At 39.6% G+C, this 68,895-nt stretch overlaps 7 protein-coding genes across 14 annotated transcripts in view; 4 read left to right on the forward strand and 3 right to left on the reverse strand.

Annotated features, from left to right (window-relative positions):
* The first annotated feature begins 1,456 nt into the window (after positions 1–1,456).
* On the forward strand, positions 1,457–21,265 carry lifra (LIF receptor subunit alpha a). Of its 2 annotated transcripts, none has more exons than XM_086314823.1 (18): positions 1,457–1,616; positions 12,336–12,555; positions 12,722–12,858; positions 13,171–13,324; positions 13,874–14,152; positions 14,304–14,433; positions 15,306–15,448; positions 15,582–15,730; positions 15,886–16,039; positions 16,290–16,354; positions 16,639–16,870; positions 17,107–17,292; positions 18,236–18,337; positions 18,494–18,640; positions 18,819–18,968; positions 19,146–19,239; positions 19,416–19,482; positions 19,628–21,265. In XM_086314823.1, the coding sequence occupies exons 2-18, from the start codon at positions 12,447–12,449 to the stop codon at positions 20,315–20,317; spliced, it is 2,988 nt and encodes a 995-aa protein (XP_086170949.1). In that variant the 5' UTR covers positions 1,457–1,616; positions 12,336–12,446; the 3' UTR covers positions 20,318–21,265. The 2 variants fall into 2 exon arrangements, with proteins under 2 accessions (XP_086170949.1, XP_086170951.1); XM_086314825.1 differs by having other exon boundaries at positions 12,731–12,858.
* Positions 21,266–23,476: 2,211 nt separating this feature from the next.
* Positions 23,477–37,898, forward strand: spef2 (sperm flagellar and cilia associated 2). Of its 3 annotated transcripts, none has more exons than XM_086314821.1 (39): positions 23,477–23,693; positions 23,951–24,053; positions 24,152–24,404; positions 24,594–24,752; positions 24,896–25,039; positions 25,142–25,212; positions 25,352–25,562; positions 25,745–25,933; positions 26,917–27,104; positions 27,978–28,149; positions 28,375–28,597; positions 28,736–28,809; positions 29,354–29,417; positions 29,537–29,577; positions 29,797–29,900; positions 30,035–30,282; positions 30,399–30,468; positions 30,557–30,711; positions 30,885–31,058; positions 31,213–31,346; positions 31,599–31,726; positions 31,871–32,009; positions 32,137–32,274; positions 32,364–32,509; positions 32,627–32,689; positions 32,779–32,857; positions 33,078–33,137; positions 33,236–33,359; positions 33,435–33,560; positions 33,675–33,813; positions 34,144–34,216; positions 34,370–34,526; positions 34,627–34,733; positions 34,867–35,049; positions 35,298–35,390; positions 35,744–35,914; positions 35,993–36,202; positions 36,659–36,781; positions 37,174–37,897. In XM_086314821.1, the coding sequence occupies exons 1-39, from the start codon at positions 23,636–23,638 to the stop codon at positions 37,237–37,239; spliced, it is 5,160 nt and encodes a 1,719-aa protein (XP_086170947.1). In that variant the 5' UTR covers positions 23,477–23,635; the 3' UTR covers positions 37,240–37,897. The 3 variants fall into 3 exon arrangements, with proteins under 3 accessions (XP_086170947.1, XP_086170946.1, XP_086170948.1); XM_086314820.1 differs by having other exon boundaries at positions 32,624–32,689; positions 37,174–37,896; XM_086314822.1 differs by lacking the exons at positions 23,951–24,053; positions 24,152–24,404 and having other exon boundaries at positions 32,624–32,689; positions 37,174–37,898.
* A 3,474-nt stretch (positions 37,899–41,372) lies between these two features.
* pdxp (pyridoxal (pyridoxine, vitamin B6) phosphatase) lies at positions 41,373–44,118 on the forward strand. Its single transcript, XM_086314829.1, has 2 exons — positions 41,373–42,175; positions 43,033–44,118. The coding sequence occupies exons 1-2, from the start codon at positions 41,578–41,580 to the stop codon at positions 43,377–43,379; spliced, it is 945 nt and encodes a 314-aa protein (XP_086170955.1). The 5' UTR covers positions 41,373–41,577; the 3' UTR covers positions 43,380–44,118.
* Positions 44,119–44,191: 73 nt separating this feature from the next.
* Positions 44,192–49,058, reverse strand: kgd4 (alpha-ketoglutarate dehydrogenase subunit 4). 3 transcript variants are annotated; one of them, XM_086314831.1, is made up of 6 exons: positions 48,945–49,058; positions 48,740–48,849; positions 48,394–48,479; positions 45,435–45,498; positions 45,102–45,304; positions 44,192–44,751 (listed from the first exon to the last, which is right to left on the reverse strand). In XM_086314831.1, the coding sequence occupies exons 3-6, from the start codon at positions 48,445–48,447 to the stop codon at positions 44,734–44,736; spliced, it is 339 nt and encodes a 112-aa protein (XP_086170957.1). In that variant the 5' UTR covers positions 48,448–48,479; positions 48,740–48,849; positions 48,945–49,058; the 3' UTR covers positions 44,192–44,733. The 3 variants fall into 3 exon arrangements, with proteins under 3 accessions (XP_086170957.1, XP_086170958.1, XP_086170956.1); XM_086314832.1 differs by having other exon boundaries at positions 48,939–49,033; XM_086314830.1 differs by having other exon boundaries at positions 48,740–49,056.
* Positions 49,059–49,927: 869 nt separating this feature from the next.
* LOC147317644 (betaine--homocysteine S-methyltransferase 1-like) lies at positions 49,928–53,815 on the reverse strand. Its single transcript, XM_086314826.1, has 8 exons — positions 53,676–53,815; positions 52,526–52,658; positions 52,247–52,359; positions 51,930–52,121; positions 51,640–51,787; positions 50,928–51,110; positions 50,495–50,723; positions 49,928–50,378 (listed from the first exon to the last, which is right to left on the reverse strand). The coding sequence occupies exons 1-8, from the start codon at positions 53,691–53,693 to the stop codon at positions 50,201–50,203; spliced, it is 1,194 nt and encodes a 397-aa protein (XP_086170952.1). The 5' UTR covers positions 53,694–53,815; the 3' UTR covers positions 49,928–50,200.
* A 5-nt stretch (positions 53,816–53,820) lies between these two features.
* LOC147317645 (betaine--homocysteine S-methyltransferase 1-like) lies at positions 53,821–56,620 on the reverse strand. 2 transcript variants are annotated; one of them, XM_086314828.1, is made up of 7 exons: positions 56,511–56,620; positions 56,060–56,162; positions 55,923–55,975; positions 54,909–55,038; positions 54,587–54,815; positions 54,350–54,496; positions 53,821–53,952 (listed from the first exon to the last, which is right to left on the reverse strand). In XM_086314828.1, exons 2-7 carry the CDS (start codon positions 56,106–56,108, stop codon positions 53,892–53,894), a joined length of 669 nt encoding a protein of 222 aa, XP_086170954.1. In that variant the 5' UTR covers positions 56,109–56,162; positions 56,511–56,620; the 3' UTR covers positions 53,821–53,891. The 2 variants fall into 2 exon arrangements, with proteins under 2 accessions (XP_086170954.1, XP_086170953.1); XM_086314827.1 differs by lacking the exons at positions 55,923–55,975; positions 56,060–56,162; positions 56,511–56,620 and adding an exon at positions 55,767–55,907.
* An 11,051-nt stretch (positions 56,621–67,671) lies between these two features.
* Positions 67,672–68,895, forward strand: part of LOC147317646 (LHFPL tetraspan subfamily member 2a protein-like) — a 13,601-nt gene continuing 12,377 nt past the window's right edge. The window contains exon 1 of one of the 2 annotated variants that reach the window (XM_086314838.1): positions 67,672–67,783. The gene's annotated coding sequence lies outside the window, so the exon portion shown is untranslated. Of the gene's footprint in view, positions 67,784–68,618; positions 68,733–68,895 lie in introns of those variants that run through there. The other variant, XM_086314839.1, reaches the window with a different exon arrangement.

Here is a 68,895-nt window from a genome sequence, read left to right on the forward strand (position 1 = left end):
TGCAAAAGAAAACCCCCCCAGAAGTGTCGTGCCACCCACAGCGCCAAGATCTTGACATTATTTTCCAGGTTTTTGTAGAGAACAGACTGAAGAGAGTTTTTCTACATTCTTAATAATTCATAATAATTCTATACCACTGCCTTAAAATACACATTTATTATTACACTTTGCGTGATGATAAATGGATAAAATCAGCATTTCTGTCCATCAGTCTGCACAGAACAATAGATTTTCTTTTTTTCCTTTTTTGTATTGAAAATTAAAACTACTTTACAATAGTCTTCAGTCTCTCACTTTAGAACTTTCTAGAATGCATTTGGATTTCGTTACAGTTTTGCTTTTGCTTTTGACTCGTTTGAATGGGATTTATGATTTTCTTTTGTCGGTGGGTCACGCAGGGCGAATCTGAGACTTTTGCCAGCACTAATTCCATGTTGCGTTGGTTGTATGCTTTCGGGTTACCTTTGTCAAGTTTAACAATCACAAAAATCAAAGGTCATTTGTTTTCTGGCGGAAAGACTTTCTTTAAGGATTGCGTCTGGCTTCCTATTTTTAACCAGTCTCTGGTGCTGAGAAGCATGCCCATGCCATGATTCTACCATCACTATCCCTGAAAGGATTCTCATTCTTTATCCATCCCTTATGCTTCTGAGAGCTCTGTCACAGTTGTCTACAGAGAGCTCCTGGGCTTCATACCTTGTCCTGACATCCAGTGTGAATTGTTTGACCTTGCAGGTCTAAAGGTCTCCTTTTTCTAAACTATGTTCAATCAGTCTATTTGGACTAAGCTCTGGTCCAATCTAACAGCTAACTAAAGCAAAGAGAATGAAACAATAAGTGGAAGAATTTTGTTTTAGTACAACATTTAGCTTATTATTTCAAATGACTGAAATTTGTGGAAAAATAAAAGAAATGCTTAAAAAATGTACACTTTAAAAAGAAAAACTCAGTTTTTTGGGGGGTTATATTTCTTTTGTTTAGTCTGGTTTTATATGCTTTTTCTCTCTATTCTTCATTTTTTTACTTAAAAAATATAAAACACCCAAAAGGGTTGGGCTTTTGATTTTGTATTAAAAAACAACAACAAAAACATTTTCATCAGTTTAAACAAAATGTTTAAAAAGTGTTATATGGATGTCTTTGGAACCACATGACACACGCACAAATTGAAAATAAATAAACAATAAATCAATTCAATTTGCTGTAAGTTGAAAAAACAGGGATTTCACATAACATCACATCTAAACATCGAAGCTGATTTGTTTTTTTTTTTTGTTTGTTTTTTTTTTGGTGTTTTTTGTACTATCATAGAGTAATTGTTTTCTCAGGTTTGTCCTGCGTGTCCTGAACGCGGCACGACAACGCCCTCTCCCTGTGTGAACTGCAGGTTACAAGAATCCTATTGGCTAGTCCAGACGTCTACTCGCGGTTCGCTGTATTCCAGTAATCCCAACCCACTCGGGAGTCACTGGGCACGGTCCAACAGCACGGCAGGGACAGGGGCTGGATCGAGAAGATATCGTGGCTCTTTAATTATTTATCACGTCATTAAGGAGCAGGATTAATTGAATATATATCCGAAACATCAACGAAAACCAGTTCTCGTCACATCAGAGGTAATTTCGCTGTTATTTGTGTTCGGACGTCCTGCTAGCGATAGTTCGTTTAGGGCAGCTACTCCAGCTAACAGTGTTTTCCAAATATCGGTGGCCTGTCTGCGTGTGTGTGGTGGGTGGCTTCTAAGTGACTTTACAATGACTGTCGGCTGACTTTATCCCCTGTTGTTATTATCATTAAAACTATTGTTAAGAAGTCAAGGGAAATGAAAAACAGTTCATATTTAGTTACCGTGTAGTTTAATATAATTACAGTGTGTGCGTTTTTAAAGATGCGTTTGCTGTTGCGGTATTCCCCATGCTTCTCACTTGCTAATGCTAATGATGCAAACTGTCCGTCCTGTGATGGTGCAGTTGGGCTGGTCTGTTAAACTGAATCAGCCACAAATTCACATAATAGTTTAAAAACGAATAAATGGATGACGGTTACAGCTTTTGATTGTTTTGCTGTGTATTTGGGACCCACAAATTTGAACTGTGTATGGTGATAATGTATATTTTGTAATTATGGGATTATGGTTTACAGATTGAGAAGTCAGTTTCTTAATCAGGTAGTCAGTGTGTTGCAGTATGGATTGGGCATTTGCCGCCTCTATCTTGTGTCTCTTGGTATAAAACAGGTCCATGTTCATTTTGAAACTAAACTGTGAACAGATAAAAAAACATGCACAGACAGGTAAAGAGATCCCCTATCTGGGAACATACAGCATGTTCTTACAAAACCCTGGGTGGGTATTTTATCATACTCTATCATACCCTACCCAGTAGCTGCTTAATATTACAGGCAACAGTTCCTACCATTTGTAACACCTAAAAGCAGGGATACAGGCAGCGCACAGTTAAGGTGCCAGTGAATCAGCAGGCGATCCTTCTTAAGTGTTAAAGTATCTGCACATGACAAGTGAGGCAAATGATCCCTTGTTGCATCTTATTTATTTATTTATATCTATTTGTTCAAACCTAACAGAAAGCTGTCACCCTGTTATTTTTAACTTCTTCATCTTTTCAGTAGTAGTAATAAGAGTTATCTTCTGTATCCTCTTCGTACATTACTTTTATTAAATTCTGATGGATTTAATAAAAATAGATACATTATTGCATCATGTAGTCTAGTAGTTTTATGACTCAACATGGGACATACAAGCAGCAGACACCATAACAATCTGGAAAAATATGTTTCACCTACCCCTAACTGGGAGGACAATAGGTCCCCTGTTGGTATGTTTGCTTTGCAAATGGTCACTTGGTTGTTTCCGCTAGAAGCTAACCTACTGCTAGTTTGCATAGTTCTCTTTTTGGCTTGCTTGATTTAAGCTGTAGACAGTGTGTGTTTATTTGGCTTAAGTCAGAAGCTAGGAAGCAAAAATGTAAAAACAAATTATATGAAGTGAGCTGTACTCACTTCCAGTTGTTTTTTTAGATTAGCATTTTCATCCATAAAGAACTACAGGGAATAGGGAAGGAAGGAAGGAAATGCCTTGTGGTTGACATCCAAAAGCTACACACACACACACACACACACACACATACACACACAGAGGACTCAATGTCTTCTTTCCACTGAGGTCAGAGCACCGACAGTTCACACGGACATTCATTTGGTAACTTTCCCTGTTTTCACTTATTCTCCAACAAGCATCCGGTCTTCCCCTCTTCCCATTTAAATGTCGAACATAAGTAGCTGAAGCTTTAGCTCGTGTTTCAAAATGTCACCTCAGCTACATAGAGCCACTCAGTGCTTACTTCTTTGGTCACAGTGGTCACTGTATGACAGAGTAATGGCAGCTTTGCTGAGCGTAGGCTGAGAACAGGCAGACAACTGTTTCCCTGGATTTGGCAAAGGAAAATCTTATCAAAGGTTTTGATTGCCTTTTGTTCAAATAGTATGCATCTGTATGTACATATGAGCAGACATAAAAATGATAAGCTCATGCAATATAGTCCGCTACCTGGGGCAAAATGCTTACTGACAAAACATTGCAGCATATAAAAGGTTTATCAAACAAAGTTACATCTATTTAGGTAGGTGTGGTATTTTTCTAAGCTTTTTGTAATGTTTTGCTTGAGTAGTTGCTTTTTAGCTTAAAGCAGTGGTGGTTTGGTGTAATTTTGGCTTTGGCTCTCATTCATTTTTATTTTCGTCCTGGTCTCAGTTCTAGTGGGAACAACGATCCCTTTATATGATCTTTAAACGTCAGGATGTCTTTTGGTACATTTACAGGAGACAGATTAATAACTGTTACTCTTACTGTGAAAAGCATTTCTCATGTTCTGTTGGTGTGGGGAAAAATATTGTTGGAATCTGGAAACTTGTAACTATAATAGTCTTATTATTACTTTGTGTCATATGAAATAAAAACAAGGTTTAATTATTAACTCCCCTGGGCAAAGGACAAGTGCACTAGCCAAGACGCATACAAACAAACCCTTGGGAGAAAACAAGCACCTAACTTTGCGTCTGTCAGTAACTGTTTGTATTATTTGTGACTTGTGAACTCCCTGAAGCACTAGACATGGGAAATGGGTGTTTGAAGTACACTTGGATATTTTCCATGGCTTTCCCCTAAACGTGGCTTTACACAGCTGCACAGTGTGGTGGTGTGGATAGAGGCGCAGGCTCAAATACAATGGCTTGTGTTTCACTGATTGTTCATTTCTTTGGTCCCGCTGTATTAAAAAGCAATGACAGCTCTGCTGACTGCAGGCTGGAACAGACGCAAAGATTGCCTCCACATTTGGCTAAAGATAATACTATCAGTCACAGGGCCTCATTGCTCTTTCCAGTCTGTATTTGTAAGGTCATTTGTGCAAATGAACAAGGGCAGAAATCACACAACCACAAAGTATCTCCCATTGCCTGAGGCAGATTAAAGTGTAATTCATCATAATATTTATGTATATAGACAATAAGAATTTTGTAATATTTTGAGGTGTTTCTGTCCAAGCACAGGTAATTCTGTCTCTGTCTTCTTTTTCAGTTTAGTTTTCAGTTTTTGTTCAGTTTTATTTTGTCTCCTGGGCCCTGTTTCAGGAAGCCGGTTTAGTGGAAAAACTGAGTAAGTATACCCTGAGTTAACGAAAACTCTGGGTTTTCGGTTTCACAAAGCGAGTTCAGCTGCAGCCTGAGTGAGTCACTATGACGACACACGCCGTGAAGCTAACCTGCCCCCTAGCAGGTTTACCACAACTAACCCTGACTGTCTCCGCCCCTTTGTCGGAAACCTGACAGTAGGAAGTCTCAGACATGGCGTGTCCCTTCCTTGAAGAGCCGGTAGATATCGAAGCCCAAATTCTCCGCAGAGCTCTCCGCCGGGAGAGAGTGATCAGAGCGCGTATGGACATCTTATCATTACCTGATGATTTCCTGTGCGAACGTCACCGTTTCTCAGCACAATCTATAATTTATTTGGATAACATCCTCAGGCCATATATTACGCATGTGACACATCGCGGACATGCTCTCAGTTCTGTACATATTATTTGTATTGCACTTCGGTTTTTTGCAAACGGGAGCTTTCTGTATAATATTGGTGACGCTGAGCACGTTTCCAAGGCTACCGTCTGTCGGGCAGTCAGGAATGTTACAGTTGCACTGAAACGTCTCCTGTACTCGTCTGTGGTGTTCCCCGGTCACAGACCCACAAGATTCATCAAAGAGGGATGCCACAAAATTGCAGGTATCAGGATGAACAAAACTTAATTTATGATGTGGTGATACTTGAACTACTACTTAAATTTTACATTTATTTTCACGGTTCCCAGGCGTGATTGGCTGTATAGATGGTACTCACATTCCAATTATTGCTCCTTCAGTAAATGAAGGAGACTATGTGAACAGGAAGTCTTTCCACAGCATTAATGTACAGGTACATAGTTCCCTGTAGCATTTCAAACTAACAAATTATTTCATCATAGTAATGGATGCTAATTTGTGTTCTCTGCACTGTGAAGATCATATATGATGCTGCCAACATTATCACAAATGTGGAAGCCAAGTGGCCAGGCTCTGTCCATGACTCACAAATATTCCGTGAATGTACACTGAGCACAAAATTTGGACATGGTGAGTTGAAAATACTTTAAAATATATAAAGACCAATTGCTTCAGGGACATTTGAACTGAAGTGTATCCTTCTGTCTTAGGAGAGTTCACTGGCTACTTGCTTGGTGATAGGGGGTATCCATGTTTACCCTATTTGCTTGCCCCTTACCCTGACCCTGAACCGGGCCCACAGCAGCGATATAATCTGGCTAATTGCAGGACAAGAGCCAGAATTGAAATGACTATCGGAATGCTTAAGGCCCGGTTCCAGTGCCTGCAAAGACTCAGGGTCACCCCAGAAAGGGCATGTGACATTATTGTGGCATGTGTGATTCTTCACAACATTGCCACAATTAGAGGAGAACACTGTCCTTCTGAACCAAACATCAGCAGTGATCCAAACCATGAACATCCTGACCCTCCCACGGACATACAAGATGGAAGAGCAGTCAGAGACACCATATGTCACAATCATTTCCTTTGACCCATCACCTCAACATGTTGAAAGAAGAATAAACAGATTTTTTGTTCAACTGGCTTTATTGGTCGCCTGTGTTTCCTGTACACAAAGTATTAAAAGATGTAAACCTCATAAAGTGTCTCTGTTGCTTCCTCCTCTGTAACAGCTGTCAATGTTTCTTCATTATTTTCCTGTAGTAAAGAAATAGACAACATTGCTGTTCTACTGTAAACTCATATAATCTGTGGAGTATTACTCACAACTGCATGTTGGTCTGGCTCAACAGGAGGCTGCACCAGATGCAGTACACCATCACCATCAACTGATAGAATATGAGGTTTATACAGGTCACTTATAACTTACAAGGGACCAAATGGCAATTAACAAACATACCAAGCACCTTACACTTCATTGTCATTATGCTCTCAAAGACAACCAAGGCTGAGGGAAGGCAAAATCAGTAGGAAAATAACTTCACTACAAAATAATCCATTATGGTAAAGAGTTTATCAAATGAATGAGCAGCACTGCGAAGGTGACTGTGAAGAAAGGATGTATGCACATCATGTATTATTTTGAATTTACCCCCTATGTAGGCACTTGTGTCTTGCGGGGTTATTGACTCAGAGGATGTCCCCGCAGAGATGCCTTCGGCCACAGGGCGCCCACTGTTTTGGCTGAGGGCCAACTGCTCAGCCTCTGTGAGTGGTGGTGGAGGAGGACCCCCACCTGTTTTTCGGGCCTCCGCTTTTTTTCTGTTGGCTATAACGGGTCACATTTGAGCATACAGAGTAAGCAAATATGTACTTGTAATGTGCTCAGATAATTTCAATAAGTGCTTACAGACAGAAAATTAATGTAACCTCTAACTGCAATTGATTTACATGGGACAAACAGACCAAGCACTATGGCTCATAATACAATTACACCTTACCTGTTTGGACTATATTTTTATATTTCATTTTTACTTGCTGCCAGGCACGTTTGGGGCCTGTTGGGTTGCACCTGCGCTCACATCACGTCACAAAATAAAATGTATAAAATAACAAATAAAATAACATATGATAAAATAACGTGTTAAATGGGTGGAAATCCCTAGATCAATGTTTAAATTAACACTCACGCATTGACTCTGTCGGCTATGTTTTGCCATGCATGCTCACTTTCTTTTGCAGCTGTCGCTGTGTTACTTTTTTCCGCGGAATTTGCATGTTATCGGCATATGCTGCCATCAGCATTTCGGCCTCAAGCGCTGTGAAATACATTGACCGCGCCTTCTTTCCCTCCGTCTCCATGGTGACTCGCTTAATCTGTGCTCCGCTTATCAGGGCTTTATGTATCCTCGTCCGCGCGCTTCACTTGGGGTTAAAGCAACTCCGCCTTGATTGAACTAATTGTTATCAGCCTTTCTGAAACGGAATATTCCGAGTTGGACAGTTCGGGGTTACTCAACCGTGAGTGTCGTTTTTCACTCTGAGTTTTCCAAACCGGCTTCCTGAAACAGGGCCCTGGCCTTGATTGTAGCATCAATAAGAATCACATAGCAATAACAGTTTATCTTCATACTTTTCTCAGTTCTTGTGTTTTAGTTTGACACTAGAGTTAAAAGAGTCAGTTATGGTGGCCCTGAAAGATCAAACACACTGCAACTTAGAAAAACACCAGCAAATAGAAAATTGCTGCAAAATACACACAAAAAAGAATGGAAATTAGCCCAAAACATACTAATTCTGCTGTGAGGGAGAAAATGATGCAAGTTAATTTGTGTTTTATTTGCATGGTTTGCTATGACTGTTAGCTTATCTCCCCAAAAACACTTCCTTTGTGTTTTGTGAGGCTTTTTATGAGCTTTTCTATGTTTTTTCTCTTTCTGTTGTGTTTTAATCAGTTCTGTTTTGCTTGCTTTTGCAGCACTTTTCTTTTTTTGTGTGTTTTGCTACGTTGCAGTGCTTTTGACCTATCAAGGCCACTACAGTTAGTAGTATCAGTTAGTAATCGCCAAGTTCTAATAGGTCTCTGTGGACAAACATTTGTCATTTACTATAATCACAGATCACTTACAATCTACAGCTCGTCAGACGCCGCATGTAAATTCCCAGATGGGCTCTCATGTATACATAGATGTACTGATTCTTGCCATGGACATGCCAGTAACTGTGTTTATGGCGCAGTCCCTAAAGTACCAGTAACTGGAGTACATCTCTCCTGTACTTTGGATTCTTAGAAATGGTAGCTTCATTTGACAGTCAGTCCTGCCTGTGGTGTATACCTGGACAATCTTCATGGCTTTTCAGAGCCTCTTTACACAGCTGCATATACAGCCGGGAGCAAACTGTGGTGTGGAAAGAGGTGGCAAGCTTGAAGTCACGGTGTTGTCTTTGAGGTGAGTCTGCGCTTTCCTAAAATAGGGTTACTGCAGGCATACAGATGAGGTTTAGGCTTAGTTTTTAAGTAACAACATCCTTGTGGTTTTTGTTGTTTGTGGTCACATTCATCACTGCTCCAAAGACAAGAGCCAGAGCTCAGCAGAGAGGTATTGATTTGTGTGCTGATGTGCATTTTTAGCTATCAGTTTCTTGGATGAGATTTCCCAGAATGTACAGACCCCCCCCCCCCAATGCCCTCACTTCCCATCAGTGCAGCCTGTTTAAAAAGAGAAATTGCTGTTGTTTTTGTCTTGTACCCTGAGGCTCAAAGAATTGTGTTGGGGCTTGTAAAACATTTCAACGTGGTGTGAAAATTTGGAAAAATAATCCTCAAAGAAAGGAGAATGCCCTCTCACGTGGGAAACCACAAAACATGGAATAAAACTGTTGTTTTGGTGCAAGCACAAAAATGTGTAATAGACTGACTCCACTCAGCTGTATTTATATTGAACAGTTCCTCTGAATTTCATGTGAAGTGCACTTTAATGGCAGGAAAAAAACAGAAGATTTTTGAACTGCTATAGCCAGCTCTGCAGAAAGTCCCATTAAATAAATCACATTAATACTGCTGGGTTTAGTGTGCTTTTTGAATGCAGAAGAAGCAGCTGCTTAGAAAGGAAAATGCAATTGCTATGCATGCAGAAAGAGCTAGATCGATGACCGCGAGGTTTATTTATTCACGTGTCATGTCTAAATCACAGCCAACAAACAAACATGAAGATATCTGTAACTACTTTAGGAGTCAAAAGAAAAAAACTGATCTTTAAATCCACTGACTGCTGGTCTACTGTGTAGATTGATGTTTCAGTTAATGACTGCCATAGCCTATAGCTTTAACAAAGAACTGTAGTGTTAAGAAACAAACACAAGGCTTTCAAGATTTGAAGCAGATTATAAATTTGTTCTAATTTATTCCCTCTGCCAGGATAAATAGAATCTTTTTCTTATCTTATGTTGAATCTGTCCTTGACACAAAAGAGTTATGAAATCCAGTAGCTCTCGTACTCTTGTGGTATTTGCAAAGTTTGCAGTGGGCCACGTCATGAATTAATGAAACAGCCATCTAAAAATATATCCGCATGATGCTGCACGGTCATACTCAATGTCACTATGGAGTACTGATAGGATCACTTATTTGGCAACGAGGCTTAAGGTTTTGGCAGGAATTGTTTGCTCATCTATTTGAAACATGTCACGTTATTGCTCCAAAGGGCTTGGTTGTTTTTCAGAGGCGTGTTTTTGTCAAGCTAAAGAGACGTTTGAGGCCTGCCCCAGCCTGTCTCGAGGGAAACCAGATGAACTGCAAATGTCAGTGATGGTTCAAAACACAAGAACTGAGATTTATATGCGTACACAACCACATGCAGGTTCATCGGGGTTAAGACTCGATTATTCCGTCCCTGTGCACTGCGACACATTTTGTGTTAAATTATCTAACTTTAGAAGAAAATCAGGCACCCAATGTACACCATACATGAGTCACGACTTAAAGTTTATGTTTGCAAGTATTTTTATGTATTTAATCATATTTTAAAGAGGGTGCAAAAATTATTTTTGTTCTCACATGTTGTGAAATGATAAATGCCTGTCTCATTCTTCTTAAGCTGCTTCTGCCAGACAAACTGGCAGTTTTATCTAGCAGAATGAATAAGCTGTTTGCTGTAGAGCTATCTAGAATACCAATTTATGTACTTGCATATTTGATAGCAATCTACAATAAGCTTTGGTCAGTGGGTGGAAAGATTCATGTCTGATTAGCTGAGAAAAAGAAAATCGTCACTCAAAGACAAATTTAGAAGCAGCAGAATGTGTCGTACTCTGCAGCGCAGGCCTGTGTCTGCTCTGAGCCTGGTAGAGTGCAATGGGGATGTGAACATCACTCTTGATGACAGCACCGCTGTCAATTTTTCAATAGGGACTAGGAACGCTTGCCAGATCTATTAACAAAGCTGCTAAGTTGGCAACAGTGAAGTCCTGTAAGTTACAGGGAGGTCAGGGGTCAAACTGAAATGTAATGTATTACACAATTTAACAAAAAAATAAAAAAGTAGAATTTAAAATCCCAAAAAGTTGCAGAGTATTTGAGTGCAGCTGTGGTTTACCATAACAGCTGTGAACGATTTGTGTGGTTTTAGAGGGCAGCCAAACAGACGGTGAGCAGGCCGAGGTGGTACAGATTTTTGACTGGCAGTACCTGTGGAAGGAGTTTTGTTGACATTAGAATTGAATACACTCTGACATTCCATTTAGTGAAAATAAATGGTTGGCTTGATATTTCCCTGGAAAAGATAGCTCTGCGTTGTTGTACAAGTTATCTTCAGCTCGATCTACACTGCTGCCAGCTGCCTTTACATGCAAGTGTGTCTACTCAGCTTACATTACTTTCAATTAACCCAAAGTCCTGGTAGGAATAGTTAAATGTGCTCATCTATCATAGACTATATATAAAAGTTGGACATAGGTTGGAGGTCTGTCTGTTTGTATAGAGATGAATGGAAAAATGACCCGTTGGCTCATTTTATCCATGATCTCAGTAAATACCTCCCCAGTGGTTTTATAGTCTCAGCCCGTAGTTTAAAGTTTTATTTAATACAACCTAAAGATCATTTATTAAATTGTTAGAATAAAAAAGGGGATAAAGTAGGGCGTACTTTAGGGTGGACCTGCTTTCTGATTCATAACTCACTTTGTGTGAGCACACATTGGCCCACAGTGGCTAAGTCGTAATGCCCACAAAGCTCAGCTCAAAGCCTCAAGACAGGACTAACTGGTAATGTTGCCATAGCTACATCAATCTTTTATATTGCACAATGATTTTAGTCAGTGGCTTTAATCTGTAGGGTCAAGCAATGCAAGATTATATGTAGAGCACCTGTTAAATGCACAAAAAGTTCCAGCTGCATGGCATACATGTTCTTGTCTTGTCTGACCCACAGCTGTGGGGCTGTATGGTGCTGTGGATAACGTGTGCAAAAGATCCTCATTTCGAAACCGGGAGGAGACACAGAGTCAGCCTTGGGGCGTTCAAAGCTAGTGTACTGGTAGTGCCGGTTCCAAGCCTGGGTAAGTGGGAGGTTTGTGTCAGGAAGGGCGTCAGGCATAAAGTCTGTGCCAAATCAAACATGCAGATACGTCCGGCAGCCAAAAGAAACTGCAATGCTGGTGCCACAGTTGTCTTTGTATCCAGTTTGTCTGTATCTTTCTGATTGTTCATAAGTCCGGTTGATAGGAGCAGTGTTAAATCAAAACCCTCCAAAACGGCTTAGAAAAAATAAAAAACTAGGACCTTTAAGAGGAGGACAAGTACAGGATAATCCAAATACCAGGAACAGGAGGGTTTTCATAACCAGTGTGTGTGATGTGTGTGCTTAAACAGCTGCCACGGCGAAGTTTTTGGTTTTTTTTTTTTTTTTTTTTTTTTTTTTCTCCTTACGGTTGACTTTTCTTGGCAGTTGTACATCTGGCTTTGGCAAGAAGTAACATAAGAATGGCAGCTTGCAGTGAGGTATTGCAAAAATTGAAGTCAGTTCAACACATTGGTCCCCAGTGAACCCAGCAGTGTCAGAAACAAACCTAAAGAACATTTCTTAAAAACACTGCGTGCCAGAATATTTTCATGGAAAAAACATTAGGACAGCTTCACAGTGTCCCCAAGTAACTCTCGGTCATTAGCATTATTTTTTTTCACAGCCAGGCTGTTATTTTCTTTTTTTAATAATATCTATGTTTTAACATGATACATGATACATTTATCGTTGTTTTGAACTCTGTCCTTCTGGGTTTTTCCACAGGCCTTCCTCTGTATAGGTTTTGCCTCTCAGGATGTTTTAACACGGTAGTGTAGTGAAGAGGACCATCACTTCATCAGGATCTGTAAGCGGACGCTTGGCCAGTAGATAAAAATGGCTCACTTAAGTCTTACTCCCACCTCAAAGCTTATTAGCAGTGGCTTTGTCTGGCTCCTGTGGATTGTCCTGGGGTTTTCGACTTCACACACTCATGCAGATACTGGTAAGAACTGAAACACGTGAAGGAAACCTTAACTTTAATAAATCGGATATTCTGCTCTGCTGAACTCATCTAATGTTGAAGGTTTCTTTAATTCTAAGAAGCCATTTAGAGTTAAACTGTGTGTCCTATAATCACTAAACCCTGATGGGATTTTTTTTCCCCCCAGGCCTTACAGTACCTCAGCGGGTGACGCTGTCTCCTAACTGGTACACACAGGAACTCTCCATATCCTGGTTGGGAGGAGGCGCGACGACCTTTGACCTCATCATTCTAAGAACTGAATTCAATGAAACTGTCTTCTATGTAAGAGCACTTCATTTTCTACGAACTTGTTTTGTCATGGAATTTTAAAGCAATTGTAGTAATTATGAGTGTAGGAAGATTTGCTGTACTGGTAACATTGTTTTGAAAATCATCTTTGGTATTTGTATAGTATTTTTTTTTTTTTCAAAAGGGAATCGTCATCTTGTGCTGCATATTTTCCTGTAGTGATTGCTTTGATTTTACGTGAACTTTAGGTTTTGTGTGCACTAAGTAGGTGATTTCTTCTCTATGACGGTCGCAATATTTCACCAGTTACTTGTTTGAACTGTGCATTCTGTGTATGTTCTGTAGGAGACAGTCTCTCCGACAGTGAATAAGGTGAGTGGTCTGCACCAGTGGACGTGGACTTCAGTTAACCCCCTGGAGTGTACCTCCCTGTCAGTCAAAATCTGCTCAAGAGATGGGCACACTACAAGTGAATGGAGTCAGACTGAGACACTTCAAGGTCAGTGGCACGGATGTATATTATAGACCATCAGTAATTAGTTAAAACCTAAGTAATATTAATAATAATAATAATAATAATACATTTTATTTAAATAGCGCCTTTCAAAGCACCCAAGGACACTGTACAACAGATAAAAACTGGAAATATACACAATGATAAAAATAGAAGATAAAAGTTAAAACATACAGAAATTTAAGAATAGGCAATTTTAAACAGATGAGTTTTGAGGGTGGACTTAAAAAGAGAGAATGAACTAATATTTCTGAGGTCCGGGGGTAGGGAATTCCAAAGTCGAGGGGCAGAGCAGCTAAAGGCCCTCCCTCCCATTGTGATCAGACGAGCAGAGGGAACAGAGAGAGAAAGAGAAGATGAAGATCTAAGTACCCAGTTAGTATCCTGTTGGCATGTTCTCATTAAGGCCTCATTCTTTTAAAATGTATACCTCCTAAAATATTTGCCTTGTGCATATCAGTGTCTTTTTACACCTTACTACTCTCTTAACTCAATTTTTTTTTTTATTCTTTCTCGATCTGTTTTCTATTTCAGGAAATGATCACCCCAATAGTGAGCAGAGAGTTAAGGTATTTCCCCAGGACAAAGTTTTACCTGTGGGGGCCAACATCACCTTCTGTTGCATTTTGGATGAAGGGATGGTCTTAGATAAGCTAAAGTACGACGGGAACACCACGAGCGTGACACGACTGAGCAGGCGGACCTATTCCACTACAGTGTTTAATCTGGTGGCCTCTCGCCAGTCAGGGAGCAACATGCTTTGTTTGCCAGAAGACAAGGAAAAACTGTATGGAGCCGTTGTGTTTGTTGGATGTAAGATAAACACGTTTGAAATATGTTTAGATCTAATCTGGGTTAATGTTTTGGGCATGGCAGAAAAATACATTCATTTATATCTTTTAATATTTACGACTCTAAAAATGTGACTGAGATTTTTTTTTTTTTTTTTTGCCCACATCCCCAGATCCACCACTGCCCATTGATTTTAAATGTGAGACTCATGACTTAAGATCAGCTGTGTGCCAGTGGGGTAAAGGACGAGACACTCACTTGTATGGCAGTCAACGAGGAACTCGCTACTTTGTGAACAACAGGTACGCAGTCTCACTCACAAAAGGGAACAGTAGAACTGTACAATCACTCATTCACAGAAAACATCTGCAGGTTCTAGAATACATGGACATTACAGGGAACCTTTACCTGTATTTTTCAAACAATCCTACATCCGTCCAAACCTGTCCAAACCGCATGTTGGATGTTTCTTTTTTGCCACCTAAAGCTTTTTATCCAGTGTGAGCACAAAAATGATTTGTCCAGTAGGTCACAGAAGCAAAAGGGTCCAACTGCAGTGCCTTAAACCTCTCTCCTCAGGCAAGAATAACATATATAAAATGTACACGTGTGCTGCTCATCAACTGGCATTACCTGCATGATTATAGGCAGAACTTTTTCAGTGAAGAGCTGCGATGATGCTCTCCACAGTACCGTGCCAGCAGTTTTCTTCCAGATAAAAATGCTATGAACCCAGGATGGAAAGAAAACAGAAGATTGTTTTACAAAATTAGATGTGAAAGCCCTTTCAGCTTTTATGTCCAAGACTTTGCTTTTAGCCATCATCGGGTCACACTTAGTTTGTATTTGAACAATGTGTTTATATTATTTATGACAGTTCCTCTGCCTTTCTCTAAAAATCCTTTTTTTTTGTACGGAAAAAAAAAACTACTGGGAGAGGAAGACGAGAAATATAAAACACTTAGGCAAAGAGACCACTTGCCTCTGTGAGTCCATGTGATAGCAGATTGGCACACTTCCAAGCCTTTTACAGGAATAGCTTGAACGCTGGCCAAAATGTTTTTCATTCTATGCCTTTTCTATATGTTAGAAAGACAATTTGAAGTGATTACATTTTATTGTGAATTGCTATACTTACAGCAAATCTAATTTTTTGTGCCTTTTTTTTTTTTAGGGACTGCAGTGAGGTCAACCAAGATGTGGGACAGAAAGAAGCAACCTGTACTTTAGACACATGGGAGGGTAACTGGACACTGGTAGCTAAGAATCTTCTCGGTCAGTACAGCCTCACGGACACTGCTGAACTCAGTCACAGAGGTAGGTGGCTCAACCTTAGCTTCTCTCCATCACTGCACATACTCTTCTGGTAAAACAGACATATAGAAATCAAAAATATATAAAAAATACTTTTTTCCTTTTCTGATGTTGTTGAATCTTTCTTCCTCCTCAGTGTGTCCAGTGGCGCCAGATCTGCTGAGCGTCGTTGCCGATGCCTGGAATGCCTCTTTGTCGTGGCATTGGAAGTACGACAGTTATTCTTCCTTGGCACTTGTCTGCCAGGTTGAGATCACCGCAACAGAGGACGAAAAACTAATAAAGGTGAGAAGTCTGCGCTTGTGTATGTTGTGCAATATGTCAGACATCATCACTTTGATTCTTCTAGGACTGCATCCTACCACATTGCCCTCAAGAAATGCGAGGTCATGTAGGATGTTCTCTCATTCGTGCTTATAAAATCGAATGTCTGTTTCCAGCGTGTTTTCTCTGGTGTGGGTCTGAGGTCTGTGTTTCTGTCGGACCTGTATCCTGATGAGCACTACAGTGTTAAAGTCCGCTGCGGTGCCCAGCAGAATTTCTGGAAGTGGGGAAACTGGAGCAAACTGTCTTCCTTCAAAACTAAAACCTATGGTAAATTATTTATTTGTGGTGTTGCTTATTTTGGCAGAATTAGGGATGCAAGTGTTTATTATTTCCTAATTTTATCAATCAGTAATTTTTTAGTGATTAATTGTTGGGTGTCTGCCTGAATTAATTCAACTTTAAGGAAATCTAGGAAGTAAATTTGTTGCTAAATACTGGATATTTGAAGTCCTCATTTCTATAGGACTAGAGTCTCTGAAATGTAACATAACGTTTGTATGTTTTTGACTTTTCTCAGTTCCCGATACCCCAGATGCTTGGATATGGTTGAACACAGATAACACCGGGAAGGTTGTTTGGAAGGTAATGTGTCCTTTTTTTTTGTTTTTTTTTTCATCTTTGACTTGAGCTGTTTTAGATTTACATGGTCATTATAGACAATTTGCTTTATGCATGTATAATTGGAAAGAGCACAGATTCATCATGTTGACTACAGCTATAATGCACAGACAAGTAACATGTGCATTTTCATTCGTTATCCTGTTTCGTTTTACCACTTTGACACAGGTCACTGTTTAACGTACCATGAAATGTACCCCAATAAGAAGAAAGCGATTTAATATAATTTCTTTCCTGATCTCCTTTAGCCTCTAACACGAAGACAGAGCCACGGTAAACTGACACAATATGAAGTTTTCCTTTGGAGTCCTGAAGAAAATCGAGCACTTGCGCCGGCTGTAACCTTGCCACCGAATAATTGGTCCATGCCAGTCAACCTCACAGAAATCGCTTTCTTCAGCAATAACGGCAGCGTCGTAGCAAAAGTAACTGCAAGGAATGATGCAGGATCTTCTCCACCTGCAAGAGTACATTTGACAAGTATGTGAAAGTGGAGGGAGAGTGTGTGTGTGAGATGTTTATCTTATATTTCAACAGCACACTTGACCTAATGTGACATTGCTGGCAGCTTCTAAGGAGAACTTTCTGGTGTTTTAGCGTCTGCTTTCACTCGTATAACATGCGTCGTTGTTGAAACCCTAAAGTAGCACTCTGTTGTGTAGAAACAGTGAATAGATGTGGCTTCTACATTGCTAAGCTTGTTTTCATCCTTCCAGGTGTGGAACCCCTTGCTGCGCCCAGGATAGTTTATACAGACCAAGGTTTTCCCCTGTTCTGGGAAAACCATGCCAATGCCACCTGTGGATATGTGGTAGAGTGGCTTGATGCCTTCTGCCCACAAGACTGCCCTGTAGAGTGGATTAAGTTGCCTGCTGGAACCACTAATGTTTCCATTGAGTCAGGTATGCAACAACTGTCAGCCTGTGAAAACGGAGCATTGATTTCAGTGGATTTTAGCACTGTGCTGTATGTGTTTTGATTGTTGGTACAAACTTTGTTGTCTTTCTGTTAGTATTATTCTTGACTGTGTATAGTAATTTCAGGTCTTTTCAGACACGGAATAGATAATATTGCTGTTTTCTAGTTTTCAGAGATGAGCCATTTTTATACTAACGTTCCTCATAGCTCCATTCAAAACAGCCAACAGCATTGATAGGAGGCAAAATTACTGACAGTATTACTACAGTGTTACTACAGTATTATGTGTTGTATTATTATGTGTTGGCAATTATTAAAATCTAACTGTATGTAATTGCTCACCTGATTGAAGTGAATTACACATCAAGTGTTTGCTTGCAATCAATCTTGTCTCTGTGTCTCTTGCAGGATAATTTGTTAAAGTTACTGCGCTTGTGCTAGATACACAACTCTCAAACTTTGTTACTGATGGATTCGGGAAGCTGCAACTATGTGATGAATTGTTAACTTGCTAATCTGACCTGTCACTGGTACTGTGACTGAAAGCATGTATCTCGTGGCAAAGGTTTGTTTAGGCATTCTCCAAAACACTGATATGTTTTAATGAGCTGGGAAACTCAAGATGTTGGAGGGACACCCGTGCAGTTGCAGTCTTGTGACTGCAAGTAGTCACTCTTGTGCTAAAAATGTTTGCGTAAAATGTGCTTGGCTCGAGGTTTATGGAAAAGTGGTCAGAGCGTGCATTCTGATATGGAGAGGTCACATTCAGATTAACAGGAGAGAGTACGCGTCAGAAAGAGGTTTAAGATATTAAGATGATTTTCAGCTTACAACAACCTCAGTGACCTCAAATAACTCCACTGAAAGGGGCTGTCGAATTTTAAATTGTGTTGCATAACGCACAATAATCTGTTTCTCTGTCATCAGCTACGTTCCAGCCAGGTGTGAGATACAACTTGTCCTTGTACAGCTGCTCCTCAGATGCCAGGGAACTGTTGAAGCGCTGGCAGGGATACACGCAGGAGCTGGGTAGGGATACCGCTGCACACTGAAAGCTTATCTTTAAAAAACAAACAAACAAGCAAATAAACAAAAAAAATGGCGCTGTGTGTTTTAATCGCGGACAACTTTTCTCCTTCTCGCCATGCTCCTCCAACCTTTTCCCACCTTTTGTGGTTTCCACAGTCCCTTCTGTTGCTTTGACTCTGTCAGCCAGTCAGCAGAACGCTGATATTCTTCTCACCTGGAAAGAGATTCCACTGGTGAACAGAAGAGGCTTCCTCCTGGGCTACAATATTTACAACAGCACTGGTTACCAGTTCAAACTACTAGGTATATTTATGATTCTCCTCCTGTTTAACCAATAAAACTGTTACAGTACGATACTTTAAAAGGACAAAGATCATGAATAATTATGATTTTGCAGTTCATCACAATGTGTGCATTTTGCTTCTGGTTAATACTTTTCTTCTTCTTTTCTCTCCTTACTCGTTCATTACCCTTTGAACAGAGAATGTGTCTGATCCAGAAACGATGAGCTACACAGCAAAGGATTTCGCAAAGGGTTTCATTAAGGGGACCTTCAAATTTACTGTCAAGGCCTACACTGCAGCAGGGGAGAACACAGGCACCACTGCCACTGTAACAATAGAGCCCTACAGTACGTAAATATCTAGTTTTATTTATTATGTCAGTCTGTCAGCATTATTAAAGATTCTCATGTATGATGCATGCATCTATGTGTGTATGTATATATGTATCGATAGCGTAATTTGTACTTAGATGTAGGTAAATTGGTAGTGTAGCATTTCTAATACTCTTTGTCCTATCCTGACAGCTGATTGGCTCATCTTGGAGATCTTGACTTCTTTGGGGCTTGTAACTTTATTACTGGCCATCGTCACTTTCACTTGCTACAAGAAAAGGAAGTGGTAAGACTGTTGTGCTGCTATTTTTGCTAGTCTTTCTCTCTTGTTTGCATGTATGCAAGAGATGATTTTATAATTCAAGGCAGCAATGCAGAGCATCTTTTTTTTAATTTTTTTTTTTATTATTATTCAGGCACTTGATATTCTAAATGTTAAAATTAAAATTCTGCTCCTACCAGGGTAAAGAAGGCATTCTATCCAGATATTCCAGAGCCCAAGCTTCCCAGTGATTGGCCCAGGACACGGGTACAGTATTAGCTTAATCCAGTATGATCCTTAGAAACTTCCTTGTGCTTCCTTTGTGATTACAAAAGCTCATTCCCTGTTTTTTATGTGTTATTTTTTTATGCTGTCTTGTGAAACTATATTTAACTGACTCTGTCTCTTTCAGGGTCCATTGGACGTGAAGCCATCTCCCCACAGCATGGTGTGTGTTGTAGAAACACCTGAGTATGATTGTATTAAAGATATGCTTGTTGCCATTCCTGAGGAAGATGAGGATGATGCAGGGCAGGGAATAGGAGATGAGTCAGTTGACACAGATGAACCAACGTCATTACGCTACTATAACCAAATGGTAGATGAGCGTCCCATAAGGCCACGTTTCCCAGACTCGTCTGCTTCTTCTATATCGTCTATGAGTTCAGCTCACACCGATGTGACATACACAGGGATCCAGACCTCAGGGTCTTCTTTGGTCCTCCAGCTGGATCCACAGGGTTCTTCCGAGTGCCATCAACCCCAGCTTGATCGGTTGGTCAGCTATGGAGGAGGAGGCTATCGACCTCAGATGCAACCTAGAGCCCCAAGTGATGACATGGATCTGCCTTCACCCGAGTCTTTCCTAGAGCCACAGGCTGCCTGTTCTGGCGGCTACAAGCCCCAGGGCTCCTGGCAGTTGGACTCCCCCGTGGATGCTGCAGAAATGGGCAGCCTGGCACCTTCACTGGGATCCCCTACCTCTGTTGCTTCCACTCAATTCCTTCTCCCGGATGGAGAGGAGAATACAGGGGAGAAACGACAGCTGTCGTCTTCAGCAGCATCCTGGCTCACAAACCTGCTGTCATCAACAAAACCATGAGATCATCTCTCTCTCAGTACTAGTCGCCAGGTCAGGGGGTTTAATGTGAAATTATTTTCATCATTACTGTTACCAGTGTCATGTATCGCAAGGCTAAGTCACATAGTCTAGCTAAGTATCCCTTCTGATGTAGCACTACATGATTGTTGCATTTCGACAGCAGCAGTTAATAAGTCATTTTCTGACGTTTATGCCAAACACGTAGAAATGTGTCTTGTTATTTTCTCGTCCTTGGATTATGAATATAAATCTGTATATTTATAAATCAAAACATTTCTATCATGGCAGCAAAACTCCTCAAATGATTTGTTCATACCTCTCCTCTTTCTACCATACTATATATGCACCCTCTGGAGACCCGGTGTCTGATCTGTGACTTTGTGTGATGGGCATTTCCAAATGGCATTTCCTGTGTTTAGTGTGCTTACCTTTCTTTCTTCCTTTCTTTCTTTTGGTGATGTAAGCTTTACTCACTTCTCACTACAGAGAAAAACTGAATGCAGCACAGCTTCAAACTTTATAATGGCACCTGAAAATACTTTATAAGTACCTTTTAGGAAAGGAGCAGTTTTAATTGTTCATGTCTTCTGCTGTTCCACCATTGGTTTAATCTTACCTGCTTTGAGACAGCTACAGGACTGAAGCTCAAGTCCTCTCACATGTGATTTACAGTTCACAAATAACTGTTGAAACAGGGAGATATCAGTGGAACTATGCACTTATTGATGAGAATCATCTTTAGTTTACACAGATGTGGGTGTGGTGCTTTGTATTATGGTCTGGAAATATATGGGTGATAAACCCATCGGATATACACTGTTATAAGCTAAAAACATGAATACAAAGTGATGTATTATAATGAACAAACACACGAATATGTAATGTTTTCTTGCCTTCTGTTTTGCCTTCATTACTAGTAGAGTTTTTTGTTGTTTTTTTTTTTTGGGGGGGGGGGGGGGGTTTGCCGCGAAACGGATTTCACGGTCAGGCTGATACTTGTATTATCCTCCGAGATGATGATTGATATTATACATTTTCAACTGATGCGAGTTAGTTGGGTGGGTAATCAACGTTTTCAAAATTCAACGCTTCCAATGCTTTGCACCATCAAATTTCACACATTGCCTTATTACTCATAAATGTTGCTGTTAACAATGTCTTACGCTAGTGTGATTCAGAATTGACTGAAAGTGCACTGTATTTCAGTATGTGGATCCCACCCACACTTTAGTTTAATGTACAGGAGATGTCATTTGTCATCAGTTTTAGTGAGTGCTATGGCTTCTCGGTGTGTCGGTGTGGATTGCGAAGATTTCTTTGGTTTCTTTAGAGAGTTCTGCACAAGAACTTAATATCATTTTGGTAGGCTGTGTTTATGTGTTTACTGTCTTTTGGTCTGCAGTACATTTAAACAAATGTTTTATAATAATATATATATATATATGCCGCCTTTTAAATTCTATGGTTAGATAAAGGGACCAAAGGAGAGAAATGATAGATAATGACTAGAAATGCTCATTGAATACAAATGAGTATAGAAAGCTTATAATTTGACACAATAAGCAAGATGTATTGTTTTCTTTTCTTCTTTTAGAGTCAGGCCAGGGCTTGCCCGCACGGCAGATGTGGTCTGTTGTTTCTCAGTGCCTCCAGCCAACAAGCTTTAAGCAAACCTACTGTGACGTGAATCATGACGTAAACGAACTTTAACTCTGTCTTCACAGACGAACTGATAACAGGCAGGCAGTCAGTCCTCTTTGACTACTGAGAAAATTGTATCCCCCCTTTCTTTCTCTCAGAAAACTGCTCTGAATTTTGATTTATGAGGCGACAGCTTGCATCAGTACTGAATAAGCCACTTTCAGTATAGGAGATCATAATCTTCCAAGATTATTTTAAAGAGGGGATGTAACTGAGTATTTAAACATGGCTGCATATTCTGTTCCTTCGAAGCTTGCTTTTTTTTTTTTTTTTTTAAACAAGCAGTGCTTCGAAGGTTATAAGTTACAGTGTGTTACAGGATTTATGTTGATTTTGATCAACAGACTGGCACCTTTTTATTGTCCTGGAAATCTTATTATTAATGCAACAAACTGTACATTAGTGTGATTTTCTGTTTTCCCCTTACTTTCTTGCAATACAAAATCTCCTGATGTTTTATATAAAATGGCATTATATTCCCTCTACTATTTAGTTAATGAGAGGAAAATTCAAACAGAGTCAGATTTGAAATATATATTTGTTGTATATAAAGTGAATAAGAATTGTGATCCTTTTTTTTTTTTTTTTTTTTTTTTTTTTTTTTTAAGCTTACTCCGCTTTGCATTGCTATCTTTCCATAGGAGATTCGCTTTGCCAGACAAAGTGTATGTAAGGCTAGAGATCTCTTCATTGCAGCTGCAGACGAGCAATTTTTCTTTAAAGTTTCCGCTGTTTTCTGAGGTTCATCTTCATTTTTAATGAGTGTTTACACTGTAGAATTTTTGAATATGTGCTTTGTATACCAGTGTAAACTTGCTGCTTTACACATCTTCCTCGTTGGCCTCGGATGTCTTTGTGAAATTGATGCATGCTATCTAAAATATCACAACAAAACAGTGGCTTGTAAACTTCTCGTTTATGTTGCCATATGGCTTGGAAACTAACACTTAGTGTTCTGCATGACAACAGGACTGAAAGTATTGTGCATTTAAAAAAAAAAAATTACCTTATTTCAGGAAATTGTTCTTAAATTCGTGATATCTAGCAGATTATTTTATCCGTTCATTTTATTGAATGAAAACACTACATTTTGTCCGAGTGGAAAAAATAAATGTTAACACTACTAACACAAAATGGTATACTATTTGTTTCAATGCAATAAAATGACTTGTCTGGCTGTTAGTTTGTCGGCGTGGTTCTTTTTTTCCATATTTTTTTTTTAATAAACATTTTAACCATAATCAACGTGCCCAGTGTGCTATTATTAAGTCCCCATTACAAATTATTATTTTACTTTAATGTCTGATGATGGTTGTGTAGCTAAAAATACTTTTGTCCCTTTAGTATTAAGTAGCACAGGTTCTGGATCGGTTAGCAGTTATTAATTCTAGTTTTTAATTACACTTGTTTGTGAAATAAAAACTGATCCAGGGTAAGCTATACTGAGGCATTCTAATAACGCCAGCGGTAATGTTGATAGGGCGCCATGGCAACGGTGTACCAGTGGGATATGCTCCGCTGTTTTTTCTGACGTTATCCTGGGGCTAAAATGTCATAGTCTTAGTAGCGTTAGGTGGTGTGTTGTCTGAGTATAAATGTAAGAGCTGAAAAAGTACGATGTCGGATATACTGTGCCGGTGGCTGAACCAGGAGCTCCAGCTGTCAAAGGCTGTAGGTAAGTTTGTCCAACGAACTAGCTGCTAGCTTAATGAAGCTAAAGTTCGGTATAGATGTTGTTATTAGCTCCTGGACGCTAAAAAGACAAAGGGCTAGTCCATCTATAAAGTCAACAATCCAAGGGATATTATTTCAAAGTTAATACACAATACTCATCAACACGTTAACTCATTAAGCCAATAGTTTGTCTGGACTGCTCAAAATATATTATACCAGTCTTTGTTTGGGTAAACGACTAAATGTTCATTTCTACAGAGCCAAAGACCATTGCCAAAGATTTCGCCAGTGGTTACCTAATGGGGGAAGTTTTGCATAAATATCAGCTGCAAAACGATTTCAATATGTTTATGAAGAAAGAGTAAGTTGCCCCTTTTTCTGTCTCTTAGCTACAGGTGCTTAATTCTGCAGTTCATTTAAGGTGTTCATAATAAGTGTAAATCACACCTTTCGTTTTAGCACCTCTGTCTCCAAACTGAATAATTTTACCCGCCTTGAGCCTACTCTCCAATTACTTGGGATCTCCTTCGACATAAACACAGCCCAAGACCTAATTCAGGAGAAGCAGGGGGCTGCCACACGCCTCCTATACCAACTCTATGTCTCACTTGAGAAGAACAGGAAAGCAGAAATTAGTGGGACAATGATGGAAATTATGCAGCCAGCAGGATGTGCAAGCCTGCACAAAAAGGAGCATCAGATCTATTCTGACGTAAGAGGGCTGTTTGTTGAGTTTTGTATGTGCTTATTAGAGGCTTTTTTCCTTTTGAAGCAGGTTTGTTTTGATCGGTAAGAAACATATTTAGAGTTTAAAAATGTTTTGCTTTTTACAAATAATGAAAAATGAAATCATGATTTGGGCCCTTAGGTGTATTTTCAAGTGTTTTTTCCTTTCACATAGCGACTGCGTCAGGTGGTGAAACGTGATACAGAATTGAAACTTCAGAAAATTTCCCAGCACTATGAGGAGAAATTACAGCAGTTTGTGGTGACCCCTCCAATCGAGCAGAAGAGACAAGTCAAAGTCCAGGATGAGAAAAGACTGAAGAATATTGACAAGGTGCTGGAAGATTAAATAGAATATTAGCTTACTTAAATTGGTCTATAACTAAAACCCCTTTCCTTTCTTACATTATCTTATATTATGCTATTGCAATAAATAAAGTTTGAGATACTTACTACTCTGAACTGTGTATGTTGCAGTTGCAGGCATTTCATCAGAAGCACAAAGGCATGACTTTTAAGCAGACTACTTATATGCAGGTGCCTAAGCCACCTCCATACATTTCACAACTCAGCCTAAAGAAGAGACAGCAGCAGCAGAAGCGCAAAGAACGGCAAGCACAGGTGTGATAGAGCTAAAAATGCTGTAATAATTTCCTAACCCATAGAGGAAATTTCATTTTTGGTCTGTTGTCTCTTGGGTGTTATTGTGTTTTGTTCACATAGATAGTCCAGACTGAAATAGTCCAGTTTGAGACAAACAGGAAGATGGTAATTACTGCTGGGTTATCATCAAGGTAAGAGAAAAGGAAAATATTTTATTTATGAACTAAGCATATTTTTAAATGTCTGTTTTAATGGACATTTGTTCCACTCTTAAATCTTTGCTACCATATAACTTTTTACATATGTTTTTTTCTTTCTTTCTATTTTTAGTGGTCAGTCCCCCATAGATTTTTCCCTTGGTAGCAGCAGTCAGGGCCGTGATTTGCTTGGACGTGGAAATAAGGTGATGTTACAGTCCAGCAACAGATACATACAAGAAATCCGAAAGAGGCTGGAGGAAAATGCTATAGCTTGCAAGGAGAGAGAGAAAAGACAAGACAGATTCCTGGTGGAGCAGCTCAAGGTCCATGAAGCTCAGGAGGTGAAACATCTCGCTTAGAAATATTAATAGCCTTTGTTAGATATACTTAAAAAATCCAGTGGTTCTCAAATGTTTTTCCATCCCTCCTATTTTCTTTGACCTCAAATAGTCTGTTATTTGACTGTCATTTGTCATTTTAACCCCCAAATCAGCTAATTAGCCTCCTCTTCCCCACCCTTCAGGAGGCACGACGAGAGGAGCAACTGGTGAAGCGACTGACACGTCAGACTCAGCAGGAGCAGCGTTTGGCAACCCAGCTACTTCAGATACGTATGCAGAAGGAGGTCATCCGAGAGAACCGCCTGTTCAGAGAACAGCAGTACCAGCAGCGGAGAGAGAGAGACTTCCAGGAAGCTCTGGACAGGGAGGCGGTGAGATAGGATGATATATGAGGAGGGATGTCTCACTGCTGTTGTTTTGTATTAGGCTTGGTCAGTAATAGTATTAATTGTCGAGTAGGGATAAAAATAAAAGGCCAGATTTACACAGGTTGTATTGCATCAATAGAATTTGTTATCTTGAAGAGAAACAGATGGACTTGAGAGGTATAGATAAAGGATATACTAAGAGTGTATGAATCATGTCCATTCAGTGGTCACAGATACACTACAGATGACAGATTTAGTGGAAAACAAATTAGTGATGTTCATGGTTCACTATGGTTTCAGTGTGAAAATATAGCTTTTTTATTAGCATATAATTATTAGCAGTGGTATAGATTTACAGGTTAACTGTTATCACTTTATAACATTATAAGTTTAATTGTCAACAAATCCCAATAAAAGACAAAAAGCAGATATGATGAAACAGTATGGGGGTGGAGTACTGTGGCACAGACGAATAAACGATGAATACACAACAATGCTAAATACTTTAATTACTGTTTTTTTTTAATAGTTTTTATGGGATTTGATGACAGTGGCACGAACATAGAGTCACTTAACTAAATGTCAAATATTTTGTATGTTGTCACCATTTTGTGCTGGTTTTATCACTAATTTAATTTCTCAGGCAACATCAGAGGAGAATTTTGTGAAAACATTTTTCAAATTCAGCTGTTATTTACAGAAGAAATGTATAAAATCATATAATTAAATGTACACAGAATCTCTTATAGGGTCTTTTTGTGCCTTTTTGTGCACTAGGCAGTAGTAGTGATAAATTCTCCTTTTTGTTATTTTTTGTCTTTGTCTTCAGAACTCTTTGTGAATAAAACTTAGTACTAAATTTTATGCAGTAAATGATGAAATGTAATATTTAGCATCTTCCCTAATTTCTTAAAAACACTGGTGATTAGCAGGAACCTTTATACCTTCTCCATTGATTCCCTCTTTCTGACTGGGGTCTCATATAGGCTCTGGCTCAGCAGGCTAAGTTGGATCGTGCAGAAGAGATCAAAAAGGAGCTTGAATTCTGTAACAGGATTGCTGTTGAGAGAACTCAAAGGAAATATAAGAAGCATTTTGAGAACTGCAGGGGCATTTTGGAGCAGATAATGGACTTGGCCACAAAGGTTGGAGAATATCGACTGCTCAATGGAAAGTACGTAACATAGTTGCTTTGTAAAGATGAAGTATAAATGCAGCAAATGGTGTTTGGTTTCAAAACAGACCTCTTGGTCATTTGATAAATGTGTGAAAATTCAAAAATGTGTTATGTATGTTTTCAGAGGGTACCACTAATAAGTTGCAGAAATATTTTTACATTGGCAACTTCATGATGTGAATAATTGGACTAAGGGTGAAAAGAGCACGTACTCTGCTCTATATACAGATTTAATTTGTTTAAATTAGAACACATTTTTTTCTGAAAAAGTAACTGAAATAATTTGGGCACTTTTTAAAATATAGATTATATTTTATTTTAGTTTCTTTTTACTCAAAAACAAAATAGAAAATATTTTAGGAAAGTACTGACAAACTGAAATCTAACTGAAAGTTGTTTTTAATGTTAATGCTAAAGCACTGCACAGTATGGTGCAAATGCTGATGTGAGTTCAAACCTGTGAAAAAATACCAATATTGGAAACTGTCATTGTACAACTGACCAGTGGTCAAATAAAATCGGGCCATGTAAATGTCCAGACTGTCTTTTCTCATGCTCATCATGCCCCATATTTGCTTTTTTTGATCTATCCGTCTATCTGCAATGCTGTATGTATGTTATACTAGGTTTTACATGTCTCATGTCCTGTGTCAGCGCTCCTACTCATGACCAGATTAAGCATCCCTGCAGAGTTTATTTACAGCATTTTCCACCTCAGTGAACATTGATTGACTAAATGAATACATTTAGACAACATTAAGAAACGTATTACGGTTGAATTAAGAGACTGGAGATTGTTCAGATTTATAGTCCATATCCAACCTCAGAATTCAAGCTTTGCCTCCTGTCATTTTCTGCTATGATGTCCAGTCGGATTCCAGAGAAGCTGATGAGAGAGTGGAAGGAATTGCTGTTCAGTGGTCTTCCACTTTATGAGCCAGTAAAGGACCGCCAGCCAGGGTTTGGGTTCCGTGAACCACTAGACACTATAGAGCTTCAGAAGCAGGAGATACTCAACAACCAGGACTATGATGAATACACTGTGAGTTTGAAATATGAATGCAGTGTTTCAAACATATTTTGTATGCACATTTGCCTGCCCTTAGCTAACTTTTGTTGACGAGGTAACTTTATTTAGAATAAAAAGTGGCATTGATTGAGCGATTGAGCTACATTTTTGACATTGAAGAAGTGTGTATCTAAATTCAAGTACCCGATGCTGTCTGAATGCCTAAGGTCCTCTTTGTCTTTGACATACGTTTGTCAGAATATGATGGGTGAGTGGGGATGGCCAGAGGAAGCTGTGGAAGTGAAATTACCCGTGACCAACAATGATATTCTTGGGTACATTGTCCAACGACTGAGGAACGTTGTTGATCCACCCATCACTGAACCATCATCATCCCTATTTCCACACTTTATCCTTAAGGCCTGTGTCCTTGGAAAGTTTTGCTCTGGCAAGACCACCTGCCTGTCCAAGATTGCTGAAGGCATGATATAAGAAATGCATATACAAACACAAAGTTAATCTCCACTTAAATCTTTACTTATATTATACTTGTATTATAAATGGATATTGGATATAATTGCATGGTTAGTTGTCACTGTATGTATTGTTTCTGCTTCAGCACATGGCATCTACGTCTTATCGACTGATACTTTGATTGAAGAGGCACTGAATGCTCACAAGAACGGAGAGAAGGTTAGTTAGAGACAGTAAAATGAGTACTGTAACTTTAGTAGCATCCATTGTTATTATAAATAGACTTTAAAAGATTTTTCACGGTGTTAAGATTCAAGAATTGAGAAAGGGTACAAGAGGTGATCGAAAAATAACCACACTGGTCCGGCCGGGTGAAGTCAAACGAAGATTTTAATTCACATGTGGGAAGATCACTGAACACAGCAATTGATCTTCAACTTACTAAAGCACAAACAATTATTTTATAACATCAGGGTTTGTTTACTGACGCCCCTTCATGCGTCACAGATACATTTTATACATAGATCAGATCAACATCATCATGACTTTTCACCTAGAAAATCATCTTCTATTTTCATGGCTAGCCCTTCCTGTCTACCTTTCAGTTCTTGTCTTGTTCCTCTTTCTTGCCGAGACACCAAGAAACGGTTCCTCTTTTACCAAGACAATTTTGCAGTTACAGCCAAACATAACTAACCTCTCGGCAAACATTTCAGTTATTTCTGCTGTCATTTCAAACAATTATTTTGGACAAAATTAACAGGGCACAGCGCAGCAGCGTGAGGAAGACAATGAGCAATCTCTCGCAAACACATCAGTGAAATCTGGTGGGTTACTGAAGGTCTAATGATTTTATTCTACTCTGTTTTGTATTATACACAATGGTGTGTTTCTTTGCTTAGTACACAAAGCTGTTATCATCACTTCTTTTTTCATCTTTTTCCAGATCTTGAAAACCAAGAAGAAAATAGAGCTGGTAATGCAACAGTAAGTGCTGTTTGTGTACTGTATGTGTTGTATTTATCATCTTTGAATTTACTTATCATTTTTCTATTTACTTATACTACGTAACAGCCTGTATCCATTTTATAACACCAATCTGCCTGAGGGAAATTGTTTTTGATCTTTGTTGTTAAAAAAAACAAATATATATTTGGAAAATCGAATGATTTGGAATTTGGGTAAAAGCTTTTCTTACTTTTCCAGCTTTCGAAGCGAGCCATACAAGGAGCTGCTGTGGAAAAAGAGCTGAGGAAAGGGAACACTATCCCTAATGAGCTGTTAGTGGACATTATAGTAGAGGCGATCAGGTGAGAAATGTTGAGGCCATTGTCTTAATTTTACCAGTAAATGTCATGTTGGTAATAGAAATCCAAATATTCATATACTAAATGAACAACAAATCATGCTCTACATAGTGAAATAATTATTGTGTCTGCATTAGTCAGCTTCCATCTCAGTCAGGTTGGATTCTGGATGGATTCCCATTTGACATCGCTCAGGCACATCTTCTAGAGAAAGCCCTTGGTGGAGATGTATCCTTAGAAAAGGAAGTTGTAAATAGCAGCAAGAACCTTGCTAAAGATCCCAATCCACCAAAACCTCAACCACCCCCTGCACCTGTGCTGGACCTGGTTTTGCTCCTGGATATCCCTGATGAGCATGCAATCAGTCGTGGATACACTAAAATGGGTTTGATAAACTCTTAGGAGCTTAAAAATGTATATTAAGATTCACCCAAATATTAACTGTTAGGCTGTGTTTACATGAAACAAGTTAAATCTTAGTGTAATGTTTATGTTGTGCAGATCTGGACGATGCTCCTAGAACCTCCCAGCATGCAGACAAGAATGTGTATCTGGCACAGATTGGACACAGGTACAAAAGAAGAAAATAGGGAGCTTAATTTGAAGGAATAACCTTTGTTCTGTGTCTGTTAATATCCAACATGATTTCTTCCCTTCAGGATAACAGCTTTTCAGGATACCTGGCCAAAACTGGAGAAATGGTTTGGCGAAAAGCAAAACATTTTGGTCCGTGTTGATGCAGATGTAGACGTTCAGGAGCTTTACAGTAGGGTGGAGTCTATCCTGCATCAAGCTATGTTGAAAACACAGGGAGGTGAGTGGTTGGAGTTTTGTAATTCAGCTCAATTTAGTGAACTTGGATTGTCATCATCCTTGCCTATGCTTCCAGGATTAGCTACAGTACTTTTATTTATATAGTAAACTAAGTGTTGTAGATCACTTCTTCATAGCATTTACTTTCAAAATTATGACATATTCTCTTATCAGCTTTTTCCAGTCCTCCTGTTGAAAATGCCGTACTAGACAGTGCAAAAGCTCCCAAGTTGTCCTCTTCAAGTGTACCTTCAGGTGTAGACCAGCCTACAGCTCTCACTGAAGAAACTATTGAGCCCACAGAGTCCTGCTCCAGCCTTAAAGAGGAAGAGGTCCAAAGTCTCAGAGGTGACTTGCTCAGTATTCTGCTAATTTAAACAATTATGTGTGTCTTTTCACTGACTTGTTTTAGGTCATTTGATATTTTTGACAAATAAGTATATTAGGGTGGTTTGGCACTAATTTGTGATTATTTACATATTTTTTCTTGCTTTCTCAAAAGGGCCCAGTAGGAGTGCATCACTATCCTCAGTGTGCAGTGTTAGCTGTCAAGGAGCCCCCAAAAACTCACCTAAGTCTAAGTCTTTCTGCCCCCGATCATCTGTCCAGCTCTATGTGGATGAGCCACTTCCTCCAGTATGATACGACCCTGTATACATTTGTTGTCTTCCCTGAAAGATTTAGTTTTGTTAGTTAGCGGATATGACTCCCTGGAGGTAACTATAGGGAGGCTTTATTACACAATTTAGTCCATGAGCAGTTTCAGAGTTAATGAGATTTATTAGATGAAATTCGTTGCTATATATCTTCTGCTGCATTAAAGAGTATTTTGTTTGGTTTTGTCTTTTTTTACTCTGTCCTCTCATACTTCCATTTGATCCTGTCTAGGAGATCCCAGAGTACCTGTGCTCATACTGGGACACATTGTGCGATTCTTATGTAGACGGTGTAAAGACGGTGATGCAAGAGCTGCGCTTGCAACGCTCTGTTATCAACCATCACCTGTTTAATATCAGGTATTCTGCCAAGCCTTTGTTTAAACCTATAGGTCAGAAATGTTTTACAAATAAAAGATGAATTTTCATTGAAAACAATCATTTATGAAAACGGGTGCTATATTAATTTATTAATGTGCATTCTTTGGTTTTTGGTGTCTGCAGAGAGCATTACAAACATTATTTGGGGCGCCCAGACTTAAAGCAGGAGTTAGTGTCTCAATGGCAGAAGAACTTCAACAGCATACCCGATGATATGAAAGAAGATGAGGATACCAAAGAAGAGCTACATCTGAGATTGGATGTAAGACTTTACAATACAAAACAAAACAAATATTCCTAAAATCATGAAATTTGTATTAAAAACCAATGAAATAAACTTAAAATAAAAAAAACATATATTTATGATTTAATGATTTGCGGGCATACAGGAGCTACGTGAACGTTTGTGGGACATTACTGACAAGCGTAAGGAGCAGGATGAGCAAGAGAGGGCTTCTCTCATGAGTGATGGTTGGTTGGAGGAGCACATTGTTGTTCTCGTCAACCACCACTCTATACTTACGCAGGTAACATTGTAGTTTTTGTTTTGGCTATGTCTCTTACATAAAATGTTTCTTAAATATCACCATAATCTTTGATTGTTAATGCTGTGTAGGTGGAGTTGAACCGCTTCCAGGAGACGCTCTGTATTCTCAGGGTCTACTATTTAAGCATGTGTGGACAGATGCTTCCCAAACCACTCTCAACTTTTTTTTATGTTCCTTTAATGGAAAACACAGAAAATAAGGATCAGGATGAGAGGCAAGACGGATATTATTATTAGCCGCTCAGACATATTAATACATATTAATTAGTGAAATGATAGGATGCTAAATATTTACACATAATGAGCACAGAAAGTTTTTGTTTCATCAGTAGTGAACCACCAGGATCAAGTTTGTGCAATCTGGATGAAGGAGAGGACAAGAAGAAGTTACATTTGTAAGGGAGAAGCACACTTGCACTGGTTTTCATTGTTTGTTGTTCAGTCATAGAAACACTTCCCTGTTTTGTTTTGTTTTTTTCTTTAGTACTCCACTCACCAGACATCCTGGAGCCTCTGGAAGGGTCTCCAAGACAAAAGGCCAAGATCAGCCAGAACCTGTTCAAGTCAGATTTCCTGTCTCTCTTTATGTGCCCTTTATTTTTCAGCGTACACACACACACACACACACACACACACACACACACACACACACACACACATAGACACATCTTGCTAATGTTAATGGATTTTAGATGCGGTTTGTGAATTTGTACCTTAACTTACATAAAAATGTTGATGTTATTGACCATTTCACTTAAAAAAATTTTTTTTTAAATATAATAGCCACCACACGAAAAACTGATATCTGGCTATGAGGAAGCACTCACAGCTATCAGCAATCTGGTAATGGTCTATGTATATTCCTAAAAAAAATTCATGGAGGTATTTTTATGGAAGTATATACTTGATTTCTGAATGGAATGGATTATATATTTCTATAGGTGTCAGGAGAAACAGACCGGTCGGAGATAAAAGAGCAGGACGAGAAACTACCAGAGAAAGAAAAGGAGAAAGCCTCCACAAGTGAAAATAAAACCAACAAACAAAAGGAGTCATCCAAAAAAGGCATGTCTCATGTAGATTATTAATAAAGTCATAGTGGTGCCCACACAACTTTCACTGTTCATTTTGTTGCTCCAGATCAGTCATCCCTACCACAGACACCCAGCCAGGCAACAGCCGAGGAGAGAAACTCAGAGAAGTCTTATAATCCTAAAGTTAGAGAAAAATTGCACGGAGAATATTCAGCTGCAGTAATTCATGAGGGTATACACACACACACACACACACACACACACACACACACACACTAAGTGGTTTCTCTCTCTGCCTCTTATATCCATATATATGGTTGTTTGTGTGCATGTGCCTGCTTTCTAGAGGATGCGGTAAAGGCCCGCATTGCACTGGTGAAAGCTCATGGTCTGGTGATGGTACAGTCTCTGCAAAGCACAGTAGAAGAGATTTTTGGCAACATGGAGAAGTGGCTACACGAACGCTATCTTGCAGAAATGAAGAGGTATGGTACAGTGTGAGCATCAGCTTGAAAGTCTTCAGATCTAGTAACCTATCAGTGTAATTGCATTATCTAAGCCTCACAATTTGCAAAGGGTATCACCACACGTTTGCCCCTTGATGTAATTTTTATTTATTGTGCGACAAATGATTTTAGTATGTCATTGTTACCATAATGCTATACATGTATGTCAATAGGTGCTTTTGCCACTAAGATAAATGTTATACTAATGGTCAACTTTTTATACACTATTTTTGAATCAGAGAGATTTTCTGTCATAAATGGCATAAAAGAAATTCTTCATATTTTATGAGTCTTTCTTCTTTTCTTTAGCATTGACCAATTAACAGAAGTGGTTCACCACCATATAGAGACTGGTGCTAAGTTGAAGAATGAGCTGGTGTTGGTAAGTAATGACTTCTTTCTTATATATATATATATATATATATATATATATATATATATATATATATATATATATATATATATATATCACATTTTAATAAATTATTCCAGAAGAATCTGACACTTCCATCATTTTCCATATTCTATTCATCAGGAGTGTTCTGACTTCTATCTGAATGGAGACTGCCGTGTGGTTGCTAGCCCACTTCCCCCTCCCCGTCCACCTCCTTTGGAGAAACCCATGAGGTCCACCCCAACCATAGCTCAGCTAGAGTTACTGTACCAGCAGCTATACAGCATTTCTCCATCAGGTGCAAATTGGAGAGACAAGCTCTGGTGTGGAGCAATTAATTCTACAGTAATGTCTGTCAGTTAATCCATTATTTACTTCTCCTCCCTGCTGACTTTAAGGCTTCATGTCTACGTCTGGGTTCTTCAGTTTGCTCAAAGATATCATAACTACTAACATGGGCAAAGACACCTTGCCTGAGCCCTGGATGGACAAAAGTGAATCGCAGGTACAGAAACTTTTAGAGTTGAGTAATAATATGTGACAGTGTGGTTTAAAGACTGCAAAACATTTCTGCCTCATGTTGTTCTGTCATATTATGCAGATTTTGCAAACAGTGTTATTGTCTGTTCTGTTCCCAGTTGATGGAGATTGTGTCTTCATTGACGGACAGCTATGAGCTGGTAGACTGGCGTCGGTTTCTGCTCAGTGCTGCTCTTCCTTGGCCATTTCCTTTGTTAAGTCAGCTGCTGGATGTGCTACAACAGTTCAAGGCAGCAGATACTGGTGACACAGGCTATATAAATGAGGAGAACTACTTGAGAGTAAGTCCATTTGTTGCTTTGTTAACTGTAACATTTTAACAGATTTTTTAAAAATCACATTAAATCATTCTACTCTAGATAAAGCTACCCTCACACTTTCTATGACCCTTCTTGTTCCGTGATCAGGCCTTGGTTTGAGTTATAATATCACATTTAGACTGTATTATGTATTTGGTAGAGTATAAAATGAAATACATACCTCCCTAAAAGGAAGTGATTAAGTAGCTTTCCTGCCTCTTTGTCATCAGACAGAGTTGTGGTTCTCCACTGAAAGTGTCCAGACTGTTCCCGAGGACCCCTCTGAGCCTGTACCTTATGTGCGTCTGGCCAACCTTCGCAAGGTGACTTCCTATCAAGCCTAAAAACTTGGTTGGGTTGTTTCACTGCCACAGTGGTAAATTTAGATGGGCGTAGTGCACAATCAACATAAATGAAAAAAAAAAGACAAAAAAACCCCACAAAGTGTAAAAACATCAAAGGTGCTATAGAGCATTTTCCAGCTTTTGAAATGTTACAATAAAAAATGCCATTTTGTTCATTTCCATATTGTAAAAATCATTAACCTACAACACAAAAGGGAGTGGATCCAGTCATTCTGATCATTTTCTAATTCTCCATCATCTTTTTTCAGGTTAAATGAGCTGCAGTTAATAAATGAATTAACTGTAAAATGTGGTCTTTTTTCTTTCCTCAGTTCTTTTTCCACATGTTTGCAGACCACTCCTTCTCGCCCTCTCGATTGGATTATGTGTCCATGCTGAAGTACTTTGCTGCAGACCCCAACCCCACACAGGGCTTCATCCGAGCACTTAGCGTGGTCCTTGGTCAAAAACTCACGCATTTCTCACTGAGCCATCTTGTCAAAGTGAGTATGTAAAAGGAAAAGTATCATGCAAAATCACTGCATTGCATTTCACATTATCATTGTGGGTTGTGTATTCAGTCTATGCCCATCATAGAAGAGAATGCAGACCTCTCCTCCTCTGAACTTGACTACAAGGAAGAAGGGGCTCTCAGTGCATCAAGCATTTTGGAGGATGAGCAGGAAGTGTCGATCCCTGCTCTCCTTTCTGTCATCTGCCACAAAATCACTAAGATGGAAGACAAAAGCCACGTTCCCTCCGGCAGCCCGAATCAGAAGGAGCACACTGCGGTATGGATGCCTATGAGAGCTAAAACTGAGCATTTAGTAAATTTAATAAATAAAAATTACAACTAAAATAAATGAAGGATTAGATTAATTTGGAAAATGAATAAATGTAGAAAAATAGGTGAGGTCTTATCTCAGCAAGGCTTTGTAATTTTTGTAAGTCTTACAAGATCACACACTTGTTACCTTCCAGGCACTATGTTTAGTCTTTTAATGGTACTATGATTGAGGTGCTGTCAAAATAAGATGGACCCCTGAAGAAAATCTCCAGTATAACAAACTGTTAGTTGTTGTATGTGTGTAATAGCAGAACTGAAGAACAGATGCATTTCCAAGGACAGGATTAGGAGCCATTAGGAGCAATGATAACAAAGCGTATCATGACCATGAGCATAAATATTAACCATAACACTAAGCACTTCTCTAATGATAATACTATTACTGTCTGCTGGCCTGCAGAACCTGGTGGAAGTATTCAGAGAGCTGGGATATGATCCTGAGGACCATGTCCCTTTTTCCATTCTCTCTCAGCATCCTTCTGTTCTGTCGCTGATGGAGAGTTGTACACACCACCAGCTTGTGGTAAGTTTCTACTTACTGACTTACCAGTATTGATCATAGTTTGTTTTTTTACTCTGACCCATGGCTTCAGTGAGAGTCCAACATTGCATAACCTTTGTCCTCTCCTACACTGAGTCATGTGTAGAAGTCATGCCTACTTTTCCTATTTTTCGCTTAGCAAGTTGCACCTTGACCAAATGACCAAATGCTTTTGATTACCATCAACAAGCTTCTGACATAATTCTGGCTGGATATTTGACAACTTTTCTTGGCAGAAACGTCATCTGCCCTGGAAAAAGAACACTTTAAAGAAATCCTTAAATGCCCAAAATGATGATGGCTGTAAACTCAACTGTATATTTAACATAATGTGCAAATGTATTCTCACTGAGTATTCTCTCACTGTCCTTCAGAACATCCATGGAGTGTTACTGGACAGTCAGCATGGAGGAGAGACTAACAGCTCAACACTTTCATAAAGGATAAGATAAAGACATAATTCTGGCCGCACTGTGAAGAACTCTAACTTGGGAAATGCACATGTGGATGCTTTTGAAGTGTTCTAATTACTTTAATGTTTAAAATGCTATGTTAATAGGTGTGCATCCATACACTGGTGTTGTACTACATATTTGAGATGGGAACAATAACATATGGTGGTGGATTGAACTTTCATGACTGAGGTGCTTCTTTTTTAATGAACTCTGTGCATTGTCCAGGATAATTCAGATGTCAAGCCTGACTTGTCCGTCACTTCCTACTGTGGCACCAACAACCCTATCATAGTTCATTCAGGATGTATATGTTATGGTAGCAGCTTTTCACTTTTTTCATAAACGGAGAAGTATGAATAAATGATATTTCAACAAATAATGTAGATTGTTAGACAATTTGTTTTACTAAAGGCAAAAAAACATGTTATTATACCAATACTATGTTCTAATAATAGGACCTCTCTTTGTAAAAGGATGATTTTGCCAAGCATGAGGCATTTCTTGGTTTTATGGTGATAATCCATTTTGTTCTGCTGATATCTTCTGGAAATTTGTCCACTTGTCTTGATCATTACTCAGTTTAATAAGCTGCCTGGCTCATTAAATTGAACTTTTCCATAAGAAACTGTTTTAGCAGGAAGGTTTTTATTATCTGTTTCTAATGAAGGAGAATAATTTTGTTACCACATAATACAAACAGCACGGGTAATGTATTTTGGACTTTTTTGCTTCTGGCTATCTCAGTCCTTTAGTCTGCCAAGATCCTGTTTGTCTGATTGGTGAGTAATGGCGTGTCCATCCATCCCTTTTCTTCCACAAATCCAATTCAGGCTGAAGCTTTTCCCAGCTGCCACAGAGCAAGGCTTTTGGTACACCCTGTACAGGTCATCAGTCTGTTGCAGGGCTAACACATAGAGACATATTCACACCTACAGGCAATTTAAAATTACCAATTAACCTGACTCCATGCATGTCTTTGGACTGTGAGAGGAAGACAGAGTGCTTACACAGAGACAGGGAGAACATACACACGCCATACAGAAAGGCTTCAGGCTGGATTTAAACCCAGGACCTTCTTGCTGTAAGGTTAACTACCGTGCCACCAGAGTACACACACCAATATTTTGTTAAAAAATTGCATTAGAGTATATTATATATAAGTTCATACACGATTAGGTAAACCTTACGTTGATATAAAAACAGTGAAAGCACTGTTTTTTCCAAACAACAAACAAGATTTTTACTGAGCAGGTATTACACAAATTTTAGACGACTTGTTTACATATACAAAAATGACAGGAGACACTGCTGATAAAGTCTCAGGGATCTTAAAAATAAAACAAAAATGTATGCCCATTTAGTCTCTGTTAGACTTTCTTTGAGCATTCTTGAGTTAATGGTACTGTAAAAAATAGAAAGTCATTATAGCTTCCTCTCTCTTTGTCTCAGGGACAACTTTAATGACCTCTCAAACTTCAGGAGGTTCCTGTCCATCCGGTATGAAAGGCTGCTGGAGAGAGCAGGAGATAATAACTTTTCTTCAAGAGGAACACTGTGATATTACTGACCTTGATGCTTGTAACCCCTGTTCCTTCATCCTGGAACACAAACCCAGTACATCAGGGTTATTGTCATCCATTCAACCTTTACATTACCTCAGTAATATATCATAACAGTATATAGGTACTCTCCCAATAGCTCAATATAAATAAATCAGAGGCTCAAAAGGTTTTGTGACTTTTTATATGGTTTCTTGATTCTCTCCAGGTGTCCATTATATAACTTTCTATCCTGGCACTCTGAAGGGTCAGGATCCATCCAGTATCCTACATTCCAGTGATCAGTTCCCAACTTTCTGACCACTCAAACATCTGGGCTCAGGCAATGAACCTTTTTTATTCTTTACTGACTTCTACAATAAAGGTAATATCTGCACATCATCCCTGAACACTTAGTTGTCAGTAGCACTTTAGAAATACTAATATTATAATATCTAAGCATCTGATTTCAATTATACTTACTCTGTAGTAGTACTTTTAACTTACCTCAATTATCTCTTGATTTACTGAGATTTCTTTGTTATCTAAGATCAAAAACTGTTTCCATTAGCAGACAGTCTAAATACTGTGCTGGTGGGAGGTCTTTTTCGTCCTTTCACTAATAACCAATTAGGACAGCTTTTAGTGTCCTTTCAGTGCTTTGTTGCCTTTTCTCTTTGTTGTCTAGCAGTTAGTTAAATTGCATTCATTTAAACAAGGAATATATAAGAAAATTAGAAAGCTGCTTAAGATTGTAGATGAACAAAGCAGAATCCTGGAATTTCAAAGTGCAGAGAAGAAAAACAAAATATAATAGTGATCAGAGTACATGGAACAAACATTAGTAATATATGTCCAAAATAATGTAATAAAAAAACCCTTCTACGTTATCTTAAATTGTATGTTTTTCATTGCTGATTTAAGATGGAATTTCTGTATTTTGTACATTTTTACAGCAATTATTATGAAACCAAGCCAAATTTACTACAGGTCACCTGCAGTGATAAAGAAACCAGCAAACATATAATGATTTTTAAACAGTAAAATTGTACAACAGAGGGAGTGGAAGTTAAACAATGATTAAAACATTGGAGAAGTTTAATCTCTGAAATCTAAATGTATGTATTTATTTTTCTTTAACTTATTAGAGGTCAAAAGATTAAGCTAGTTTGGACCTTTCTGCCGGCTCATGGTCTGTGAGAGAAAGGATGGACAGCGAGGCAGAAAACAGCAGTCTCTGTGCATGAATCTGTTGTTGACTTTTAAGCAATCGTGAAGTTCAAATCTGGGATGTTTTTGTGTTAGAGCCCCACCTAGTGACGTGAGGTGAAGACTGCACTGAGAGTGAGCCACCGCTAGCAACTCATTAACAGAAATCTTATAACCACGTGTTGTTAAAATTATGTCTTTTAGGAGGTTTCTGCCATATCATTATTAACGTTATTGCTGTTAGGAATACCTGTAACATTTTTCGTTCTCTGTTAATAAGCATGAAGTTTCTTTTACGTCATAAGGATTATTTTGCTACTTTGTTTTTACTCTGGTATATTTCAGAGAGATATTATTATTGGCGTTATGAACAATTGGCCATGGCTTGGATACTTATCAGTAAAGAATAGAAGTTTCGTCCTCCAGGGTAAAGGCATCCAAAGTGTAGAACAGCACAAAAAATATAAAGAGCTTTATTAAATTTGCAGCGTTTGATTTGGTGTTGATTAGTTATTTATTTATTAAGCTGCATTACACATTGTTTTTTATTTTGTGTTTGTTGAAAAAAAATGGTAAAAAATAAAGGTAAAAATGAAGCAACACCCACTGGACACTTCATTAATTACACTTTGCTAGTACTAGATTGGACCCCCTTTTGAGACGACTTTAGCTTTGTGGCATGGTGCATTAACCTGCTGGAAGAAGTCATTATAAGGTGGGTGCACTTTAGGCATAAAAGGATAGACGTGGTAAGCAACAATACTCAGATAGGCTGTGGTGCTTGGATGATGCTTAATTTGTTTTAAGGGGCCCAAAGTGTACCAAGAAAATATCCCCCACACTGTGACACAACCAGTACCAGCCTGAACTGATGATACAAGTCAGACTGGAACCATGCTTTCATGCTGTTCATACCAAATTCTGACACTACCATCTGAATGCCATTAAGAAATAAAGGTTCATCAGACCAGGCAACGTATTTTAAACCACTTTTCATCCAATTTTGGAGGGCCTGGGTGAATTTCAGCCTCAGTTTCCTGCTGTTACCTGAGAGCAGTGGCAGCTGCAGTGGTCCTCAGATGCTGTGGCCCATTTGCTTCAAGGTTCAGTATGTTACCTTGGTTTTAATGAGTGATTATATAAAATGAAAAATAGGACCATTGTGCACAATGGTTACTCCTTTAAAGTATTTTAATTGTGGTGCTCTATTTTCTCCCATAGTGAGTTTGGTTTGGACTTTTTTAAATTTTTATTTAATGCCATGTTTTGTCCATCAGCCGCCACGGGGGCGCAATTAAATTTTTAGAAGGCACTATTCTTATAATCGACGAATCCAATTGGCTCAACTTTTACAGTTTGATTGGTCAGTCTTGACAGCGTGGGCGTGGTTAGGTGTCAATGTTTTTGTGGCTCGCTCCGTGTATGTAACCGCACCAAGGACTCTGCAATGTGATTTCCTGACATTGATTTGTTTTCGTATCATTTAACACGCCGTCTTCACCGCATGATGTACCAGCTTTCGACGTGGGGGATCACTAGAAGGTGAAAGACGGAAGTAACCGAGGAAAAAGCCGGAATGGCAGGCGCCTTTGGCTTTAAAGGCTGCCAGAAAATTCGAGGACCTCAGATTAGAAATCTGCTTGAGGCGAAGGACTTCTTTCTCTTCGACTGCGACGGGGTCATATGGCACGGAGAGAACGCGATAACGGGCGCCGCGAAGGTGGTGAGCTCGCTGATCCGGCGCGGCAAAAACGTGGTGTTCGTCACCAACAATTGCACCAGGCCGCGGGAGAATTATGTGCACAAGTTCTACCGGCTGGGCTTTACCGACGTGATGCTGGAGCAGATCTTTAGCTCGTCGTACTGCTCGGCTCTCTACTTGAGAGACGTCGTCAAGGTCCCTGGCCAGGTGTTTGTCATCGGCTGCGACGGACTGCGCAGAGAGCTGCAAGAGGCAGGCATCCCCTGCGTGGAGGAGGCGGATGATCCGGACGCCACCATCTACGACTGCGCCCTGGCTCCGGACGTCAAGGCAGTGCTGGTTGGACATGATGACAAACTGACTTTTCTGAAACTGGCCAAAGCCTCCTGCTACCTGAAGGACCCGGAGTGTCTGTTCCTGGCCACCGACAACGACCCCTGGCACCCTCTGTCAGGTGGAAGGATACTACCAGGTATAATGGGGATGAGGTTTAATTACCACATAGTGTTGCTCATTCACGTCACGTTAAGATATTCGTTTTTCTGCCAGACATGGATAGATTGCTAAAATGGCTTAGCGGTCAAGGGACCAGGATGTCAAGAGGTCAGAGGGCCCTAAAATTACTTATTCTGCAAAAATAGCTGGGCTTGTGCATCACAGGTTTCTTTTCACATGTTCATTAGCATGAATACGCAGTGTCAGGACAGGTCTGCAGAGAACAAATGGCTAAAACAACAAGAGCTCCGGCTTGTTGCGTTATTTAAACTTTTTTTGTTCACTGCACCACTCTTCAGGGGCCCACCACTGCACAGATACACACAGAATGCACCTGGAAGCTTCACTGCAGTATAACTAACCCACAACCTGAGGCACAGCTACCTCCTGGCCTCAGGCTTGTATCAGTTCATCATAACTAGTTTGCAGAGTTTTAAGATAAGGTAGTAATTGAGTTACCCAGAGACCATAGGGTAAAAGATGCTGGTTCAACTCAAGCTCAGGGCTCTGGTGCATGTCATCAGTCCTCTCTGCCCTCATTTCCTCCTGATATGTTTAAGATTAAAAAAAAAAAAAAAAAAAAAGCCCCAAAAAACATGTGAGAGCAGTTGTCAGTTTAGCTCACTCAGTAATCCATTTTAGATTCCACAAATCTGAAGGGTGATTTTTTTTTTTCTTTCTCCAAAACAAGTAGCCCTCTGGAAAATATTTATGGCTTGTACCTACTGACTGAGCAGCTTATATGAGATTCGCAGAACTATTAATAGCATGCAGCTGGAAATGAAAGTGGTTGGTGGTGATTCAGTCATCTTTACTCCGCCTCTCCCCCTGCAGGTTCTGGCTCCCTCACAGCAGCCTTGGAGGTGGCCTCAGGACGCAAGGCCACTGTGATCGGAAAGCCCAGCCGCTTCATGTTCGAATGCATCTCCAGTCAGTTCAGAGGGGTGGATCCCGCCCAGTGCCTGATGGTCGGGGACCGCCTCGAGACGGACATGCTGTTCGGGTCCAACTGCGGCCTCGACACCATGCTCACTCTCACTGGTGTGTCTCAGATTGAGGAGGCCCAGGAGTACAGGAATAGTGACCAAACCACCAACCACAGCTTGGTGCCCGACTACGTGGTGGACACCATTGCTGATTTCTTACCGGCTTTTGAGGAACTGGACGAACAGAGCAACTGAAGAGTCTGTCTCCTGTACAGAGCACAGATTGCTTCAAGTGCAATGTTGAGTCTTTAGTTTCTTAATAAATAAGAAGGCGCTGTTTATGTTGTGACCAAGACTGATTTAGGGCAAATCATTTCCATAATCACAGTAATCCAGTGCATACCTCAGTGTTTCTTCAAGTGTTGTGCTCATTTTGTGACTTGACAGTTTCTGTAGCTTTACGTGTTTATAATAATCTATGAATATACTGGTTTTGTGTTCACACAGATCATACCGTGTTTGATATTGAGTTTTAAACATCCAGAGGTATTTTTGTAAAGCCATGAATTGTTCTGAATTCATGTGTTTAGAAGCTGGCTGTTTAAAGTTTGTTGCCAAACAGGAGACATGTACTTACTAATGCTGAATTATCTTCAAGTGTGCTTGCCTAGGTGTCACTTCTAATTATAATCACAAGAAGATAAAAAAAAAAAAAACTAACGGTGTGAGCTTTTCTCAGCTCTGGTAGAGACTAAGCTGACAATCTGCCAGGCAGACAGGTAAAGTGTTCATTCACTTCCGGCCTTTCTGTCATTTCTGTGCTACTTGTGCCAATATTCATCGGAGTAAACGGCTGAAACTCATAGCTAGAAAGCCAATAATGGTTGCCTATCATACTGCACTGTTGTGAACTTTCAGTGTTATTAATGTTTACTATATAGAGCATGCCAGCAATGGTAACAATAAATACCTTAAATTAATTTTTTCTTGAAAAGAGTGGTGGCCTGTTACTAGAATTCCCTTTATGTCTGCTTGTTTAGAATCTGCACAATCAAATTCCAACAAAATAATCCAACATTATTTTAATCATTTAAATCCAGCCGTTCACATGAACTCAATGTACTTTCATGCAGCATGGTTGCCTCAACTACCTCACCAGCCTTTTAGCTCCAAAAACCATCAGTTCAAGTGCAGCGAGAGACATGGAAAGTCCAACTTCCTTCTGTATACTAGAGCCTCCTGCTTGGATTTTAGTCAGCATGTAAAATTAGATAAATTGGACGAATAAAAAAGATGAGTTGATGATTTTGTTTTTAAACTAAAATTGATTAAAAACAAATCTTTGAGAAAAATATGCAATGCCAGGTGAATAAAGACAAACCAAGGAGCTAGTGTGCCTTTGCAGCGTGTTTTACAGTGAACATCTGTTTGTATGGAGTTCATATACACTTAAACAACTAATAATCAACATATACACATTTTAACAGGATCCATGTAATATTTTATTCTACATGTGGCATCGGGTTCTCTTGTGCTGAGGAACAGGATTAAAGACATACTGATCTTCAACATATAAGGACTTTGGCTGCAGTGATGGCGTCACTTCATGTCACTCTGGTCCACCGCGCTGTGGCAAAGAAATGATATAGAATACAAATAAACACAAATACCAGCCAAAATATATACTTAAATACTCAAAACTTTCAGATTCTACTTGCAGTTTCTATAGCTAGTTATGCACCAGCAACAAGTTACAGTAAGTTTTCCTAAGTTCTCAATCAGTCCATACACTTAACCTTTGTACTTTTGAATCCTACTGCTATGAGTTTATGATCAGTCAAAGGTGGGTCATATACTGTTGCCAACTTTGCTTGACATTTGACATTTTTCCGTCTCGTTTGTTATTCCACTCTGCTCAATTTTAAAGAACCAAGTAGTTCTGTGTAAAAACTCTGGGTACAGTTAAGATAGCCTCACCTGGATGTAATCCATCTCATCTGCTGTTAACGGTCTCCTGCGGTACCTTGCAGGAAGTAGCTGAATAGAGGCCAGTGTGTCTGGCGTGCCTGGGATTGGTGTTAAAGGTGCATGCGGTCTTGATAACTGAGGCGATGCTGCAGCTGAAGTGGGAGCATTATGTTGAGGAAGGTTTAGTGCTAATGTTTTCAATGCCTCCTGGGCTTGAGGACGAAAAGAAAAAGAGTAACGTAATGAAATAATCACCAGGGAAGGCATTGTTAACGATTATATTTCTGATAAATGTGAACCTAAAAGAACACGTTCTTTCAGCTGGGAAAAACAAAGGCTCACCATTAGGTCTGGGCAGGCCTTGTCTGTTGGGGAATTTGATCAGGGGAGTATGAGGCCGTATTGCCTGAGAAAACAAAATCAAACAGCAGTCAGTTAAAGGGTAGGCATCCTGACATGACAACAAATTGACAGTAGTTTTTTTTGTCTCCCACACGTGCTAAAACAGAGTGAATGAGCTTTAAAACAAACACAGCTGCTAGAAAAATATGATGAACAACACTAGGGTGAATTAAATTTTTTATTTATGTATGGTATGACTTGTGACAGTATTTTTGTAAAATCAGGCGCTCAACGTTAAGTTAATGTAGCCTTCTAACAGCAGTTGATAGGAATATACCACAAAACATACAACAGAGCAAACATTATACAAAATACAAGTGCATCTAACACAGTGGTTCCCAAAGTGTTTTTTTGCTGGGCCCCCCTTTGTTTTACAAGAAAAATGTTTGCGCCCCCCCCCCCCACAAACATATCCTCCAACCATACACACCCATATTTTGTTTTCAAACTCCATTGCGGTTTATTTCACACCTCAATCAATTAGTAAACAAATAGGCAAATACAAGTAATCTGCAATAAATTACAGGTAGTAATAAAATAATCTCCAAACTCTTACGCTACGTCCACACCTACACTGGTATTTTTGAAAATGCAGCTGTTTCTATGCGTTTGGACCTATTCGTCCACACGTAAACGGTGCTTCGAATCACCGAAAATCTCTGTTTTCAGTGATTCGAAAATCTCCGCCTCTGCCTATGGTGTGATTATTTTACGTGTGGTTGTTTTTTTCCTGTGTAATAATATTCAACATTGCTATCAATACATTTCTCAAAAAATTCCTCTCTGTGCAAAATGGGTTCAAAAACATAAACAACTTTGAGATACTGTTAGTCCGTGATTTGAACCAGGGAAACAAATCGTGGCAGGATCGCTCTAACTTTACTGTATAAAGAGTTAATATCTCCAAAATGTCAGGAGTAGTTATTTATTACAAGAAGTGTTTGTGAACTAAAAATCAAGAATGTGGGATACTGTTTGTCCGTGATTTGAAGAGCCCAGCACGTGCTCCCAACGCAAGGGAAACTAATTCTGTCGCAGAGACCTACCTCGGCACTTGTGCAGGTGAAGCCAAAGGCAGGGCTCTTGGAATGAAGTTGGAATGAAGTTGGTTTGGAAACATATTTGGCGATGCTTCATCTCCTGCTTTGCATTGTGTTGGAGCCCCATCAAAAACCTGTCAATTATGCTAGCAGTGTCCAAGCGTTCTTTTTTTCTTTTCATACCGCGCCCCCCCCTGCAATGGCTCAGCGCCCCCCTCAGGAGGCAGGCCCCACACTTTGGGAACCTCTGATCTAACAGATCAACCCATTAAAGTAGTGTAGTGTATCAGTATGCCCATCTTTTAAGTGCTTTTTGGTACAAACAACAGTCTATAGTGACAGAGTCTCAGTTGTTTGTTATAATCAGACAAATTAGCATTACAGTAACAATGACAATAATAATAACAATACATGGATATATTATAAATGTAAATAATATAATAATCAAATACTTTGTTAAGATACCTTCACAGGAAATCATTATGGATTCTGCCTATAGTTTTGTCTTCAACAAGTCAAATATAACTAAACTGTGTTGAGGTCAAATGACTGACTTGTCCACAGCAGTTTATTTTGCGACATGGTTTGGTTATCTGTGCACTCGTACTGTGAACTGCTGTCCAGTCAACAACAGCATAAAGCTGATTTTCTGCCTCATGGCACTGGATTTCATGATTGAGTGCCACTGAGTCTCAGTACCTGTGTTTCATGTGTCTCTTCTCTTTAGTGTTATCTGGCCTTTCTGTTCTCCACAGTGGCAAATGATTTGGACTTTGGAGTGAACCCTCTGTACAGGCTCTAGATGTTGGATGTTGTGAAGAGGTTTTTCCTCACCGTTAACAAATCATCCACCTCGTCCATACAAGTCAAGACCTTACTCATGTTGCTAACAGTTTATTGTGCCGAATCATTGACTTAGTCTGGATTTGTTTTGTTTCTGCAGATGGTAAGGGTGGCCTGCTTCCCTTGCACTGAGAGCTCCTTTGACAGCAAGTTGCAGGTTCACAACAACAACTTTGAAACTTTTTAAGTTTCACACATGAACTCAACTCTGAACTTTTTAAATTTATGAATAAATTAAAAAGGTATAGTCCACACTTGTCCAAGAAACAGCTTTTGAATGAACTGCGCAGTTACTTATGATTGTTATATATGTTATATAACTATAACTCCAATCTGTGAAAGATATTTCCTGACATCGGGAGTTAGGCATTTTAGCGGCCTAACTGCAGCTAAAATGCAGTAATTCTGATCCGCATTAGTTATGAAAGAACAGACAAGCAGTCATCACAAACGTACTGTTACAAACATTTATTCGGTACAAAGAGCATAAATTTAGTGGCTAAATGCAAATTAAAAATTTGTAGAGACTATTTCTGTTTTCCTGACATCACAGATCGCTCATATCCTCCAGTAATTGAAAAACGATTAAAATTAGTCTATTAGTAGGAAATAAGCACTGCTGGTACAGTTCCTTAATACTCTGCTGGGCTACTGTGGTACAAAGATCTGTCTTTAACCGACATATAGGCCTCCCTGTGAACCGTTTTATGCTATACTCAGCCATAGCAAGACTGACAACTAAAACAACTAATATTACACCTACCTTAAGTTTTAATTAATTGATTAAAAGGCCGCTCTCACAACGTGACTAAACGATATTGATGTGTCCTGTGCGGTTTATGAACAAGGACACTAACAAGGGTATGACAGGTCTTTGCCACCTCAAGAGGCCGCACGATATAAAGTAGTTTACTGTTCGGAACAGCGGGAAAAGCAGCGTTTTACTTTATAAGCTCTAAATCAGGAGGCAACACAAACAAACCCGGAGAAATTAACATTTAAGTAGTTAACGTTACCTGAACAACTCGAGCGACGGGAGCTGCCATTTTGGAGCTGACTTTACTCCCCATGACGACCTCTCGGGTTTACTTCCGGTTTGAAGCTGCAGAAAGAAAGAAAAACACGCAAAAACACCACATGATGGCGCTATCGACGGCGAGCCCGTAAGACAGAAAGGGTTCAGCGAATGACATTATAACAACGGTGCAGGAGGTAATGTGAAAGTCATAGTAGACAAATAGCAATACATGTTTGTGGGAAGAGTGTTTAATTTTTAGGTAAGATTTGGTCGTTAACATACATTTTGAGTGGAAGGTTGAAGTGCATTAGCGATAAATGCACTGTTATCATGCTACACCTTACCTCTAGCTGTGTCTTTAACCCTCTGTCTATGATAGCAGGTGGCCGGTAGATGTGTTGTCAGCGACTGTCCTGTTAGGTCAGGCCATGTTACAGTCTTCGTTAGCCGTCTCCTGTAAAAAAACATGAAAAACTGTATCACTAAAAACCTCCAGCCCGCTCTAAAGTAAAATTATCCGATTTCTGATAAGGCCCAGAACACCATTACTGTTGTCAAAGCGACAAAATTGATTGAATATTGTCGTATGATAAGGGAAATGTCAACACAAGGCTCCTGTTAGGTAACGGCAAAAATATCTATCTTTAATTTCACACTCCCTTGAAGAAAACGGATAACCTCGTCACGTGGGCTGTGCTCGCTCAATCACAAGCGAGATAAGGAACAGAGCTCTTTTATTTGTGAAAATATGTCACCAGGAGCAATATCGCGTTTTCCTTCGTGCCGCGTTGCACATACTGTAGTATTTGTAGTATAATATCTATATAAAAGCCAGATTACACAGCAATTAGGTTATTAATATTGCTGTTCCTTAATAGTTGGTGCTCATAAGAGAGGAAAACCCAGCACATATTGGGTATCTGACTTTTTTTCCCTCTCTTCTCATAGTTTATATGTCTCAGCAGTTCTCTTAGTAAAACGTATTAACATCTTTCATTACAGGCCTTCTGGAAAACAATGTGCAAATGCTTTTAAAACCACAGGCATCTGGTTTAGAATGCAGACACTGTCAGATCCTATTTTCCAATTAAGCTTTGTCAAATTAATTAATGGGAAAGATGAGAACAGTTTAATGATGGGTAATAAACACCATGTCCAACCATGAGACCAAGAAGTTTCCAGTCCTTTCTGGTATGTTCTAAAGTCATCTTGTGCTTACTGTAGACATATACTCAGGTGTTATGTTGGTAAACATTAACTATGCTTTGAGTAACAGGCCTACAGTTAATCAGAGAGTTCAACTGAGTTCACTGTTTATTCTCATTGCAGGAATAAACCATAGATAGCATAAATCTCACTAATTTTAGCCTTATTATTTAATGACAGGTCTTATAGCATTGAACAATGACTCTATTATAACACTTTTAACTCTGCTTTGCAGATTATTTGTGGATGCATAGACACAAGTAGTAGACACAGAATATATGTGTACACCGCCCATCATCAGAAAGAAACTGAGAAGAAACAAACGATTTGTATTTTATCTTTTTTATTAGATATTAAACTAAGTGGTCCAGGGTCGGAGAAACCAAACTGGTCACTTTTACTGGGTTTACTGGGTCAGCTCCCACTTTTGAGACGCTGTGGCCCCAGTTTTACAGTCTAAAGATACACATAACAGTGCTAATGTCATGACAACTGACACTATGTTTGTTAGATGAAGCACTGTATATAGATACTATGGACTGCTGCACATCAGTAGCTCTGTACACAGCTGTCGGCTGCTGAGTCTGAAACAGACTGACTCAGTGGGTTTTTGATTTGTCGAACAGCTGTTCGAGTTCTTCTTTAGAGGTTGCCTCTTTCTGCTGCATCAGATCAGCATGGCCCTTGGTAACACCCCAAGAATCAGGGACAGACATGGAGGGACACTGGGGACGACCGGAGGCTGGCTTCAGGTTCTCCCAGTAATCACGTCGGGCTCTAAAAGTCAACAGACATAAAAAAAACAAGAGTGATTACTGGTAGTAAACAGCGAATATGTCATATTTCACAAAGTATTTTTAAGTATTAGAATTAATAGTTGCTTCTGTTCTGACCTGGCTCTAACCCATGGCTTGGTGTGCATTTCCAGACCAGCACCCCAGGAGCCATGTTTCTCTGATGCACTTGGAAGGAAGCCTCTCTCAGGTGCCAGTTCCTCTGCTATAGCCCTAATGTGATAAGCCTCAAAGCCACAGCAGCCACCGATGAAGCGAATGCCAGCATTGTAAGCTTCTCTGGCATACTTGTGCATGTCCCAGCGAGTCAGAATCCTGGGCTCCAGGCCTGAAAGAGAAAAAAAACATTTTTTTATGCACATTTAAATTACAGTTTTGTAGTTTGTGGTGAAAGTTTGCTGTTCTGTGTTGGCTGGCTGAACTTTCTGCAATGCAGTGTAGCATATTCACCAGCAGAGGGCATATATAAGGACAGTGCGTATCCAGAACAGTTGGAATGGCAGATTTATAATACAAGACAGTATCTCGTTACCGAAGGGGAACTCTGGCAGGTCGATAAATCCCTGGCAGTTGCAGTCAGGAGTGTGGTATGCCAGCGGCTGAACCATGTAGTGAGCCTTCAGACCAGCCTTCTCCACTCCCTCCTTCATCTGCTTCACGGTCTCCACACAGGTCATGGGGTCAAAGTGACAGTTGACTCCCACAATCTGGGCACCTGTAGAACAAAATACACCACATGCAGTAACATGAACTGTGTGTGAGAGTGTAAGAAAATACATGGCTGACACCTAATCAACTGTGGTTTGCAGTTGTGGGTATAAGGTCTTTGAATGTATTTGTGTTTAGTGGGAACATTTTTGTGCATGTTACTGAATAAAATAACTATTGGCCACTGTTTTGGCCTGTACAGGCTCATCCCAGAAAAAAAAGGAAATCCTAACAGAAGAAAACCAATTACAGGTATCATATGCCATTTTTATTCCTTATAAATTAGTTACACTATGGTGGCACAGATGCTGAAGTTTTGTTCATTTTTACTGTCCAATAAATTGCTGTCGGACCAATAGTCACTCACTCTTGTAGTAGAAATACACCAAGTGACCTCACATGAATGTAAAGGTATATAAACCTCAGTTGATAAGAAGTCTTGAACTTTTTAGTGTCTGATAAGGCTCACAGGGAGACAGTCTGTAATTCTTTTCTGCTGAAACAACATAAAAATTGACAAAGATAACTGTACTCACCGGCTTTGACCAGCCTGACTGCACACTCTCCAGGTGAGACACCGTGCATGTCCCCCTTTGGTCCAATACACAGAGAAGCAGCCACAGGCTTCCCTGTCTCCTTCATCACCTCCACAGCCCACACGGCCTCTTCAACATGCTCAAAGTACTAAAGGACAAAAGCATTAAGCTCAAACAAAACTTCTCTCAGCAAGTAAGAAACACTCAAAACTGGTTCAATGGCAGTTTTACACCTTTGGAATCCTCCAGAAAAAGTTTTTAAAAAATGCCAAAGTGTTCGGTGTAGCTACCTCAGCAATCAGGAAGTCCACATTTTTCTTGATGAACACATCCAACTGTTTTCTGAAGATGGCCTTCACATCTGCCTTGCTCTTGCAGCTCAGGTAAGATGGAGTTTGGGACACTCCTCCAGCAACAAGAGCATCACCCTCATTGGCAACCTCACGGGCTAAATCACAGGCAGCCTCATTGATCTGAGCTCCCTGTAGAATGAAGCAAAAAAAAAACAAAACCCAACTAATAATCAAAGAGACTCTTCAAATACACATTTAAAATATTTTTGTTTTGATAAAGAATGAAATTTGCTGTAATTTCCCTTTTAACTTACAGTCAATTTGAGGTTGTTGCCTCTGTTCTCAAGTTTGTCATCACTGGCGTAGAATGTAAAGGTCTGCATAACGTTGGACCCGGCTCTCAGGAACTCTCTGTGCAGCTGTCGCACTGAAAATCATCAAGTGGTTGCATCATAGGACAAACGCTGTGCCAAAGCAATCTAAAATGTAACATACACTGCCAGGTATTTACAGGCAGACCCAGCAATGGATAATGGAAATCCCATTTTAAGATGTAACGGAGTGGCACTTTTGGTACAGCAGTATGTTCTTACCTGCATCAGGGTACTGTACAGAAGCTTCAGGCGTCCATGGTCCGGCCTTTACGTACCCCCTCTTCTCCAGAGCAAACACAAATCCTCCATCACCAATCACCACCTCACCAGCATTGAGACGTTCAAGGATGCCCTGTGGAAACAGAGGGATCCACGGAGAAGCTTAACCTGTGCTCAGTGGATCATTTTGCAAATATTACTGTGGAGCCAGTAAAGCCAAAGAAATTGCAAACTGTATATTTTAAAGAAACTTGTAATCGATATCAGCTTATACACAGTTAAATCAATTGTCTGGCCTTGTGGATTGCAGATTCCTACATCCTGTACCACATCTGTCTTCCCACGCTGAAAGTTTGTTTTTAAAGGTTTGTTCCTTTAAAAAGCTCAAAAAAAATCCTGTAAGAGTTGCAAAAATCAAAATCAAATAATATTTTGAAGTAAGTCTTGTTATTTTTAATCTACAGGAAAAAGTCAAAACCTAGGATAATATCAAAGGAGACTGCAAGTGAACTGAGCAAACACATTGAGTGTTCCTAATATAAGATGAATGCTTAATGAAGAAAATGTTTTTTTATAATCCACATTTTATGAAATCTTATTTTTAAATGGCAAAAAAATCCAAACTATCTCATTAACTATGTGCTACTTTGCATAAATCCCTGCTACAGATTGAATAAACACCTAACTGTGTGTTTTGCACACATCTTTAGTCTAGCAATAGAAGCAAAATCGGCTAAAATATTAAAACTGACCAGTGGATAATATAAATATAAACATGCTTGCAGTGTGACACTCTAAGATTTTTTTAAGCTACCATTATTCCGTATACAAATTAAAAATGGAATAAATAAAATGAGCTTCATTGGTCTTTCTGTATGCCTAATAGCATCAAGAAGGTTCAGTGGTCTGAGAAATGACCTGATGTTCTACACAGAATACACACCACTCAAAAAGACTACCATAAACATGCAGTATGATACCCCAGCCTCACAACCTTTCACCCACATTTAACTTACAGCGTGAGATGGGAGCAGAAATCTCAGACAGAAATACTAACCCCACCGTGGATCATTATGATTGCTATAATAATTTCACAAAACTAACTTTTCACAGCATAACCCTACCTCTGGACAAAAAAGTCTGCACATACCTTTTTTGCTGGTGCCATAATTTCACAGCTGTGTGGACCCCTGACTGCTCAGACCTCGAGATGCTGAAGTGACAGTAGAGTGGGGCAGAGGGCCAGATTAAATCTCTCTGAAGAAGGGGAGTGTTCTAAGTAAGAGCTGCTCTGATTGGCAAGGGAAAGGTTATGCAACTCTTTGAATGAGAGTATTGTGAATGTGCGATACTAGTTTGGTCCGGATTAGATGGTTCTTGGTGTTGTTGTTGGATTCCCTCCCAGTTTTTGGCCTTTTGTTTTCAACCTGATAGCAGGCAGGCATTAAAAGAAAAACAAAAAAACAGTCAAACACTAGATCACTTCACATATGTCTGCATGGGTGAAATTTGTAACAGACATTTTTGAGTAGTTTGATTTGTTGCAGCAGTCCAAGCACATGCTTCGCAAAAACAACACGAACCATAAAGTGAAGTAAAAAACTCAGGCCTATTGTTTTGGGGGTTTTACAGTTTAACACTCTACAGTCGGAGCACTGCTGTTACAAGTGCTTTTCATCGTCTAACTGAACTGGGAAAGACCACACTCATCCCCCCCCCCCCCGTCTCTCTGTTGTTGACTGACTGGAGGGAAAGGTGCATTGATTTTCTTTATAATCTCATCCTCATACTGTGGACTTGGACTTCTGCACCTCCAGCACATGCCTCATTTCCTTGCTGGTGGTGGCCTCTTTGTGCTGAAGCAGTTCAGCATCACCCTTGGTCACACCCCAGCCTTCTGGTGTGGACATGGATGCGGATTTGGGGCAACCGGATGCAGGCAAGATCTTCTCCCAGTATTCACGACAGGACCTAGAAAAAAAGGGCAGGTTAGGAGACAGACACTAAAGAATTTTATTGCTACAATTGTATGAATCTGTCTAATCGTTTAAAATCCTTTACCTGGCTCTGACCCAAGGCTTGGTGTGCATCTCCAGACCACTACCCCACATTCCATGTTTCTCTGATCCAGCGGGTATTATGCCTCTTTCAGGGGCCAGTTCCTGTGCCAAAGCCCTGATGTGATAGGGCTCAAAACCACAGCAGCCACCAATGAATCGGATGCCAGCCTTGTATGCCTCCCTGGCATACTTATGCATGTCCCAGCGGGTTAGGATTCTGGGTTCTAGGGCTGAGAGGATAGGGGATAAGAGGATATGAAATGATGGCCACTGCAAGATAGCCTGCTTTTTTCTTTTTTAAATATGCACAAAAAATATTTTACCGAAGGGGAACTCTGGCAGATCAATGAATCCCTGGCAGTTGCAGTCAGGAGTGTGGAATGCCAGCGGCTGAACCATGTAGTGAGCCTTCAGACCAGCCTTCTCCACTCCCTCTTTCATCAACTTCACGGTCTCCAATCAGAATCAGAATCAGAATCAGAAACTTTATTGTCATTGTCATGAGAACAACGAAATTAAGAATGGTCCCCGATCATTGCATCATCCCTAGCAATATCAAAATATAAATAAAACAATAAAATTCAATAAATAAAATAGATAGAATACTTAAAATACTAATAAGATATAACAGTAAAACATTCACATACATTCCCACACACATGCTTCAGACCGTGCATAGATTAACACAAGAGTGGCGTGATGGACATTTTTTTGTAGTATTCAGATGTGTTATTGCAGTTGGATAACAGCTGTGTTTGAGTCTATTAGTCCTTGCTCTGATTGCTCTGTACCGTCTGCCTGAGGGCAACAGTTCGAACAGGGAGTGGCCAGGATGTGAGGTGTCTTTTATGATGTTTTGGGCCTTTTTAAAACAGTGGGCGTTGTGTAGAACTTCCAGTGTGGGGAGAGGGCAGCCAGTGATCTTTTGGGCGGTGTTAATGATCCCTTGGAGTGCTTTCCTCTGAGCCCCTGTGCAGCTAGTGTACCAGATGAAATCTAATTTGTCTGAGTAGAAGAGAACAGAGTGTGCTGGAGTTTTCTGCCCCATTTCAGCAGGAGCAGATAAACAGGGAGCCAAGGTCGTAGCTTAGGCGCTGTGTGAGAGAAAGCATGTGAATGTTTAGGCTTTGTATGATAAGGTGGAGGCACCAGAGGCTATAAAAGTTTGAGCAATGCTCCACCATTTTGAGATTTTGAGGCTGTCTGCATCAGTGTCCATCTCCCACGCGTGTGTTCATTAAAATCATCGTTTGACTCAACCCGGCCGGACCAGTGTTGTTATTGTGGTTTTTTCTCTTGTCTCCATCCCCAATATTTTGAACCTTAACAGCCATGACCTCCACGCAGGTCATGGGGTCAAAGTGGCAGTTGACTCCCACAATCTGGGCACCTGCAAAACAAGGGGGGGATTTGATTATTTTTGCCTTTAAGTAAAAGGAAGAAAAAGAAAACATATGACTATAAATTTGCGTACCAGCCTTCACCAGCCTGACTGCACACTCTCCAGGTGAGACACCATGCATGTCTCCCTTTGGTCCAATGCACAGAGAAGCAGCTACAGGCTTTCATTTTTCAGGCTACATTTTTAAAAATAATGACAAAGAACACACAAAGATGGTTCCATATATAATGTACTGTGGTTGAGAAATTAGTTATCTCTGTGTGCAATGACAATTTTATGAATCTGTAAGTATTGCTGTTTAAGTACAAAGGTGTAAAGATAAAAAGCAATTTTTAGCTTGAGATTCTCCAGCACTGAGTGCTCCAGTCTGGATATTTCACAGACCACATGCTCACACATGCATGAAACATGCACTGGCAACATTTCCTTTACAGCACCACAGTCCACTAACCAGCTCTGCATATTGCACTTGGTGTGTAAAACAACACACAGTGGAGCATAGTGTGCAGAGGGTTTATTTTACCTTCTTCACAGGTGCCATGTTCCCCGTTCTAGCTGCAGCACAAAGCACTTTGTAACAGCGAACCCCTCTTTAGGCCTGAAGAGTGCCTGAGATCCCTGCGTCGCTCTTTTTATACTGTTGCAGGTCCAGGACAACTTTAAGTTTGAACCAAATTCATGCCAAATTGCCCCATGTTTGTTTGGAAATTGCATAACAAAGTCAACAATTAACTGGGTTGAGTAAAACAGGGAAAGAGAATGAAAGGGAAATCTGCCTGTGTAATGATTGTAGCAGCAGGCTAAACCTTCACATTAACTCACTCCCGTTTGTCCCAAGCATTTTTTTTTGTTCATGTTTTTATTTTTCTATTTTTTTGCTTTTATTTTCCGCAGACCGCAGAGATTGCCTTATCACGTAAGCTCGAGAGCATATGCCTATACTTCTGCTTTTGACATTTTTCTCAGGGTTTACCTTGAGCATGCAAATGCATTTACGTGTTTGCAACCTCATGTGTTTGTGTGAGTGTGCACATGTTTGTAACAGCATGCATTTGTGTCCTCAAAGACCTAGCTTTGGGATGTCACAAATTTAGTCTGTCCTGGTTTTTGGAAGCTTCACACATTTGAACATTTGTTAGTGCCGAGACTCACAAAATATAGTACTGTAAATGTTTGCAGCTCAAGCCCCAGTGCAGTGCTCATGTAGGCATGCATGCATGCATGTATAGAACTAGAACAACTAGTTTATGAAACAGTTTATTTCCACACAGTGAGTGGGGAAATATTTTGATAATCATTGTCTAGAGATTCGATGACTTCTGGCACTTTAACAATAATAATGTAGTTATTTTTTCTGTTTTAGATCATGCAGCTAAATAGGGAAATAACAGATTAATTGTATTTCGAATGATAATAGATTAGGTTGCTTTGATCGTGCTGTCTGGAATGGAAAAAAGCTGATATATATATACAGAAAATTTTTAGAGGTAATACAATTTTTTCCAAATAATACATTTTGCTGGATTTGGGGGGTAATGTGTACTAAATGATGCACAAAGTTGTATTGAGCCTGTGGGCATATTTTGGTAGAAGCTGCAAATAAATGTATGCATACCTCCCTGTTAATCATCAGACTGAAGCTCATTTCTTCTCTAAGTCATCTTATTTTGGGGGTTTAAAATGGCTATATTTAGAAAAAGCTTACCACAAGATGTAGAAGTTTGACTTGCAAACATGACACCTAAATGAACCCTCTCAACTACTTCTCTCAGACACAAGACTTTAGGTACACTTTTATTGAACCTTAGTTCAGTTCACGTGTTTGTATATTTGTGTCTAAGGGCAAAAATAATTTCAGTGCACTGCTGAGATACCGATTCAGGCAGCAGGTCTCCCAGGTGAAACCTTTAAATTTCTAGCTACACGTGCACCAGAGAAAGTGCTGCTTACCGTGCCCACTGACTATGTAGCGTAATATTTCAAGGACACATGAAGCTTGGAATAATTACACAATGTTTTGCATTCATCTGATTTTTTACATCTTATTTTTCTTTTCACCTCCTCCTTATTAATTAAGGGGCTCCTGCTCTCCTCTCTTTGTTCATTTTTGATCCCATCCAAGAACAACAGCTACATCAAGCTTTACTAGTGATCTAAATTTGTAATGAATATCTATGATATCCAATTTCTTCTGAATTATTCCAGCTATCCCAGTCGGAGTATTGAACACTGACCAGCAGGTGAACAGACTAACATTGTCCTCTCGTAAACACAACTAGTTCTTTCAGGCTGAGGCTGAAACTGAGGCCATTCATGGAGTTTCTGTAACAGAAAGCTGATGGTGAAAGAGGGACCAGGGACTGATTGGTGAGTAGAGGGGAGGAACTCTTGACAGTTGGCTTGAGCTGGATGGGTTCAGAGGTGAGGAGTGGAGGTGAGTCTGAAGTGAGGCAAAAAAGTTCATATTTGATGTATGAGAGCTGACGAAGCGATCGAATGGGCTTGGCTCATACTGATAAAACTGTGGTTAACTATTGACTCCTGACAAACTGATAACGTCTTGAATTTGTCACATGCTACTTTGGTCAGGTGGCCACACAAATATAAAAGAGAAAAGCTGACACAACACGGGAAAATGTTACTCTTGAGATGAGCGTTTGTTTTTGGAATGGTAACTGCAATATTGTAAGTTATGTTATTGATTATTATTGATAATCTTGTTCTCCTTTTTTTGGTCTACAAGTCATAGCACATTGATTATTTTCCTGCCAGTATTATCTGTGTTGTTTCACTATCTTGTAACTGGTTATTGAGGGACACCCTGCCTGTGCTGCTGTAACCCCCTGTTTACCTCCTCCCCTTCCTCTGGTCCAATCACAATTCAAGCTGAAGAAGACATTCAGCTGAAATTGTATTGAGGCAGTCAACGCAAAAGAGGGAGTGCATTGTGTGACCGAATAATCTCACTCATGTATTTGTAGTTTTTTTTCTTCTTATTTTGTAATTATGTTTAATAAATTTGTAAGAGATTGCATTGTGTTTAGTCATTAATGATTCTCATTCTACATTGTAACTCCACTTTTAGACACAAGAGGGCAGAAGGGTGCTCTTTTCTTGGTAACAGCGATTGCCCAGTACTATATAAGAGGTTCTGATACAAGACACAAGAGGTCACTCAGTGTTTGCTCCATTTTAGAAAGATGTGAATGTTATATTTTCCAGCTGAAAACTCTCAGGACAATTTGGACTTAAATGACAGTGTTTGTAAAACAGGAATTTTAAGGAATCCTGAAACTCTACATGTCACGTCTGTGTGTATTTCTTATGGGAAAATGGTGACAGAATTCAAGGGACACCTTGACACTCAAGACAACTGTCTATTTTCCCACCTGCTGATTATTAAAGGACCATGGGGAAGACTAAATTCATGATCCCTCCTATGCATAAGTCATACGATTATAATGTCACCTGAGGTGCCATTTCTGCCAGTGTGGCAAACAGGTGCTGTCCCACATGCAGGTTTCGTAATACTGCATTGAATGTTCAGGCTATTTTGCTGCAAAAAGCAAAGTATGAGATCTAAATGGTAATGCATGTTGATAATTACGACGCTGTTATGAGGAGCTGTTTACTTTTCTTCTTTTTTTTCTTTTTTTTTTTAAATCAAAACCAATATTTAATGGTTGTAATGGTTTTACATGGTTAATTAAATTCCAACAGCTTCAGAATGACGTCTCCATTTTAATTTTCACTACAGTAAATTTAAGTCATCATACAATTTATGTTTTCATGTTAAAACACACTAAAATATTATTAAAACACAATTTCTGGAGAAAAACATCAGTTATCACACAAAAGTCATCTCTATCTATCTATCTATCTATCTATCTATCTATCTATCTATCTATCTATCTATCTATCTATCTATCTATCTATCTATCTATCTATCTATCTATCTATCTATCTATCTATCTATCTATCTACAGGGTGGGCCATTTATATGGATACATCGTAATAAAATGGGAATGGTTGGTGATATTAAAGTCCTGTTTGTGGCACATTAGTATATGTGAGGGGGCAAACTCCTCAAAATGGGTGGTGACCATGGTGGCCATTTAGAAGTCGGCCATCTTGGATGCAACTTTTGTTTTTTCAATAGGAAGAGGGCCATGTGACACATCAAACTTATTGGTAATGTCACAAGAAAAAACAATGGTGTGCTTGGTTTCAACGTAACTTTATTCTTTCATGAGTTATTTACAAGTTTCTCTTTGTTCACAGCCATTGACATGTCAAAGAGGTTAACACGTGAGGAGCGGATCGAAATTGTGTTGAAATCTGGTGAACGCAGTAACCGGGTCATTGCAGCAGATTTAAATGCAAGACACCTAGGCGGACAGTCCTGATCCTGAAGGACACCCAGAAGAGACTGGTCCCATCCAACGACCGACAATAACCCGCCTCAGTACCACCTGTCAGGCATCATAGCGGCTTAGATGAACAGGCATATGACACAATAAATGAGTGGTGCACAGAAAGGGATTGGGAAGAATACCAGAGGCGGAAAACACCAGCTACTGGTAAACTGAGCAGTCAGCCGAGACTGCAAGACTAGGCTGACCAACCTGTGCACTGCCTGGATTGACTACAAGAAGGCCTATGACTCAATGCCCCACACCTGGAATGCCTAGAACTATACAAGATCAAAAGGACCCTAAGACCCTTCATCAGGAACTCAATGGGAATGTGGCGTACAACACTAGAGGCCAACTTCAAGCCCATAGCACAAGTCAGTATCAAATGCGGGATCTACCAAGGAGATGCTCTGTCCACACTGCTGTTCTGCATAGGCCTGAACCCCCTCAGTGAGATCATTAACAAGACTGGAGTCTAGGATGAGGCAGCGACCATCCAGGAATACATAGGAAGATGGTCCCAACCGACAGCGTGCTCAGTGAATACCTCAGGCAGCAGAAACCCAAGACATCCGTAGTGATAGATGTAGCGGTTCCAAATGACAGCAACATCAGGAAGAAGGAACACGAGAAGCTTGAGGAATACCAAGGACTCAGAAAAGAGCTGGAGAAGATGTGGAGGGTGAAGGTAACAGTGGTCCCAGTGGTAACTGGACACTCGGTGCGGTGACTCCCAAACTAGGCAACATCTGTGATCTCTGTCCAGAAGAGCGCAGTCCTAGAAACAGCTAAGATACTGCACAGGACCCTCAAGCTCCCAGGTCTCTGGTAGAGGACTCGAGCTTGAAGGATAGACTGCCTGCAGGGCCGAGAGGGATATATGTTGTTTGTATTTATTTTATTTGTTAAGGATTAATTATCATTTCTTAACTGTTAAATGTGTCATTCAAAATTCTGTATAAACACTTAACAGGGAATTCTTGGCCCTGTGATTTCATGAAGTATGAACTGCCTGTATGGGTTAAAGTAAAGACAGAGTGAGCGTACAGTTCACTGTAATATAGCTGTTGCAGGGCTTTTCATTATCTTCTTCTTTTTATTACCCCTTAGTGTGTACTCTCTCTGTGTCTCTAGGTTTACGGTAACTTATCTTTGCCATAGTGCCATAGAATGACAGCAGGAATCGCTCAAAAATAATGAGCACTGGGAAATATGTCATAAAATTATTAGCTGAGAAAAACAATAAATTCTGGCTTAGTATAGCTTGAATATTATTGTCTGTATGGATTTTAGTATGGAAGAAACAGTTAAAGGATAATGAAAAACAATGCAAACGATTAGCCCTGTTTGTGCATTTCTTATTTGTTTTCTAGCAACCGCAGATGTGGTGTTCAAACACAATTCATGAAGTCACTTGCATCCAGGAGCTGTATTTATTTTGGCAAAGCAGACAGCAGAGTGCAGCACTGTTAGGTTTGAATGCTCAATGGGATTTTGCGACTGGAGATACTGCAATGTTTCACTTCTGTCCTTGTGACTGTGGGACGTTTGGTTTGCTGAGATGAGTAAAACTTGGATAAGCAGCAAGTCAAAATTTTGAAAAAGAAAAATCTCCTCAAAATGACCAAATAAGATGATTTAGTTTATGCACTGGTGTTCAAATGTATGAGTCAGACACAGATTGAATGTCTGTTTTTGTTTTTAGATAAAATGAGAATGTAATTATCCATCAGGGTAAAATGAGTCTTTGGCCGCAGCGGGGACATGAGAGCGTTTTCTTCTCTGCAAAGTCGTCATCACTTCTTTTCTGTTTTTACATGAGCCAAAATCTTGTGTCACCTCTATGTCATATTTTATTTATGTCTTTGTCTCTGACCTCATTTCCAACATCAAACTGTATGCTGCTGGGAAACACCGCTAAACAAAACTGAATGATGTGTTCTCCTTTTTTCTAAATGCCAGGTCGTTGACCACACTGTCGCCTGCTGTATGTTTATGTTTACCTCACCAAACCTTCAATTAACTGGATTTTTTCCTAAAGGACTGGCTGGATGAAAAAAAACCCAAAAACGTTAGTCTTTTTGCTACAGTTACATTTTTGTTTACAGTATTTAAGATCTCATTGTTACTATGAAAGTAAAGCTTCACTTGTAAGATCAGCTGATCAAGGGGAAATGAGTGTTAACATGTTGTTCCCTTAGTCTGTAAGTCTGACATGTTACAGCCTGAAAATATATCGCATCATCTCTTGAAGCCCCAGAGAGTCCTACGGGGTAAGTTATTCCCCTCTAAAGTCTGAAGATATATGCAACATGCCATGTAAAAAGTAACGTTGTCATATGACTATAAAAGCAGAAGTTTGGGGAGTTTGCTGCACTGAAAAATTAAGTCTTGTTTTAATGCAATGCCACAATTTTCCCAGGAGTGCATGACCCTGTAAATTCACCCTAATGTCAGACCATGCAGTGCTCTGAGAAACGGCTAAACATCAAATACCTGCATCTCAGACTCTACGGGCCTCAGTTATCATGTTAATTATTACATTTTACGACTTTTCAAAGTTGCAGTCCTTGCAGTTATTGAGTCAGCCATAAACTCCTCTGCACACCAAAGTATTCTATAGTCAAATGTAAAGCCATCTGTCTGACAGCTGGACTGAAAGTGGATCATGCAACAAGACAGTGATTGCAAACACAGGAGCAAATCAACAACAGAATCACTGAACAAAAAAAGAAAAAGAATCAAGGTGTTGCAATCACAAAGGGCAGACTTCAACCTGATTGAAGTGCTGTGGCATAAACTTAAGAGAGCTGCGCATCAACGAATGCCCGGAGACCTCAATGAACTGAAACAACGTTGCAAAGAAGAGTGGGGGAACATTCCTCGACAGTAATGCAAGAGGCAGATAAAATCATTGAGAAATGTTTTGCATGTTCTGCAGTCCTGTGACTGCAGACAGTCCTGTGAAAGCTTTCTTTTTCATATGACTGTATTCACAATTTAATGACAGATAATGTAATACATTCAGTACCAATGTGCATGAGGATTTACTACAAATGCTCGCTTGTATTTGGTATATTTACTGGTATATTTGCGAATAATTATAATTAACATGCATAATTAACTTATAAAGGAATCCTAGGAATTTGTTTTTACAAAACCTTTCAAGTCGTTTCCACTATAACACAATATAAATCATGAAGTTGTGGATTAATAGATAAAAATTTAGTAGTTTTGTGCCATTTTACAACCTTAAATGAGATGAGAAATTGTCAGATTTAGGATGAAGGATAGACAAACACTGTCCTCAGTGGGGTAAACAAATAAAACATGTGCAAAGCAGGTTATACTTATGCAATTTCATAATAACCAGCTACTGTGGTGGTCCTGGATTTTTGACTCAGTTTTGTGTAATTTCCAGTTGATTCCTATTGTTTGTTAGTATCTTCTGTTTATCTTCTGTTTGTTTCGTGTCTTTAAGATTCTTGGTCTTCATTTTTTGTTACGCTGTATTCTGTTTGGTGTTTTCACTTGTGATTTATCTTGGATTCCTTTCTCCTCCTCCTTTACTTAAGTCTAGCATCCCTCATATTCCCTAATATTGTGTTGTAAGAGTCTTTGTCTCTGTTGTTGTGAGTTGAGGTGTTCCTCTGTAATGTTGCTTTCTGTTTTGATTTGATAGGCATTTGTCTCTTGTTTTAACTTTCCCAGGTCTGTGTGTAGTTTCCCGGATGTCTCCACTTTGCCCCAATTACCCTTTGTCTTTTGTCAGATTTGAGCCAGTTTACCCTTGCGTTGTGTGTTTTGCTGTTGGCCCCGTGCCATTTTGGACCGTCCTGAATTCAACCTCAGTAAAAGTTGATTTTTTTTTGTTACCTCCGTCTGTTTCCAGCAATTGGGTCCAGCTTCCTGCTACACATCATGGCAGCAACATGAGCAAAACCTGTATCCACATAAAGTCAGCTTCTTATAAGAAACTTAAAAACCACCAGTTATGTCTAGATTTTTCAGATTCTAGCAAGATTTACGCATTGATAGTTTTAGAAAGTGTGCAGCTATATATTAAAAGCCCTACTGCAATTAACACAAATATACCAGGCAGCCGTGATTTTCACACACACCCACATACAAATCTGTAAACACATGCACCAGGAATGGCATCATCATAACTTCCTCCCCACAGTCACTAACCATCAAACCCACTCATCTTTCCCAGTGTCTCCCAAGTCCTGTCTGCATTTCCCATGGAGTTACCCAGCAGCTAAGAACGTCTTCCTATGTCATGACCACACGTCTCTATTTACAGACTTATCTGCCTCCCACAGTGTTCTCACCAAGATGAGACACACAAACAGCACTGGTGTGGAAAGAGGAAGTTCTGAAGGCAGGGCAACCCAAATGATACAGTGGCTCGGCTGCAGCGCAGAACTGTGGCACTGTGTGAGTGAGGAGACAAACTGTAAAGTGTGAGTCTGTGAAGAGTGCCACGAGGGCGGCAGCTCTTAAAAAAAAAAGAAAAAGCTCCCACTGCATCACTCCAGAGACTAAATGAAAGCTGGAGTTAGCAGGCCTGGAAGAGGAGTTTCTTGGCTTTATTTTTTTATTAGGTTTTGTGTATGGCTTGTTCAAAATGTATGCAACAGGAATGCAGCGGAAAACAGTGTGGTCGTCACAAACACCCAAAATATAGAAAGAAAACCCAAACAGTATATATCATAGTGACACATGTAATACTAGAACATACAAACTGGACTGTGTCAAGACTGTATGTCGTCTTTTCTTACTAAAATGAGAAGCTTTAGAGCTTTTGTCTTATACTGAATAAGAAGGGTGTATGACAAATAAGACAAAAAACGCAATCCCGTGAAATTAAAAAAGATTTAAGTTGAAGTCAGTGTTATCAAACAGTGTAAAGTGGCTTGAAGCTTGAGACTACAGCAGTCACCTTAAGGCGCTTCCTATCATAAGTTGAACTTAACAACACTGGGGAGGAATAGCTCCTCTGTAACAGACAGCAAATTCAAGCAAAACTACTCTGAAGGAGAGGCAGCAATCTGCTGTAACCAGCTTGCAGCTGGGGGGAAAGAAAAGGCAGAAAAGAGGAGAACAACGAGCCCGCTGAATGCATAAACTACAGGAGAGAGCAGGCAAAACTTAATAAAGATCAGTGATGGTATTTAAACTACATGTGCAGTGCACTGTGGGAGGTCGCACGCTGTAAAAAAAAACCCTAACAACAACCCAACAAACAAACCAAAAAAATCCAACAGGAACAAAAGAAAAGAAAATGTTCTGGTAATTTTCTGTTACTATGTGCAACTTTCCTTAAATGTTTCCTTAAATGGTAAATGATAACATTCATTGTATAAAACATACAGAGAAATTAAAACTGAAACTACATTTTCTTTCTCTTTTCTCTTTCGTTTATTTATTTTTATTTTAATTGTGATTTTAATTGTGCCTGTTGCAGCAGTGGTTCAGTGTTCACAGCTATACAGTATGTAGGCCATAATAATGATGATGATGATGATGCGCCTTTCTGATGAGCAACAGACTTACAGTCAAACATGCATATGTATTTTAAACATCATTAGACACACCAGAAATCAGTACAGGGATCTGAGAAAAATTGGCTATGACAGCATGAGGCTGTTTTTACAAACACACTTATAAAGGAATTTAACTTTCAGTACACAACACTATCGGTGCACAACACACAGTCCTTTAAAAACACCCTGCAGTGCATTTGTTCCTTTTATAATTTTCACAGAGTGAAGGTCTTCCTCAAGTTTTAGCAGTTTGATTATACCTCACTGTCATAACATGTTTAAGAGTGGCTCGTGGCTCTAGGTCAAACTACTCTCAACATGCAGAGGGAAGCTTTTAAGGCTGTTCTGGTGCCTTAAATGTCTGGTAGTCAAGGCTATCTTAAGTTATACGTTGATGCCAACCTGATCCAATCAATGCAAAACCATTCACAAGCATCATCTGTTGAAGTTCTCAGTCTTCCAGTTCAGTCATGTTAAGTCTAAAGTACTCAAATCAAAGGCAACTAAACTTCTTTCACGTTGTTGAAGATGTTTAGTCTCTTATCTGAACGGCATCTTCAACTCAGAAAAAGCTTGAAGAAAACATATACAAGAACCTAAAAGGAGTCCAGCTGCCATCAGCTCAAGCGCTTTAAACCATTTATAAACATTCAAATCACAAACCCTTACTCCTTAAAGATTTTGGTAACAATGTTATGCATTTAAAGAAATATTTGATAAAATGATTAAAACAGTTATCGTGGTCTCATAAAAGCCAGTTTAAAACCTTTTGTTTTTCTGTTTTTTTGTTTACACAGTGTTTTATTAAACTAAACCAACAGCTCCTGGTTTTAGCTCCATATTTGGCAAACTGGTTTCAGGATGATATCTTGTTGCTGAACTGTTGCGTTAAAGTCAAAATCCAAATCACAAGTCATCACAAGCAAAATGTTTATCTGTTGTCAGCTTTTTAAGGAGAACTTCTTATTCTCATGTACAGCTCCATATAGTTTCCCTTTTTAATAATTCCTTATTTTTTTTCACACTCAGCCTCAGTGCTGCCACCCAGCTTATCCTCTCATCATGTCTTAAACCACTTTAGCAGCTCTCTTTCTTTCTTCTTATTGGCCCCTCCTCATAAACAAAAGCTTTGAACAGCTGCTGCTGTAATCACAGCCAGAGCTGTGTGTCTGCGAGGCCAATATTAGGTATATCGCTCTGTTTTTGTAACATCATACAGAGGCAACACCAAAAAAAGGCGTTTGGCTCACATGGATAACTCAAACGTATGTTGACCTCAACATAAAAAGCATGAAAGGCGCACTTTTTCATAATGATAATATTTATCCAGGACTATTTCATTGGTCAGACTGAACATAAATAATCAAATATCCCAGTAAAATAACATTATGTAAAATGATATCTCACCTAAATATACGCAATATATGATATGTCTACACTTATGTGTTTTTAGCAGTACCCATTAAGATTTAAAAAACTGAATTTCATTGCACAGACAAAAAAGGAGTTCGTAGATCGTTCTCGACGCGTTTAATTGAAGAGCTGAGAATAAGAACATCCAGGAAATAGTCATTTTTTTTCTAATCATCGCTACAACTTTTCGTCTACTTTCTCTGTGGCACACGGCGGGGGTGGGGGATGGGAGCGAGAGGGGGAGGCGAGAGAGGGGCGTAAACTGGGGGGGAGAAAGGATGGCGTCAGATGGTAGCGGGGCGGGTTTGTGGGAGGGAGAAGGAGAGAGTCCCGAAGAAAGGAGTGAATGAGTGCTTGGAAAGCTGGGCTGCCCCGGGAAACGAAGCAGTGTTTCAAAACTTCTCCGCTTTTCGACTTCGGTAAGTAGAAGAGTTTGTAGCAATGACACAGCTTTTGGCCGGCAGATGTGAATCTCACTGCTGAAAATACCATTAAAGCACAGCTGTAAATCAATCGCTGCTCAGCCTAACGTTCATGTGTCAGCTGATTTCTTTCGTCGGAAAGCTTTTCATTGATTATTCGCAGCTGTACGTTTTTGGAGTTCGCATGCTTCGCTGAGTTGTAATACACAGGCATGTTGCTACTTTAAGACTTCTTGGAGGATTGTGCGTTAAGACCGCATTTATTCACAGAGTGAGCTATCTGCACTTGCAGCTGGCTCCGTGTTCTGATGCAGCATGTGGCAGCGGTTGAAAACGTCAATATTTTAATGGTTTTCACCTCTTTATCTGTATTTCGCACATGTCCGCACAGCAGCCCTTTGTCCCCTTCCCTTTCCACCACAACCCCGTGTCCTTGAAGTGCGGTGCAGGGTGGAGGTCCATCTTTGGAAAGCCACCCAGGGAGTAATATTCTCTCTGCCTGACACACTGTTGCACTGTGAGGGGAAGTGGTGCTACATCATAAACCAAACAAATCAAGAAACATCTGCAGTGTTTACTCAAGCTGACATCAAGAACAAACTTTAGCAATAATAATGACAAAAGGGAGTTATGACTAACTTTCAGTGAGGACTTCTCATTGTGACTCATCCAATGATCAGTACTGCATTTTTTGCACTTACACGTGCAATGTTCAACAAATTCCAGTGACCTTTTAAAAGATTATGTAGTTCTGCCGTAATTTCCTTCAGTGTGATTGCTCTAGCCTGCCCTCTTTTCCTATGAGTGAGTTTTGACAAGCGCAAACTTGTTAGGTGTCATTGAATGGAGCAATGTGCTGATGATAGCCAAGGGAGATGTCTTTTTCTTTGCTTTTTTTTCCCCGGTGAAAATACAAGCTGTGCTTCTAGTGAATGCAGGAAATATCGTAAGTCATATTTATTTATTGAGGTTTTTATCAGGCTGTGATAAAACTAGTTTTTAACATAAGCATACGTGTTGAGTCAGGGTCACGATTGACAGACTTCTAATTATTGTAGATAAAACCATTATTATATCCAGTTACGCCACACAGTTCTTCACATTGTTGC

This window comes from Aulonocara sp. 'chitande type north' Nkhata Bay, linkage group LG12 (assembly GCF_057382095.1).
Source record: "Aulonocara sp. 'chitande type north' Nkhata Bay isolate Kocher_YH1m ecotype deep benthic linkage group LG12, A_spYH_male_GT1.1, whole genome shotgun sequence".
Lineage (NCBI taxonomy): Eukaryota > Metazoa > Chordata > Actinopteri > Cichliformes > Cichlidae > Aulonocara > Aulonocara sp. 'chitande type north' Nkhata Bay.

Excerpts from the sequence above, each read along its gene's own strand:
- pdxp (XM_086314829.1), top strand. The coding sequence starts at position 41,578 with ATGGCAGGCGCCTTTGGCTTTAAAGGCTGCCAGAAAATTCGAGGACCT. Across the intron at positions 42,176-43,032 it reads AGGTGGAAGGATACTACCAG|GTTCTGGCTCCCTCACAGCA; the intron begins GTATAATGGGGA and ends CTCCCCCTGCAG.
- kgd4 (XM_086314831.1), bottom strand. The coding sequence starts at position 48,447 with ATGGGGAGTAAAGTCAGCTCCAAAATGGCAGCTCCCGTCGCTCGAGTT. Across the intron at positions 45,499-48,393 it reads CCGTCGCTCGAGTTGTTCAG|GCAATACGGCCTCATACTCC; the intron begins GTAACGTTAACT and ends TTGTTTTCTCAG. Across the intron at positions 45,305-45,434 it reads AGGCCTGCCCAGACCTAATG|CCCAGGAGGCATTGAAAACA; the intron begins GTGAGCCTTTGT and ends TTCGTCCTCAAG.
- lifra (XM_086314823.1), top strand. The coding sequence starts at position 12,447 with ATGGCTCACTTAAGTCTTACTCCCACCTCAAAGCTTATTAGCAGTGGC. Across the intron at positions 15,449-15,581 it reads TGCTGAACTCAGTCACAGAG|TGTGTCCAGTGGCGCCAGAT; the intron begins GTAGGTGGCTCA and ends CTTCCTCCTCAG. Across the intron at positions 19,483-19,627 it reads GTGATTGGCCCAGGACACGG|GGTCCATTGGACGTGAAGCC; the intron begins GTACAGTATTAG and ends TGTCTCTTTCAG.
- LOC147317644 (XM_086314826.1), bottom strand. Across the intron at positions 52,360-52,525 it reads TGTACAGTACCCTGATGCAG|TGCGACAGCTGCACAGAGAG; the intron begins GTAAGAACATAC and ends GATGATTTTCAG. Across the intron at positions 52,122-52,246 it reads GCAACAACCTCAAATTGACT|GGAGCTCAGATCAATGAGGC; the intron begins GTAAGTTAAAAG and ends TTCATTCTACAG.
- spef2 (XM_086314820.1), top strand. The coding sequence starts at position 23,636 with ATGTCGGATATACTGTGCCGGTGGCTGAACCAGGAGCTCCAGCTGTCA. Across the intron at positions 33,138-33,235 it reads TCACAGCTATCAGCAATCTG|GTGTCAGGAGAAACAGACCG; the intron begins GTAATGGTCTAT and ends ATATTTCTATAG. Across the intron at positions 36,782-37,173 it reads GTACACACCACCAGCTTGTG|AACATCCATGGAGTGTTACT; the intron begins GTAAGTTTCTAC and ends ACTGTCCTTCAG.
- LOC147317645 (XM_086314828.1), bottom strand. The coding sequence starts at position 56,108 with ATGCATGGTGTCTCACCTGGAGAGTGTGCAGTCAGGCTGGTGAAGGCT. Across the intron at positions 55,039-55,922 it reads ACCCCATGACCTGCGTGGAG|ACCGTGAAGTTGATGAAAGA; the intron begins GTCATGGCTGTT and ends TTCTGATTGGAG. Across the intron at positions 53,953-54,349 it reads ACCACCAGCAAGGAAATGAG|GTTGAAAACAAAAGGCCAAA; the intron begins GCATGTGCTGGA and ends GCCTGCTATCAG.